The following is a 70,645-nucleotide window of genomic DNA, read 5'->3' as shown; positions in this document are numbered from 1 at the left end:
GAAGTCAATTACTAGCATTTTAATGTCGTTTAACTTAACATTCGTCGCATCAAAAGTTAGATAAGTGGGAAACATGTTTGCAATTAAAGTTTTCAAACCAGCCAAATACGTTTCTTGATCAGATGAGGAAGCCGGAAGCTTTACTTTATAACTGTCAAGTATTATAATGGTCTCCTCATCCATACTCACTTTAGGAGCATTGGTTTCCATCCTCTCACATATATTATATATCAAATCTTTTCTGATGACTAGATAATGAGGTATTAAAATTACTCTTCTACATTGATCAAATTCAAACATTTTATGTTTTACCTGAAACTTATATAGTGACTCATTATGTATGTATACTTTGTTTCGCAGAGCACGCGCAAAATCCATTTCCTCTTCAAGTCGGACCACTCAAACTATGTTAGCCCACACCAAATTGCTAGAAGAAGCTGACGATGCATATCGGAGATTGAGGGGCTATATAGAGAGAGTTAAGTGTACGCTAAGAAGAGAGAGAGGTGGCCGACTGAAAGAAACATGAGGGACGCGGCTGCCAGAGTGAAGAAGACAGCAAATAGAACCCTAGGACTCGTTCGAAAGAAATGAACCTAACTCAGAAAAAGGAAGAAAGAAAGGAAGTCGGAACCAGAAAGAGGAAGAAGAAAGGGGAAAGAAAGAAGATATAAGCAGAAAATAATAAAACAAAAACAATACAGAAAGGGATAGAGAGGGAAAATTAGAACCTTAAGGGGAAGTGGAAGAAGAAGAAGAGAGGGATATAAATAAAAAAAATCAAGCATAAAAAGTCCAATAGTCAATCAAGTGTTTGTGAACCGAAGAACATTTGGACTTCTATGTTGTGGTAGGTTTGCCAAGCTCTATTGCAAGAAGTCCAAGCTTAATTTTTCGAGAGCACAAAATGCATTCGAGTTTTTCAAGATCACAGGAAACAATTGAGCAAGAACATGCTCAATGTGCCCTTCATTCGTAGCAGCATCGCGAACTCCTCGGTTGATGTGCATATACCCATTTCTAATATTTTCAAGTTCATCTCTTGCGGTATTTGTATACGTTCTACCACTCTGGTGGTAAATCTCCTCAAAATCCTCTGATCCATTAATAGCACCTAAAATATCTATTGTCCTTGTTCTAGTAACAAAATTATTGTACCGGAACCAAAGGTAATTACCATGGGATTTGTAGTATTCAAACATAAGCACTGTTGCAATAAGGTAAATGAATCTTTGCATGCTCCCTTGAAGTAAGGGATGACATCGTACAAATCTGAAACTGAAAACATCATTCTTTGATGCAGCATGCTGAACTTGAAGCTTGAAGTCAGTTACTAGCATTTTAATGTCGTTTAACTTAACATTCGTCACATTGAAAGATAGATAAGTGAGAAACATGTTTGCAATCAAAGTTTTGAAACCAGCCAAATACGTTTCTTGATCAAATGAGGAAGCCGGAAGCTTTACTTTATACCTGTCGAGTATTATAATGATCTCCTCATCCATACTCCCTTTAGGACCTTTGGTTTCCATCCTCTCACATATATTATATATCAAATCTTTTATGATGACTTGATAATGAGGTAGTAAAATTACTCTTCTACATTGATCAAATTCAAACATTTTATGTTTTACCCGAAACTTAGATAGTGACTCATTCTGTATGTATACTTTGTTTCGCAGAGCACGCACAAAATCCATTTCCTCTTCAAGTCGGACCACTCAAACTGTGTTAGCCCACACCAAATTGCTAGAAGGAGCTGACGACGCAGATTGGAGATTGGGGGGCTGTATAGAGAGAGAGTTAAGTGTATGCTAAGAAAAGAGAGAGGTGGCCAACTGAAAGAAACATGAGGGAAATGGCTGCCAGAGTGAGGAAGACAGCATATAGAACCCTCGAAGTCGTTCGAAATAAATGAACCTAACTCAGAAAAAGGAAGAAAGAAATGAAATCGGAACCAGAAAGAGGAAGAAGAAAGGGGAAAGAAAGAAGAGATAAGCATAAAATAATAAAACAAAAAAAAATACAGAAAGAGAGAGAGGGAAAATCATAAACTTAAAGAGAAAGAGGAAGAAGAAGAAGAAGAAGAAAGAGGAACAGGAAGAGGAAAAAGGAAGAAGAAGAAAGGGATAGAAAAAAAAAATCAAGCATCCAAAGTCCAATAGTCAATCAAGTGTCTATGAACCGAACAACATTTAGACTTCTATGTTGTGGTATGCTTGCAAAACTCTATTGCAAGAAGTCCAAGCTTAATTTTTTGAGAGCACAAAATGCATTCAAGTTTTTCAAGACCATAAAAAATAATTAGCAAGAACATGCTCAATGTGCCCTTCATTCGTAGCAGCATTGCGAACTCCTCGGTTGATGTGCATATACCCATTTTGAATATATTCAAGTTCATCTCTTGCAGTATTTGTATACGTTCTACCACCCCGGTGATAAATCTCCTCAAAATCCTCTGATCCATTAATAGTACCTAAAAAATCTATCGTCCTTGTCCTAGTAACAAAATTATTGTACCGAGACCAAAGGTAATTACCATTGGATTTGTGGTATTCAAACATAAGCACTGTTGCAATAAGGTAAATGAATCTTTGCCTACCTTGAAGTAAGGTATGACATCGTACAAATCTGAAACTGAAAGCATCATTATTTGATGCAACACGCTGAACTTGAAACTTGAAGTTAGTTACTAGCATTTTAATGTCGTTTAACTCAACATCCGTCACATCAAAAAGTTAGATAAGTGGGAGACATGTTTGCAATTAAAGTTTCGAAACCAGCCAAATACGTTTCTTGATCAGATGAGGAAGCTGGAAGCTTTAGTTTATACCTATCGAGTATTATAATGGTCTCCTCATCCATACTCCATTTAGGAGCATTGGTTTCCATCCTCTCACATATATTATATATCAAATCTTTTGTGTTGACTTGATAATAAGGTATTAAAATTATTCTTTTACATTGATCAAATTCGAACCTTTTATATTTTACCCAAAACTTAGATAGTGACTCATTATGTATGCATACATTGTTTCGCAGAGAACGCGAAAAATCCATTTCCTCTTCAAGTCGGACCACTCAAACTGTGTTAGCCCACACCAAATTGCTAGAAGGAGCTGACGACGCAGATCGGAGATTGAGGAGCTGTATAGAGAGAGTTAAGTGTATGCTAAAAAGAGAGCGAGAAATTAATTACGAGAGTTGACCTAACTCAGAAAGAGGAAGAAAGAAAGGAAATCGGAACCCGAACGAGGAAGAAGAAAAGGGAAAGAGAGAAGAGAGAAGAGAGAAGCAAAAATTAATAGAACAAAAAAAATACAGAAAGAGAGAGAGAGAGAGAGAGAGAGAAAATCAAAACCATAAAAGAGGAAGAGGAAAAAGGAAGAAGAAGAAAGGGATAGAAAAAAAAAAAAAAAAAAAAAAAAAAAAAAAAAAAAACCAAGCATCCAAAGTCCAATAGTCAATTAAGTGTCAGTGAACCGAACAACATTCAGACTTCTATACTGTTCTAGGCTTATAAAGTTCTATTGCAAGAATTCCAAACTTAATTTTTCGAGAGCACAAAATGAATTCAAGTTTTTCAAGACCATAGGAAACAATTGAACACGAACATGCTTAATTTGATCTTCATTCATAGCAACTTCACGAACTCCTCGATTGATGTGCATATACCCATTTCGAATATATTCAAATTCATCTCTTGCGGTATTTATATACGTGCTGCCACCTCGGTGGTAAATCTCCTCCAAATCCTCTAATCCATTAATAGCACTTAAAATATCTATCATCCTTGTCCTTGTAATAAAATTATTGTACCGGGACCATAGGTAATTACCATGGGATTTGTGGTATTCAAATAGAAGCACTGTTGCAATAGGGTAAATGAATCTTTGCCTGCTCCCTTGAAGTAAGGGATGACATCTTATAAATCTGAAACTGAAAGCATCATTCTTTGATGCAGCACACTGAACTTGAAGCTTGAAGTAAGTTACTAGCATTTTAATGTCGTTTAACTTAACATCTGTCCCATCAAAAGTTAGATAAGTGGGAAACATGTTTGCAATCAAAGTTTTGAAACCAGCCAAATAAGTTTCTTGATCAAATAAGGAAGCCGGAAGCTTTACTTTATACATGTCAAGTATTATAATGGTCTTCTCATCCATACTCCCTTTAGGAGTATTGGTTTCCATCATCTCACATATATTATATATCAAATCTTTTATGATGACTTGATAATGAGGTATTAAAATTACTCTTCTACATTGATATCAAATGTCTGTGAACCGAACAACATTCAGACTTCTATATTGTGCTAGGCTTGCAAAGCTCTATTGCAAGAAGTCGAAGCTTAATTTTTCGAGAGCACAAAATGCATTCAAGTTTTTCAAGACCATAGGAAACAATTGAGCAAGAACATGCTCAATGTGCTCTTCATTCATAGCAGCATTGCGAACTCCTCAATTGATGTGCATATACCAATTTTGAATATATTCAAGTTCATCTTTTCCGGTATTTGTATACATTCTACCACCCCGGTGGTAAATCTCCTCAAAATCCTCTGATCCATTAATAGAACCTAAAATATCTATCGTCCTTGTCCTCGTAACAAAACTATTGTATCGAGACCAAAGGTAATTACCATAAGATTTGTGGTATTCAAACATAAGCACTGTTGCAATATGGTAAATAATTTTTTGCATGCTCCCTTGAAGTAAGGGATGACATCGTACAAATCTGAAACTGAAAGCATCATTCTTTGATGCAGCATGCTGAACTTGAAGCTTGAAGTCAGTTATTAGCATTTTAATGTCGTTTAACTTAACATATGTTGCATCGAAAGTTAGATAAGTGGGAAACATGTTTGCAATCAAAGTTTCGAAACCAGCCAAATACGTTTCTTGATCAGATGAGGAAGCTGGAAGCTTTACTTTATACCTGTTGAGTATTATAATGGTCTCCTCATCCATACTCCCTTTAGGACCATTGGTTTCCATCCTCTCACATATATTATATATCAAATTTTTTATGATGACTTGATAATGAGGTATTGAAATTCATTTCCCTTATCAATTTCAAACATTTTATGTTTTTCTCGAAACTTAGATAGTGACTCATTATGTATGTATACTTTATTTCGCAGAGCACGCGCAAAATTCATTTCCCTTCAAGTCGGACCACTCAAACTGTGTTAGCCCACACCAAATTGCTAGAAGGATTTGACAACGCAAATCGGAGACTGAGGAGCTGTATAGAGAGAGTTAAGTGTATGCTAGGAAGAGAGAGATGTGGCTGACTAAGAGAAACATGAGGGACACGGCTGCTAGAGTGAAGAAGACGGCAAATTGAACCCTAGGAGTTGTTCGAAAGAAATTAATTGGGGGAGTTGACCTGACTCAGAAAGAATAAAGAAAGGAAATCGGAACCCAAAAGAGGAAGAACAAAGGAGAAAGAAAGAAAGGGGAAAGAGAGAAGAGAGAAGCAGAAAATAATAAAACCAAAAAAATACAGAGAGAGAGAGAGAGAGAGAGAGAGAGAGAGAGAAAGAAAATTAGAACCATAAAGAGGAAGAGAAAGAAGAAAATGAAGAACAGAGAAGAAGAGAGGAATAGAAAAAAAAAACAAGAGAGAGAAAGAGTGTCGACATAGAGGAGAGAAAAAAAGAAGAAGAAGAAGAGAAAGGAAAATTAACAAAAGAGAGATTACTGGGACATTCGTGATGTTGAGATACATCCAACACAACTGACGGTTCGTCATTTGGAGTTCGTATGAATTAATTATGCTTAATTATGACTCTTCTTACATAAGTGATGTTTCCTCCTGACAGAAAGCTAATGAGATGGCGCATTGGTAATGGCGGAAAGGTTCACATATGTTAGGATCGATGGGTACCCAAATCGTCGACTTTTAAAATCTACTCTAGACACCCAAATATGCCGGACTTGGTGCAGGGGCTAATTGACCCTGGGACTCAAACGTGGAATCGAGACTTGGTTATGCTATGTTTCAATGGTGAGGAGGCTCAAACGATTTTATCGTTACTTACTAGTAGGTGGGGATGTGAAGATAAGATGATCTGGCATTTTTCGGCGCATGGAGGCTACTCCGTACGATATGGGTATGATGTCGTACTTGATTTGCAAAAGAAGGGCGAATTGGGGAGGACAGCGGAGGGGAAGGTAGCGGTGATTTTGGACAGAAGAGATTCTAGAAGAGCATCTGGAGATTGCCGACGCCTCCAAAACTGCGAGCTTTCATGTGGAGAGGCTGCCATAATGCCCTTGCTGTGAAAGAAAATTTACGGCGCCAACGAGTGGATGTAGACAACACGTGTGCTCTATGTGGTCAGGAAGGGAAATCCCAAGTGCATATATTTTTTTTTTAGATGCGAGTATGCTAGATTGTTTTGGTTTGCCAGTTCCCTGCAGCTTGATGTTTCACAAATTGAAGGAGCAGATTTTCGCGCATCTTGGGACAGTCTGTTAAGGAAGTATGGTAGGGTGGAGTATTGTAAAGAGATACTCAAGTGCGTTGTTTTTGGGTTGTGGTGGCTATGGAAGAGTAGGAATAGTGCTATTTTTGATGGGTGCATCTGAGATCCTGGAGACTGTGTGGACCAATTTCACTCTCAAATGCAGTACAGGGCTACTTAGACGTCAATGAAACCTTTGATTAATGAGTTGCCTCGACCACCTGAGCAATAGGAACGATCCAACAGCACGTGGACTAACCCCGCACAAGGCTGGGTGAAAGCTAATTGTGATAGCGCATGGTTAAAGCAGACGCAAAAGGGCGGCATTGGGTGGGTAATCCGAGATGATTGCGGTTGGATGTTTCTAGCTGGCGATATGGGTGGTTTACAAGGTAGCATGGCTTTGGTTATGGAACTGGAAGCTATCAGAGAAGCTTTACATACCTATGTGAAGACTCAGCTGATGCATGTGGAAGTGGAGTCCGACTCGAGGCTCCTCATGCAAATGCTAAAAGGTGAAAGACCAATTGATATTTCTATGGAGGCCATTATATTGGATATTAAGACATTTACTGGCCTTTTGCAACAGGTGGTTTTTATGGATACTCCCCGACAATGTAATAAGGCAGCGCACCAGGTTGCGGCCTTTGTCTCCAAAGTAGGAGGTAACCACATAAGGGACTAGGAGTGGCATTTTATACCGAAAAACCGCAAAAACCAACCGATAATTTACCGCAATAAAACCGCAATCGCGGTAAACCGAACCGCATTTGCGGTATTTAAAACCGAACCGCATTTGCGGTTTCAAAAATCACCATACCGCAAATAGTCGGTTTGCGGTTTGGGCAAAAATTCGCGGTTACCGAACCGCAACCACCCCTATAAGGGACCATGTGTGGCCTGAGTGGATTTTTTATACTCTTGCTAGTGATGTAAACCTTTCTATTCTTCTTTAATAAATCTCTCTTTCGTTTGGAAAAAAACAAACAAACAAACAAAGAGGGGAGAGGAAGAAAAGCGTCTATGTTTTTCCTCTTTCCCTGTACACTTTTCTTTCTTTCTTTTTTCTTATTTTGAATTAATGAATAACAAGTCCATTCTCAAATCTGAGTATCTCTTTTTTGCTAAATCCTCAATGAAATCATTCTCTTATAACTCTCTTTCTAAAATTTCTCATTTCATCTAAATCTAGTTCTACTTCAGATTTGAAAGAGTTTGTTATCATCTACCTATATGTTGTTGTCAATTGTTATCAATTTAGGACATTTGTTTGCAATTATGCGTAGTTGGCTCATTGCAAACCGAGGTTTCCCCAGAACTGCTTCTTGTTCTGCATTTTTTTCAAGGCTAGATGCACTAGATGGCCTAATAGTAATGGATGGTGCTATAAACTACTCTTATCGATAAAAGAAAATCGGGAAATATTTTTTTAAAGGATCCCAATATATATATATAAAGGCCGCTTGGGTATACTATTTATTTATTTTTTTTAAAAATACCCGAGTAAAGCCGCAAGGCTATATTATTTTTGACAAACACAATTACCATCGAATGGCCAGGCGGTATACTGTTTTTTTATTATTATTTAAGAACCTAGTATTTATATATATAAAGAGTATAGCTGCTCAGACATACTATTTATTTATAAAAAAAAATAAAAAATTACCCACGTAACGCCGTGCAGATATACTTATTTTGGGGGGGGGGAAAAACGAAAGTATCACCGTGCGGCTATACCGATTTTTAAAAAAAAAAAAGACCCACCCAGCGTGTCAAAATCAGTATAGCCGCTCAGCTATGCTATTTAAAAAAAAAAAAAAAATACCCACCCTGAATTACCCCTCCACAACTAACAGTTAAAAATATTTGACAGAAATTAAGGATTGCCTTGAATTGCTTCAAATTGAAATCACAGGGACAAAATTGACCAAATTGAAATGATAGAGACCCAAGTGGTAAAAGTGTCAAACTGTAGGGACCAAAAGTGATTTTTTTCTCTATTATATTTAATAGGTATAGCCGCTCGACTATACTTTTTAATAAATAAAAAATTTAAAAAGTACCCTCCTAGTTGCATTAGTTTATACTTTATTGATATTAATTGGTTAGCTTAAACATATCCAAAGTGGATATAAAAGATAAATAAATTTCACAATAAAATCAATCTGAGAGTTCAATTTTTTCTTCTTCTTCTCTTTTGTGGGAATGTTTGCCTTTGATCTAACTCGTTCTCTCAAGTGAAATTGTTGGAAGAACAACAATCAATATTATTCAAATAATTTAATTAAACAATTAAATTAAACAATAAATAGAATAATGAAATTAAATATGGCAGTAAATTAAAAACTGAATGTTCTTGCAGAATTGCAATGTCTTTGAAATAGAATTTCACCCCTACTTAGTGCCTATTTGGCATTGCTTATTTGGGGTGATAAGTGATTTTTAAAAAAATTTGGGAAGCCTAGCCCTTTTGGTAAACTATGAAAAAATTACTCATTGTTAAAAATTGTTGTGAGAGAAAGCTATAAGGGAAAACAGCTAATGAGGTGATTTCATTTTCTGATTATGCATGAATCAATTTCGAAGAGGCGCTGGTTTGATAATTATGAAGGAATCATTTTCTGATTATACGGGAATCAGTACCAACAACACATTTAACAAAAAGTTTACCAAACATCAAATTGCTTTCTCTCATAGAAAAACTGACAGTGATTATTTTCACAGCACAGCAATGCCAAATTGGCCCTTAGTGCTTGTAGTTTTGTAGGCATTTGCTCCACCAGGATACAACTATCCAAATCAAAGTCCTAGCACTAGAGCTTTGATTTCTGGCAAAATTTGTGGGTTTATCTCTGAGGCTATATAGGAATGATGATATGGATGTTCTTTGTGAATATGATGTAATTGTACATACCCATGGCTTGTGTTTAAATAGAGTGGCCGATACCTGTTCCAACATAACTGGTATCAGATAAGGACAAATTCAATCAGACAAAAACATTATATGATAAATAAGTATAGCCGGCCGGCTATACTCCCAGGTATTTTTTATTTTTTAAAAATAGTATAGCCGCGCGGATATACTATTTATAGGAAAATAAAAGGCACCTACCTAGCGATTAGGTGCGCAACTATACCTTTTATTTAAAAATTATAAATATATATATATATATATATATATATATATATATATTTTAAAGGTACCTTCGTAGTTGCATTAGTTTATACTTTATTGATATTAATTGGCTAGTTTCAACATATCTAAAGTGGATATTGAAGATAGAGAAATTTCACAATAAATCAATCTGAGAGTTCAATTACTATCAGGTGATGGTGGTGGTAGTGCTCATTATGTTTGCAAGTGATTCTGGGAGGGCCAAAATCACTTATAGGGAGAAGCACCTCCTACATGCTTCTCCATATAATCACTTTGAGTGATTTTAAGCAACTCTGGGGAGAAGCACATAGCACTTCCCATGTTCTTCTCCATAAAATCACTTAACACCACTTAAAGTGATTCTTCATCGAAGTGATTATTGGTCTATCCAAAATCACTCACAAATGAACCCTAGGCTTATAGGTTGTTTTATGCTTTTGGATGTTTTGGATTCTATAGCTTGACTTGAGATATGTTTAATTTTACTGATGTGAAATTAGTTGTTTTTGTATGACTTTGTCTACTTTAGTTTTTCCTTTCTTTAAGCTAATTGAATTTATTGTTTATGAAAGAGAAAAATCTAGTTCTATAACATTCACAATATGACATGTTAATATTAGAAGGAAAAAATAACGACTAGGTTGAAGGAATTGGAACCTTTGCCAGATTATTAGTATACCCATTGTTGATAAGAACATGTGATGTAATGTTGAATGGTTTTTTTCTTAATATGAATCCCATTTTTAATTAAAATTCACTTGATCAACAGTCCAACTTAACAATGACATTATATGGAAGGAAAAAAATATTTCTTTTATATATAAGACTTTTTTTTGCAATTATATTTAGTCATATACCCATTCTTAGCACTAAAACTATAAATAAACCCTACACCATTTAATTTCTATAAACAAACCAAAACAAAAACCCAAAAAATGATAGTTGGCCCTATTGAATTTAATTTTGATTATTAAATTACTTTGATGCCCTATTGAGTGTTTTGGGGCTTTTTATGAGGTTTTGGGGTTGTATTTGTTTTAAGAAATCAATGACACTTTTGTAATTTAAAAGAAGTTAAAAGCCTTTTTGTTATGTTGTAAATGGGCTTTGGGTGTGTTTCTAAAGTCTATTTAATATAGGATTTTTTTTATAATTTGGACTCCTATATTGGGTATAATAGTGAATCTATATATATATATATATATATATATATATATATATATATATATATATATATATATATATATATATATATATATTCGAAAGTGATCTTTTAAATAAAAAATTCCTGATAAGAGTGGATTGCAAGGCTGCAAAAGACATTCTGTTTAAAGATGTAAAAAATTTAGCATCAAAACAAATTTTCGCAAGATGGCAAGGAATACGCTCCCTGATTTCGATTTTGATATTGAATTTATTAAAGGTGAAACTAATGCGCTCCCTGATTTCTTAACTCGAGAATTTTTGCAGGGTGCGAACCAGGAGTTCCGGACAAATGACTCCAAGTAGGAGCTCTTCAGGAGCTCTTGCTAGGTCTTCCCCGACTGATCCAAAGCCCTTGATGACTTCTTCTCCATATAATAAGGGTAAGGAGAAGCAGATTGCTGAAAATCCATTCCGTGAATATATGAATATGTCTGTAGCAATTATTGAAATGAATGATCTGGACAAACATCCGAATTTTCTAGCTGAAAAATATTTAAGGGATAACCTTCCTCCCTTAAATAAGCCCCGTCTATTCTATGAAACTCTCCTAATTGAAACTAAATCTGTTAATATAGTTCATCGTCATAGGGGTGAAAATACCAATACAATAGCCTTTTCCAAAATCCAAATTCTAAATGTTATTTCCTTGGAAGAATGGGGTCCTAGCCCTGAAAGGGCTAAAAGATTTATCCATCCTGAAATTAGGCACTCTTTACCAAATTATTGATGATTAGGATTGATCAATGTCGTAAATTTTTTAAGAAGCACAACAACACATCCTTCAAATTGGGTTAAACTATATACGTTGTTAAATTAACTTCTAAATCTTGCACCTAATACGTTGATCAATGTCGTAAATTTTTAAGAACCACCAGATTTCATTGTTGATTTTTTAGTTGAGGATTGTAACTAATAATTTTTTTTGGGCATGATCTGAGGGGAATTTTTTGGTGACTCTACCAAAGGTTCTTGCTTCCGCTTATTTTTAAGCGGGTAAGGCTGCTTAGTTAGTCCGACAACCGAGCCCATTGGTGTAGAGACACTCACCTAGTTTCGACGACATAGCTCGATTCCTGCTCTCGCTTGTGTTGATGTCGCGAATCTCACGGCCTGGTGTTCCGGGCCGAAGGGATCTGCGTCAACACGAGTCATCCTTCTTTGGTGTAGTGCGATTGTGCGCGGGCATGCCAGCACGGTTTACCGTGCGTTTGAGGGTGATGCGGTTGGGTGAATAGATGAGTTTTGCGCCTGTTTGAGTCTGATTTCTAATCAGAGCGACTATGGCCGAGAGAGGAACTGATCTCAGCCGTCAGGTTCTCGGCCTGAGCTACAAGGTCGTTAATGGTGGTGTTGATGGTGGGTTTTTAGGTGATGCTTCGGCGCGCTGTTGGGTGGCAATGGCCGTATGATATGTGAGATGAACGAAAGAGTGACAAAGGGGGTGCTCCGGCACCTTGAAAATCAAGGGTCGTATGATATATTGATGAATGAATTTTCCTACAAACTGTCACTACTTCTAAGAAAGCTAGTAAAAGTATTGAAAATGCATTACAAGAAGATAAATGACAGGAAAATATAATCTGCTCCGTGGGAGGCTTGTGTTTGGTGGTGAACGTTTTAAACATAACTTGAGCTTAGTATTTATAGGGGAAGTCCTAAAGGGGCAGCAAGGTTGAAAATCTGCATGATGAGGTTGACCAAGGCTAGTGGATAGTCGAGTCAGCATTTAGGAACGTGAAGCATGGTGGTGTGACCCCCATAAACCCCGGCCACCGCTCTGATGGTGGGCTCTGCAACTTGGGCCTTGGAGGAGCATTTAATGCCCTGGTATGATGGTTGGTGACTTAATCCTACAAGTCGTAAGATTTTTGCACCTAATTGCCCTGACTTCAATCACTATACCCTAACTTCAATCACTTCCTCTCTCCTCTTGCACATTAAATGCTTTTATGTGACGTGGGTCTTCTGCTGTAGTCAGAAGTGTTACTTCATTAAATGAAGCGTGGGGCCTTGACGCCACGCGGCGATGCCACTTGACTTTCCCATCTCGGCCGTGTATCTGAGGAGCTATCACTCCCTTCGTCCTCAACCGGGATCACCGAGGGCGTGAGCTTGACGGCTTTGCCTTCACAGCTCACCTTTGTTTTTACGAAAGCAAGCAAACAACGACTTGCCACGTTCGGCGTATGGGTAGGTACTAGGGCCGAGAGGGAGTTCCTTCGGTCGGTTTTATTGGCCGAGATTTATTAACCACAAACAGCTTGTTGTTGAGTGGGTAAGGTTGCTTAGTTAGTCCGATAATCGAGCCCATTGGTGTAGAGACACTCGCCTAATTTCGACAACATAGCCTTTTTTTGTACTTGTTATTTATCCTTCTTCAATAAAATACGACCACCTTCCGTCAAAAAAATAAATAAATAAATAAGGTTCCAAATCATGTATTTATAGTTGTAGTGTGAGGTGAAAATGATCCTACCAAAAGAAAGTATGATACCATAAGATTTATGTAGATACAAAGCCAAGTTGTACTTTGTGGTTGCTAGGGAAGACGAGAAATGAATAAAATAAAAATAGGCACCTCCAACATGCAACTTGAGAATCTAGTAATATTTTTACTTGACCCCTTCTATGAAGATTTAATACAAATTAATAAAAATTAAAGAGATATCAAATTCGTTATATATATATATATAGGCAGTGTTAACGAAAATATTAGAATATCACAATCTAATATAATGAGGGTAAAATAGTAAAAAACTAATTTGCTAAATTACAAGAAATTAAAAAACTAATTCCACCTAAGTAATTTAAGGGAGAGTAGTTCATGTCCATTACTCTCTCTCCTCACTACACCCACATGCAAAAGTTGGTTAGACAAGTTGGCCAGTGCACTGTGCTCGCCCTATTACACGAGACCTCAAGTTCGAATTTCCCTTACTGTAAATTAAATTAATTTTGAGTAATTTTGATTATTACTTGTATTAAAAAAATGAAAAATAAATTACCCTGAATATAAAAAATAAAAATAAAATATCCTCCTGAATAAATGGCAGGGGTAATTTGGACAATAGAATCAATTGCTCTCCAACTAGTAGTCAAAGGCAGCTAAAGCTTTTTTGATATTATATTTTCTACTCTGAAAAGAATAATAATTAATCGAGTGTTTTAAAGTCTCAAAACTTTGCCAGCGTGAACTTTGTCACTGTATGGATGCCACAACGTGTCAGTATAGTAGCGTGTCTAGTGGGTCCCACAACTCAAAATCTGCCACTTTTTATTAATAGTTTATTATTGTCGACAAAGCCCACCAAGCATTTAGCCCAATGAACAAGGGTAGCAGCCAAAGCCTGTGCTACTTCTGCCACGTATGAGACTTGGGCATCAGATGGGCACCCACGTGTCTCGTAGCACGTGCTGGTAGGTTGGCCCTCTCATGAACATTAGGGTGGCAACACGTGGCGAAAGTTTGCACCATACATTCATTCTTCCTTCTTCTTCAAGGATCCAAATGTAACGTTAAAGAAATGTTAAAAAAAGCTAGATCTTGTTCTAGAGTGGAAAACACATTTAATAAATCTTTTTTAGTGTTATTGTTGTGTCTTTTTTAACTTTTCTCGTGTCGTGGTGTCATCAACTTTGTTCGCAAGAATTTTGTGCTCTTTCTTCCCAACACTCGCGTCAATGAAAAGTAAAATGCCTTCTTCACTTTCAAGTTTACAAATGCTAGCATTGATTTGTAATAATGATTGGATACTAGTCATTTGATCTATAGTATGTGTGATACGTAACATACAAATCAATGACTAGCATCAAATCATGCACATGTGCGATTAATGATAGCATAACTTTTTTTCTTTTCAATTTCGTAACGCAAGTGCAATTTATCATATTGCAAATCAAACGTAGGATTTAATTTGAACTTGAAAACAAAAGGAACAGAGAAGTAACGTTGTGTTCCATAACATTTTCGTATACAAACATTAGGAAAAACTTATGTGTGCTTGGGCAGCAGATGTTGACATTTTCGTACACAAACATTAGGAAAAACTTATGTGTGCTCGGGCAGCAGATGTTGACAACTTGTTTCTTACGTTAACTGAGAAAGAATATTCCCTCATATTCTATCATGCGACCAACTAGCCCACCAGCCCACCAGCCCACCATACGAGTCATTCTGTAGTGAGGGGGTGAGGTCATATATCTTAACTGTTGGATCAAACTAACCAATTTGATCCAACAGCTAAAAAATAGAACCTCACCTAAGAATCATATATAAGGCCCTTATTATAGACTTCTTGCCCACGAGTATTGTTGCCCAGTAAACGGGCTCAAATAACACAAAAATAGCCAAAAAGGAAGAAAATAGTACCAAGAAATAACACAAATCAATCCTATCATTAGTGTACGACAATTTCCATTTAATTGTAAGAAAGAAAGAAAGAAAGATTTTCTTCTAATAACGATTATAGCACAAATATATACATCCCTAATACAATGAAAGAACCAAACCAACAATAGCGAAACCTAAAAAAAGAGCTTCCAGTTTTTCAAGTTGCAGAAGCAAGTCTATATAAGACACCGCATTCCCTATGAAAGATGAACCGGACGCTATCTATTTATTATGGTGATGATTAGAACACTATTAGATTGTTGCTGTATTCAAATTACAAACAAGAACACTATGCTGAACATAGCTGTTCTATTGTCTCTGTGCCTCTTCTAGATGGCTTTGAAACTGTCTGCCTCACAAATTGCACATGCTAAAAACCTTTCAATATAAAAGGCAAAACAATTCAGCATTTCATGGCCCCTCCACAAATGATGTCATATTTAGATATTCTTCAACCTGCCTCAGGTATAGGTTTCACTTTGCTTTCTGTCAGTGAGTGTGATAACCGCGGCAGCTTGACAAAATTTTTACAACTCAAATGATCCAGCTGACCTATAATTCAGAACTCAACTATCACTTTAGTCAAATTTTATCCCCTTCCATTATGTTTAATGGCATTGGCAATTTGGAAGATTGAGGGCAGCCCTTAACTAGCAAACATCAAGGAAACATTCCCTCAAGAAACTCATCAAAGTCATCATCATCATCATCAGCTCTATGTTCACTAGTAGAGATTGAAGCCTTTTTCCCTGCAACAAAATTTCTAACCGGTGTAAGCTACAGTTACGAGTATGGAATACAGAATGATGTCTCAGCTTTATAGCCATGTTAAATGTGTTTCCTACTGTCTATTGAAAAAATGCAAAGGGCCAATAAAGATGCATGATAAAAACTTTTTTTTATTTAAAATAGAAAAAAGCCACAATCAGAAGAAAGATATTCGATCATTTGCAATCTGCATGTACACAATGTCATCTCAGCATGTAAACTTACTAGTATTTGAAAAATATGTATAAATAGAAATCCATCCAAACCTTTACTCCTTTCTTTGTTCCCCTCATTATCAGTATCATCATCATCATCCCCGGACCGACTTCTGCAAGTAGAGTGTCAGTTAGCTTTTGTACAGTCTAATAGCAAAAATCAGATTACCCTTACTAAAAGAACCCCCCAAAAAAGGAAGAGTTCTATGTGAAAAAGACGCAAATCAAGCTGATACCTCTTTCTTCTGTTCCCTTCCTTCTTTTCTTTTTCCAGTTGCTCTTTCTCTTTCCGTCTTTTGTAATGAAGCTTTTCTGAACATCTGTTAGGAACCGTTAACATCAAAGGGCATACAATCAGAGCTAGTCATTTTAAATAGAACAAATCAATCAAGGATGCAGACAGAGTGACATATAGTGACACAGGGCACCACTGAAGGAATTGACAGAAGACATTAAAAAAAATATTACACGAAGAGGGTCTAAAGTAAATTTTAATAATTATAAGCAAATGAAATTTGATTTATGCCAGCATAACACATGATGAATTTTATCTAATGAGAACTAACAACAGAAAATACAGAAATAACCTAAAACAGTATTAGTAAACACTAACTACCTCTCACAAGTTACCAATTTGACAAGGGCTTGTTTGTTTTCTCCAGCTTCAAAATAAGAAAAGTTCACCTAAAAAATAACATTCAAAACAATTAAGCCACAAATTTTTTATAAATGGCGTAAATATAGTTAAAAGATGCAGGAAAAGTTATCTATCCTAGTCCAACAGCTTAAATACTAAAAATAAATAACATATATTTTGAGATTTAAAATAGAAGTTCAGAGCTGATGAATTTTTTTTTAAATATTAATGTCATATGGCAGGTCATCTTACCAAAACTATTGAAGAAAATATTGAGAGAGAGAGAGACCTCTACCAAGATTATTATTCACATGGACTTCTACATTTATATACAAAAATTCACCACAAATGCCTACTCCTACATGACATGAAATGCACAACTACCAGCTCGCCTTTTCAAATAAGTCAATAAATTTTGCACCCCATTAAATACTTAAAGATCAATCAGCATGACTAATTAGTAGACACTTGCCTCGTAGCTTGCTAAACCATCTTTTACATCACAATGTTTGTTACCACATACAAACTGCCCTGTCAGAAAACGGTATCAAGTCAATTCTAAACTCCAGCTCCATTCCCTTTTTGAGACTCATTACGAATAAAATGATACATCATAAACACTGCAAGGTAAAAGTTAAGTCAAACAGGGTCGGCCTAGGAGTTTTTAGTTTGCATATGGCCGTTTTTTCTCTTGGAAGTGGAAGGCCCTCTCTTTTTCTTTTGGCTTCTTGAGAATAAAGAATTAGTAAGAGTTGGGCGAAGGGGAGAAGAATGAAGGAATGTAGGGAACTTAACATCTCTTCGATTACTGAAGCCAAATTGGCTATTGTTATTCTACAAGGCAGTAATATGGTGGCATTTCAACTACTTTATGCAAGAGAAATAATTTTGACGAACTCAAAAACTGTAGGTTTTCCAAACAAAGGCAATCAAATTACTTTGAAATTTTGAATGACATGTGTGAAAGTGCAGGCCAAAATTTAATTCTGCAAGATGTGGCATTCTACTTGCATTTTAGAAGGTGGAGGATCCACATGCTCTAATTATATTATAATCTAATATAAATAAAAAGTAATCATAGTTATACTTTAATTATACTGTTATTTACTATAAATAAATAATGATATGAACTAATATTACTCATTCTGATTTGATATAAGAATGAATGGAAAATTTCTGATTAGCATAAGAGAATGCACATGGCATCAGAGAATAAGCATTTTATTGTGCTTATAAGAGAAATACTATAAGAATGAAACTACAATTGAAAGAGATTCAGGTGGTGACAAAATCACATTTTGTGCAATAATAGTGAAAATGACAGGTGAAAGGGTATTTTACAACATGTAAAACAGCCAGCCAAAACAAAGTCTTGTTAACCAGACTCGTGTTATTAAAAGTGATAATAGAGGTAATTGACAAAGTCATGAAATATACAGTAATTTTTTATGCCTGAGATTATAATGATGATTCTGGTCAAAAGTCTGTCTCTATTTTTCGTACTCTAAAAAAAATGTGGTCAAAAGTCCCTAGGCTTCACCTTTGCATCATTCTGATCAGTTGGTGATTACTGTTCTTTTTCATTGTGAGATTTTCTTTGAGATCCACAATCCCATTAGGATTTTTTTTTATAGGAAATTGAATCAAGTCTTAAAAGGGTTAGGGGTGTTGCTTCTTCCCACTCCTTTCAAGAAATTCTTCAAGTTTCAGTGTATATAGATCCCCAATGTTTAGTAATTGTTGCCCCACAGGGGTCCTACTGAATTTTTTAGATTAAATCATCTATTTCTCTATTTCATTATCTTATACATATTCTTTTCCCTTTTTTTTAAATTTACAAAATTGTCAACTTCATATTTGAATCACACAATTCTGCATCCTAGTTTTCACAAACTTGATGGTTTAATTAACAAGCACTAACTAATAGTATCTTCCAGAATTTATTTTTTATTTTTTAAAAGGCAAACTGATCCTTCAAAAGAAAGATCTAGTCACTACCAACAATCTTGGAAAGAAATATCAACTTCGATTGTATACTCAATGAACAAGAATTTTGAGACTTTAGAGAGGGCAAGGGAACATATTTGTTTAAGTAACTAAGAGAAGTTAGAAGTAGGGGTATCCTTGTAGTCAATGAAGAGAATTACATTACCTTTACCAGATACAACTTCCTTTTCTGTCCTCCACCTTAGACCAATCTAAAGAGAGAATTGTGGAAAATCAGAAACGTTCTTTTTAACACAATATGGCTTAGTATACATTATATACTCCATCCAACTACCCAAAAAAAACAAAACAAAACATGATCTTCGGAATTATTTTTGTATTGATGTAACTACTGACCTTACCACTCTTGTAATGTGACATGTCCGCTATGCAGTATCTTGAATAAGTTTAAGGCATCCATAGGCTAAACAAGTTGATATAAATTTCAATATTCAAACCAATTACAGGAAAATAGCACCAGTTTGCAAAGGATACTCTTTAAACAGCTTGTCATAGTATCGCTTAACCAGCCTTTGCTCCCAAGAGCGGTCCATATCATCTTCCTCGGATCTTATGAACCTATCATAAACAAATGATACCAACAAGTATGAATGTTAAAAATGCAGGTGCAACCTACCACATGAAAGAACAAGGAATACAGCTTACATACCGATACCCTTCTCTTAGAGTGTCTTGATCAGTTTTGACCGGCAGCTTGACATGTGAAGATTCTTCTCTACCATAAAAGCTAACTGCAACATAAAGTATTCATCAAGATGTGCTATAACTGCAAGAGGAAAACGCAGTGGTATTGATAACTACTATCCAATTGCCAAAGCTGAACTATAAAGAAACAACAAATTGGAGCCTCAGCCATATGGTAAAATCTAATTTGTGCTTCAAATAAACAGGATTAAATGATAAAAGTAAAAAAAATATTACAGTGTTGAAACCAGATACAAAGTTGTGCATACACTACAGTCAACAAAAAATAAGAAAAAATACAAGAAAAAAGTCCTGTTCAAGTCCCAGAAACAACACGATGGAATTTGGATTAGGAGAGAAAAAATATTCACATTGATAAAGTGGAAAGCTTAAAAGGTAAAGCATATACATGCAGATGAACAAAAAACTTATAGAACAAAATTGTAAACGCTAAAATGGCATTAAAAATGAAGCTTCCAGACAGCAGCTAACATGGTTTTTAAACATCTAATAACTCCAAAGTCCAGCAATAAGCACATGACCATATTAAAGCTACCTTCCCAAGGATCCAGTAGCTTAGACTGCTTACATGGTTTTATTCAAACAAACAAAAAAACCAATGAATTAAACAATGATGTATGTACTTGTATGGACAACTGTAGCCTCCCTTCCTTCTAAGTGGAGGAGACTGTTCATCATCCATTTGCTTTAGGACATTAGGATTCAACAAATAAAGAGCTCACTATTTGTGTATGCTTCCTTACTGTCCTTTCTTAACAAAAATTTAGCTTCAAATGATGCATACATGTATCATTCGAAGTTCCAAAATTGCCATTTTTTCAGGGATTTTCATTATACCAACGCCAAAATGATACATACTTGTATATATATATATATCACAAAAATTACTAGTTAAGAAAATTGGATTGAAAAATCGAACCGTAATCTTTAACGAACTTTTTGTGACGGTCGTATGCGTTGAGGCCGAGAATGTGAGCCTGGTACTGCCTGAAACCCCAAAAGAAAGAAAAGATTGAATCAAAAACTTCAAAGCAAAATTGGTCAGAGAGAGAAAGTTAAAGAGGGAGAAAGGTACTGTTTTCTCGCTTCTCTGTCGAAGATTACAGATTTTAAAGACCCAAACGACGCCATAGTTTCTCTTTCGTTGTTGTTGCGTTTGCTTCAGTGAACCCCAGACCCTAATTCACACTATATGAATCCAACTCCAAGTGAAGGGGCCAGAAGGAGCTTTCAAGCGGCTCGATCGCCGAGAACCTATTAGGAGGCGGACGGAAGACACTCTACGAAACAAAGGCCTGTCCTTTTGCCCTCCCCGCTACTGCTTTTTCTCTTGGCAAACACTTCGGCTCATTATATTTTTGGGTTATTCGTAGCAATGGTGCTTAACTATACTCGTAGTTACACTTTGGTCCACCAATTCAATTATTAGTTGCAGGGGTCACTCAACTAGGTGCTATGTTGCACCAGTAGTCCTTCCGTCAAGTTTGTGACTTTTTTCGTTAAAAATGAGGATAAATTCGAAAATTCATCCACAACCCTCCCTTTCCTCAACAATCCTCCCCTTCCTCCCAGTGGTCCTCCTAGATGCTTCCCTGGTCCTCCAGTTGATCCTCCACTTGGAAGGAGCTTGAATGGTGGCTATAGGTCTCCACCTCGTGGCTGGGCTATAGATGGCCCTAGAGATTTTGGCGCTGGGATGCCACCTCCAAGGCATGAAGGCAGGTTTCCTGACCATCAAATGCGAAGAGATCGATTGGATTACTCAGACAACCATAGAGGAAGAACCAAGTTCGATCGGTTGGATTCTTCACCACCAAAAGATTATAACCGGCCTATGTACATGGATCGAGGACAAGATGATCGTCGCGGCATGGGGCAAGGCCGAATTGGCTCAACCCACGCCTTCCTCCTCCACTCACGCTTGAAGAAGATGGGCCATGGATCGAACTTTCGCAGCTTTGATTTTCTCTTCTTTTCTCTCTAACCAAACGGACGAGAAGTGGTGAAACGCTACCTTGGCTTGCGAGCGTTTGTTTTGGTGCGAAGCGAGAGTCGTCGAGAGAGTGAAAATTGGGTCTGGAAGTGCCGAAGGCTTTTACTGCACAAATCGAGTTGGGTTTATTTTTGTGTTCTTAATCTTTTAGGTGAAAGTTCTGTTTTTGCATTTTGGTTATGGGAATGAAGAGTGATTTTCAATTTGGGCATGATTCAAATTCGTTGAATCTTCTCTCTGAGGTTTTTGTTATCATCAAAAATTGGAAGAAAGATGATGTTAAGAAGGCCATGGCCATGGCTATGAGAAATTGCTACTGCAACCCACTTCGTGGATATGGATTTGATGGGTGTTTGATTCCTTAGAAGGCCATGGTCAAGCAAAACAAAAGGGTTTTTTCATCATCATCATCTTCTTCTTCTTCCTTGGATACGTTGGCTGAAGTTGCAACCCAACAATTGATGGAGTTGGGGGATGGGAATGGACTCACAATCGAGTGGGTTTTTGATGAAAAAGCTGTTCTTGCAGAGTTCTTTAGTTTCTGTGCTAAAAAGAAAAGGTGATATGCAGGTGATATGCTAAAAAGAAAAGCTGTTCCGAATTTACCCTCATTTTTGACAGAAAATTTAACAGAGTTTGACGGAGGGACTACTGGTGCAACGTAGCACCTAGTTGAGTGACTCCTGCAACTAATAATTGAATTGGTGGACCAAAGTGTAACTACGGGTATAGTTTAGGGACCATTGCTACGAATAACCTTATATTTTTTTTTATAAAAAATATCTCTATCTCCAAGGCTAATATGTTTTTTTACAACTATTGTTCAACTTATAATATGAAGTTACCTTTGAATTTGATGTACGCATTTTTTTACCAGAGCTAAGACCTTGTTTTTATTTGTCGACTCATTTTATGTCATTTTCGACATTTATTACTAGTATTTTTTAAGCACTTGATATAGTTGATGTGGCCCACAAAATAGTTTATATGATCGGTTAGCCAATTGACTCACTAACAAGAAATTATAATGGAGTGGTTACATAACCATTTAAAAATATATGTGAGTGTGTTTCATAGATAAATGTGCATGTTAAAGGCTATAACAAAGTACATGATGGGTTAATTAACCCATTTAAAATAACATTTTCCATAGTATTTATGGTATATAATTACGTAAATATTGTGAGTGTGTAATGATAATTATTTTTCTTTTATAAATGATATTGGAGAAAGGAGATTCTAACACAAAATTTCGAGTGTTCGAGTGTAGCATATACACTCTTAACCACTTGAGTTATAAGTCAGATCTCATGCTATCTAATGACTATTGAGTTATATTGTAAAAGCTTGAACCCTCAGTCTATGTGTTGAAATTATATTTACTATAAACTTTTCATTTCAAAACTTTCATTTAATTTTTGTTAAAATTTCATGCAATTTATCCAAACTAAAAAAAATATTTGAAAATATCTTTGTAACCACCAAGATTTGTAATAAGAAAGTTGTAAACATCATCAACCAAGCAAGACGCATGCATTAGAATGCCATGTTAAGATGAAATAAATAAATAAAGAATGGCGCATGTGTTTTGCTTGTTAAATAAAGCAACATTGATTGAGATTAGGGGAATTCAGCATCTTGTGTATTTCATTCATTTATCATATTTTCTTTATGCATATACTTGGTAAATGATTAAAAATAGTAGATACTAATAACACTATTTGATTACGTAATTACCAAAAAGAACCATTATTCCGATAAAAATAAAATGCTAACACAGTTGTTGAATACTTGGAAATAATTTCTAAATACAAATTTAGGTTAAGCATATTAAAACATGCATATGTTTATATAATGTGTTTTTTTTTTTTACATTAAGAGTCGATTGATTAGTAATAGTGTTTTCTTACTTTTCATAATGAAATTCCTGAATTTGTATGATCAATTATAATGCATGGTAGCACCACATGATTTTTTAGCTGCAAATTACAGTTTAATACATAAATATTTCAATAAAAATAAGAAGCTTATTTCATACAAGGAGTTCAAATATTTTTCTTTTATAAAGAAATGACAGATAAATCAATTGATAAAAACAGATATTGTAAAACATTTATCTTCTTCTTACCATAAACATTATGTAGGAATTCTTTGTATTAAAAAAAACATTATATAGGAAAAAAAAATAGGAGTGAGGTTGCAGGAGCTAATTAACCATGGTAAAAAAAAACCAGCACTATTGTACCGTGTGGACAACTGTAAAGTCCTTTTTTGTTCGGGCAAATCCAAAGTCTTCTAAGACAGACAACAAAACACTGTCAGTAAAATAACCTCACAAGTCATCCAGCTCGGCTGTTACATGCTACAACCTAGAACTGTTTTGCGTTTACTTTTATTTCTTGTTTTGCAATTTTTATTAATTTCACATTTTTTAAACATAAAATTGCAATTTTATGAGGTAATCAGAAGATCAAATTATTGAGGTAGTGGATGTGTTTTCTTCTTGTACAATACAACCAATGCAGCTCTGTATCTAAGACTGTCGGTGGGACTTTGGGTAGTGAGAGAGTCTACAAGCTTGTAGTTGCTCCGTCTCTTTCGTCTCTCTGAAGCCATTTCCTTCTATACCAACCCATTATTATATAAACATTTACAGCTATACACGGAGTGAGACACTTTTTAGAGAGAGAGTTGTGATTGGCATTGTGGTTTTGTCTGCTTCAGTCGGTCAATAAAATCACTCCCTCCCTTTCTCTCTGTCTCTTCTCTGATCTTTGGTCTCCAAAGCAGTGAACTTGTTTTCTGGGTTTTTCAATTTCTCTCTTTTTCTGAGATCTGGTGGAGAATTGGATCGATTTGGGTTTATTTGCAAGTGGATTCAATTGGGTTTCCTGTTTAAAAGATTAGTGATAAAGATCGGTTCTTGTTGAGGTAAGGTGTGTTTCTGTTGTTGGCGGATTTTAGCTTTGATCAGTTTTTGTTTTATCTTTATTCTTCATCTTTATGTTGTTCTTACATTAAAGATAGGATTTGGAAATGTTGACTGTGCTGTTCTGCACTGGATGTCACAAATTACGAACTGTTTGGTTGCCGAGAAAACCGAGGAAAAGCCGTATTTTAATTTTCCAGAGTTGAATAAACTATTCAGTGTGATTGGCTTCTTAATAATGGAAACTCCAAAGTTTCAAATTTTACTTCCCCTTGTTCTCTTCCATTTACGAAGAAATTTTCACTTTTCAGAATTGATCTATGGTGCAGAGATTGCTTGTTGAGTGGTGCAAAATCTGATTTCACCTTCCTTTTTCCAGGTGCTTAACCCAGATCTGGGGATTTTGAAGTGGAAAAAAAGTACTGAGAGCATGTATAGATCTTGTTGAGACTTAACAAGCATTGTGATCCATTGTTCACATCTAAGCAAAGGAGAGGGTGTCAATGGAGTCAGAAGGAGAAACTGGGGTAAGTATCCCAAGCATTCTATTGGTTTTGCAATTTTCCTTCTGTTCGATGAGAAATTGGGAGAAAGCAACAAAGTTCCCCTAATGGGTGAAATGGTTGGAGTGGATATTGTTGTGATTCCAGGAGTGTGTGAAGGGACTGATATTGTAACTAATTTTGGTTGTTCACTATCACTATCACGACCAGCACCAGTTCCATGACCATCGTCATGACAGTCATCATCATTGCATTTCACTAAATTTTGTTTATTCATGTTTAACTACTTAGGCAAAGCCCGTCAAGAGCCTGGGGGGTCAGGTCTGTCAGATCTGTGGGGATAATGTTGGGAAGACTGCAGATGGGGAACCATTCATTGCCTGCGACGTCTGTGCCTTTCCTGTTTGTAGGCCGTGCTATGAGTACGAGAGGAAGGATGGGAATCAGTCTTGCCCTCAATGCAAAACCAGATACAAGAGGCACAAAGGTTAGTAAGATTCCTAATTAGTTTAATTTCTTTATTTTCCATCACGTGGAAATTTTTTTAGTGAAGTTGTTTGCTATTCCAAAATTTTCTGTTTAAGTTGATGACATCTGGATTTCTTCGATTGTGTCTATCATTAGATTTTGAGTTGATTATACATGTTACAGTCATAAATCTGTCTGAAAAAAGGCCAAACTACTTAATTTTATAGAATGTGAATTTGTGCTTATTCTATACCAATACACATGCCAAAGGATATTCCTATACACGCAAGAGGTTTTAACTTCATTTGGAAGTTCTCTTTGATTAATTGATGGGAAAGAACTTTTCATCACATCTTCTTGAATTATTGCTATATTGCGAGACATTGATTGTTTTTATCACGATTTTGTGGCTGTAATTACTTCATTTTTTGTGTGTGGTTGATTTTAGGAAGTCCTGCAATTCTTGGCGATAGAGAAGAGGATGGTGATGGTGATGATGGTACCAGTGACTTCAACTATACTTCAGAAAATCAAAATGAGAAGCAAAAGATTGCGGAGCGCATGTTGAGCTGGCATATGACATATGGCCGAGGAGAGGATATTGGGGCTCCAAATTACGATAAAGAGGTTTCTCACAATCATATCCCTTTACTCACCAATGGACAAGAGGTAGGCCAATACATTTGGAGAGCTATTTTCATTCTTAACGTGGAATTTGTACTGGAATTTACCATTTCAAATTGCCAATTTTAGGTTTCCGGAGAACTATCTGCCGCATCACCAGAGCGCCTTTCTATGGCATCTCCTGGAGTTGGTGCTGGAAAGCGTGCCCATCCTATTCCTTATGCATCAGATGTAAATCAATCCCGTATGTCTCTCCACATCTCTTATGTGACGCGTTCTCTGTTTCTTTATGTGGTTTCCTGCCAATATTGTTCCAAGGTCCTTAATTATATTATTTTTGCAGCTAATATAAGGGTTGTCGATCCTGTGAGGGAGTTTGGTTCTCCTGGGATTGGAAATGTAGCTTGGAAAGAGAGAGTGGATGGCTGGAAGATGAAGCAGGAGAAGAATGTTATTCCAATGAGCACTGGCCAAGCTACTTCAGAAAGAGGGGGTGGAGATATTGACGCCAGATCCGATGTGATTGTGGACGACTCTTTATTGTGGGTTCTGTTTCTTTTGAATTTTCTTTTCCTTTGTAGTTATAATTAGCCTGCTTTTGTGTCTAGTCTTGTTAATAGTGTTTTTTTTGCCAAGACACATAAATTTAAAGTTTGTTCTTGTTTTGGGGATGTAAGGTTTACTGCACCAGGACAATTTAAAATCTAATAAGAAATGGGGAGGCTAGGAAAGCTTCTTTATATCAGTAGTTGTGAACACAGTGTTCAAAATCTAATACAATGTCAGGTGGAGATATAGACACCAGCACTGATGTGCTTGTTGACGACTTGTTATTATGGGTTCTGTCTTGATTGAACTGAGAAATTTCTTATTGTTCTCTGTACTATAATTGAGGCTGCTTTAGTATCTGGGTTTGTTGATAGTTTTTAGCAAGGCCGAGAACCTTAAAACTTGCTACTTGTCTTGGTTACATAAGCTTTCCTGGTACATGAAAATTCAACTCTAACCTTTGTTATACCCGTATTTGTGAACATAGTAATCTGTAGCACATAACTTTGCTGTATCCTAATTTAAGTGACATGTTTTCTCCCTTGTTATCTAATAACAGTGTAGCAAGAGCTGATTTTCATATATATACTCTTCTATTTTGCAGGAATGATGAAGCAAGGCAGCCTCTCTCCAGAAAGGTCTCTATTCCATCATCTAGAATAAATCCTTACCGGATGGTCATTGTTCTGCGGCTTGTTATCCTCTGTATTTTCTTGCACTATCGATTAACAAATCCTGTGCCCAATGCCTACGCTCTGTGGTTAATATCAGTCATATGTGAGATTTGGTTTGCAATATCCTGGATATTCGATCAGTTCCCCAAATGGCTCCCTGTAAATCGTGAAACATATCTTGACAGACTTTCTTTGAGGTGGGAAAAATTTCTTTGCAGTTATACCTCAGTTATATATGAGTGATAAAATGTGTCAAGTAGCAGTGTCAGTTCAGCTTTGAAGTTGTCCTTGTATTTTGAGTTTTAATTCCAATTCCGTTTGGGTTTCAGATATGACCGAGAAGGAGAACCATCACAGTTAGCTGCTGTTGACATCTTTGTCAGTACTGTCGATCCATTGAAGGAGCCTCCTATGGTGACAGCAAATACTGTGCTATCTATTCTTGCAGTTGACTACCCAGTTGACAAGGTTTCCTGCTATGTTTCTGATGATGGAGCAGCAATGTTGACGTTTGAAGCTCTGTCTGAAACTTCAGAATTTGCTAGGAAATGGGTCCCTTTCTGCAAGAAGTATGCCATTGAGCCTCGGGCTCCTGAATGGTACTTTACACAGAAGATTGATTACTTGAAGGATAAAGTTCAACCATCATTCGTCAAAGAGCGTAGAGCGATGAAGGTAAGTCCTCAGCATACAAGTCTAAATAGCTGCTCCATTCACTCTGCCCCTTCAAAAACAGTGCTGCTCCTTATTGATATTCTTCCCTTTTTGGTTTCAGAGAGAATATGAAGAATTTAAAGTTCGTGTTAATGGGCTTGTTGCAAAGGCCACAAAAATACCTGAAGAAGGATGGATCATGCAAGATGGTACTCCATGGCCTGGAAATAATACTAGAGACCATCCAGGAATGATTCAGGTTGCTATATATTGCGTGACAAATCTCTTTATGCTTCAGGGGGCTAGTTATTGAAGTTGATACTGATTGATAGCTCATTCGGAATGCTGAAGGAAAGTTTAAATTATATGATTCCTTGTATCAGCATCATTTTGTACTAAGATTTGTGTTTATTTTGCCACCTTTCAGGTTTTCTTAGGCCAAAGTGGAGGGCTCGATGCTGATGGTAATGAACTGCCACGTTTAGTCTATGTTTCTCGTGAAAAGCGTCCAGGTTTCCAACATCACAAGAAGGCTGGTGCTATGAATTCACTTGTGCGTATTTTTTATTTTTATTTTTAGAGTTAGTTTTTCTCTTCAGAATTAGGTTTGTCTCCGTCTGATGGTCAAAACAACTCTCTTGTAGGTTCGAGTATCAGCAGTCCTCACCAATGGACCTTTCTTGTTGAATCTTGATTGTGATCACTACATTAACAACAGTAAGGCCTTGAGGGAAGCTATGTGCTTTCTAATGGATCCTAACCTTGGAAAAAATGTGTGCTATGTTCAGTTTCCACAGAGATTTGATGGTATTGATAGAAATGATCGATATGCCAATCGTAATACTGTTTTCTTTGATGTAAGTTCTCCATCCTTACAGTCATCACAGAAAAGAGATTTCTGTATTAAGTAGTTACAAGTCTTGCACAGTGGGTTTGCATAGCCTGATTTGTATGTTTATACATTTCCTTCTTTTCAGATTAACTTGAGAGGTTTAGATGGCATTCAAGGTCCGGTTTATGTGGGTACTGGATGTGTCTTCAATAGAACAGCCTTGTATGGTTATGAACCTCCTGTTAAGCCTAAGCATAAGAAAGCTGGGTTTGTATCTTCACTTTGTGGAGGATCACGGAAGAAGGGTTCAAAATCAAGTAAAAAGGGCTCAGACAAGAAGAAATCAAACAAGCATGTGGATCCTACTGTGCCGATTTTCAGTCTAGAGGATATTGAAGAGGGGGTGGAAGGTAATTTATGAATTTCTGTTTTGTATCATTAGTAGATGTATGGGTCGCATCTGTTTTGGGCTGTGTAAAGGGGTTATTGAGTATAGTACTACAGATGGAAAAGTGATACTAATTGCCAGTCTTCTGTTTCTTTTTTAGCTTTTTACCTAAACAGTGCTTGAGTAATTTTTACTACAAAGTTGACTGAGTCATCTTTGTGGGTAGCATGTATATATCATTTATGCTATGTCTCATTTATGGCAGCATATCTGATGAACATTCTGGGTATAATGTTTCATATCAATGTCTAACTAATTGTACGGTTTTATACTTTGTTCCTCCCAGAAAGAGTGGTTTGGACTGTATAATAATGTACTCCTTTTAGTTTACATGTAGAAATGCTCATCATTAAACCCAACTGCCGTGTATTCTCTGTGTTAGCTTGTACATAATTTCATCTAATATAATTGAGGTAGTCGATTACACATCATGCCTACTTTTAGGTGGCATAATCATGGGTCAATGCAGGAAATTTGCTTGTTTTCTGTTGTTTCCGTTGTTAATTCTATTATTTGGGACTCTTAACATTTCATATGCACATTTTCAAAATCAGGTGCTGGATTTGATGATGAGAAGTCATTATTGATGTCTCAAATGAGCCTGGAAAAGAGGTTTGGTCAGTCTGCCGTTTTTGTTGCCTCCACACTGATGGAGAACGGTGGTGTTCCTCAATCTGCGACTCCAGAAACTCTTCTTAAAGAAGCTATTCATGTTATCAGCTGTGGATATGAAGACAAAACTGATTGGGGAAATGAGGTATGACATTCTTTTCAATGCATCCATTGCAACAAGGAAATAATTGCAAATGTAGTTACAAGTATCACCTTTGAAATCCAATTGTCTCTATAAACATGTTGGCTGCGTGGAAAACTGTGGTTTTGTAAATATTGAACTACCTTGGTCTAATTTGGCATGCGTCAAATATGCCTGTATCTGTGGAGACTTGTTACACATAAGAAAATTATAGTCCTAGCGAATTCTTATAAATTTTCATATACGTTCTGATGTTCTTTCTTTTTCCTCCTCGCTTTCTGGTTATACTTTCTTAATATTTTTTAGGAGCAGTCATTCTTTAAAAAAAAAAATAAAGTACTTATGATGGCCTACTTTAACAAAGGCGGGCCACCAAATACAGTTCTTACTGATATCTTCAATGGACTTAGTCTGCTCATGTTGTGTATTCTCTCATCCTGAAAGCTTTTGCTATTGGGTGAAAATTTCAGTGGACCATGGTTTTCCTTTTATTTTCTGTTTCTTTTCCTCATTTTTGTTCACTCTTAAGATGATGATTATCTGTCTCCCACAGATTGGATGGATCTATGGTTCTGTCACAGAAGATATTCTCACGGGATTCAAGATGCATGCCCGTGGGTGGAGGTCTATATACTGCATGCCTAAGCGCCCAGCCTTTAAAGGGTCTGCTCCTATTAATCTTTCAGATCGTCTGAACCAAGTGCTTCGATGGGCCTTGGGTTCCGTGGAAATTCTTCTTAGTCGGCATTGTCCTATCTGGTATGGTTACAGCGGTAGGCTAAAATGGCTGGAGAGATTTGCATATGTCAACACTACCATTTACCCAATCACTTCCATACCTCTTCTGATGTACTGTACACTGCCAGCTGTCTGTCTTCTTACGAACAAGTTCATCATTCCACAGGTTTGTCATCATAATTTCCTTGTTTGCTAGACTGTTCTCTCGGCCTTTGTTTAATTTTTTTTTTACCTTGTTGCCCTTATAGAGAACCCTCTCATGCCATGTTTGAGAGGGAGGATTAGCTTGGACTAGTAAAATGTTTAGATTTCATGTGCAATCAACGACTAGTATGGGTGTTGTTTTCTAACTTGGAAGGATTAGGATGGACTATTCATAAGAGGTTCATGCCTAAAACTTATCTATTAATCCCACCATTTTCAAGGGGATTAGTGGGGATAAGTTTTAGACATCAATCTCATATGAATAGTCCACCTTAATCCTCCAAGTTAGAAGACCCGCATTCTTCCTTGATTGCACATGAAATCGAAGCATTTTACTAGTCCAAGCTAGTCCAATCCAATCCTCCCTATCAAACATGGCCTCAATGTAGTCTCTCTTCTCAGTGCAGGGGTGCTAGTGCAACTCTACTTGTTTAAGAGTAGATAGGTTTTGTATATTGATGTACCTTAGAATATATATCTTCTGCAAGTCAATTTGCGTGTACTGTGAAATTTTATTAAAAGATAGTTGTACGGCTTCACTAATTTTTTTGGCTCATTCTGTTTGCAGATTAGCAACATTGCGAGTATATGGTTCATCTCCCTCTTTCTTTCCATCTTTGCAACTGGTATTCTAGAGATGAGGTGGAGTGGTGTCGGAATTGATGAGTGGTGGAGAAATGAACAGTTTTGGGTTATTGGTGGTGTTTCAGCCCATCTTTTTGCCGTCGTCCAAGGTCTCCTCAAAGTCCTTGCTGGTATTGACACCAACTTCACTGTCACCTCCAAGGCATCAGACGAAGACGGGGACTTTACTGAACTCTACATGTTTAAATGGACAACCCTTCTCATCCCACCAACAACTCTCCTCATCATAAACTTGGTGGGAGTTGTTGCGGGTATATCCTATGCCATCAACAGTGGTTACCAGTCATGGGGTCCCCTCTTTGGTAAGCTCTTCTTTGCCTTTTGGGTGATCGTCCATTTATATCCCTTCCTCAAAGGTCTCATGGGACGCCAGAACCGTACTCCTACCATTGTCATCGTGTGGTCGATTCTGCTTGCTTCGATTTTCTCTTTGTTATGGGTGAGGGTTGATCCCTTTACCACAAGAGTCACTGGTCCAGATGTTGAGCAGTGTGGAATCAACTGCTAGACATAAAGACGAAGTCACTTTCGTTAAATTCAAATTCAAATTTATTTTGTTCGCCCAATTAAAGCTGGAGAGGTGGGAGGAGTTACGTAATTGTCTTATATTTTGTTCTTATCGTTCTTTCGGTCAACTGTTTGTCCATTTGAAGCTTACACAGTGTCTGTAGATGATAGGAGGTTAAAAAAGAATATGTTTTTATTTATTGTAATGTAAGAAGGGTGAATTTCATGTAATACTACTTTGAACATAACTTATTTTTATGTGAGATCTGAGGACTGTCAGTGGAACAGTAATTTATTACAGTTTTAGAATTTTGTGGCAACTTTGTTCTGTACTCTCACTACCTTTTGTTCTGTTCAACAAATTTGCTTCACAAGCTATTTGAACTAGCCATCACTTTCTTTTTTGGTGTTACTATTATTTTTCTCTCGGGGATATAAGACAGAAAGTAAACTAGAATCTCGTTTAACTTTCATGATTCCAATCGCGCGTGCGTGCATTTCATGGGCCTCTTGGTGTTTGTTTAATAGAGTAAGATAACAACTTTCTCTTTAATCTTCTCTCTTGGACCTTTTTCAGCTTGACAAAATAAAATAAAATGTCTCTTATTGGAAATTTGACAAAATAAAATAAAATATATAATGAATGGTCTCACTACCAATATCACCGAGGAGTTTTATCACAAAAGTTCTTGGTGATATTAATAGTGGGATCATTCATTATATACTGTATTTTATTTTGTCAAATTTCCGATGTTACATATATTCTTTTTAACCGTTCACTGCTTAATATCTTCTCCAACTTGAGGATTATTATATATCAAGCGCGCCGGGATAAAAGAAGAGCTGCAAATAATTGGTTATGTGACTTTTGGTTTTTCTTATTACACATGCAGCATGCTGTGGCAAAACTAAGAAAGAAATGAAAGTCAGTCAACTCAATCCGGTTAGTTTCCATAAACAAATAGCGGGTTTGGTCCAATCAAAATAAAGTTGCAGGTCGAATAAAAGAAAGGTATTGGTTTCCTGAATGGAAGACTACGATATGAAAAAAAAGAAATTTACATGAGAAACCAAACCCTAATTACGAGTCTAGTATTACCATGCCAAGAACATTTCCTTATAAGTCTTCAGTTTCAAAAAGAAAAAAGCAGCCGTTGGAAATTTCTCTAGCTAGAGCTAACACAGCCCTCAATACAAATACCTCAAGTCAAGACACCAAAAATCTAGTTAAGATTTGATCTTCTTCAGAAAAAAGATTGAGAAAATATATGTGAATGAGATTTTGATATCATTCTCTAGATTTTGATCAAAATGAATATGTCTGGTCGTTGTGCTGGGTGCAAGTATTTGAGAAGGAGATGCCCTTCAGATTGCATACTCTCTCCCTATTTTCCGTCCAGTGATCCTCAAAGATTTGCTTCTGTTCATAGAATCTATGGTGCCAGCAATGTTGCCAAAATGCTCCAGGTAGTATCACCCATTCGACACTTTACTATTTTTATTACTTAGCGATAAGCACCGTAAAAACTTATTTATACCAGGGTACCACGAGTGATAATTTTTTCAAATGACAATACATGATTAGTTTGGGATACTACCACACTATGATAGTACGATGTGGGAGGGAGAAGAGAAGGCACATTGGGAGCAAGACATTATATTTGAGAAAGAAATGAATAGAAGGTCATGTTCTGAAATTTTTAATGCAACAATTGTAGTAGCTTATTAAAGCAATGTATTTTTGGCCTTCTTGTAAATAATTTCATGATCTAATTGACATGATCTATTTGAAGAGCTGAAGCCTTTTTTTTTCGGTTCTTTTCTTAAAAAGGTATTTTTCATTAAAATTATCTATTGGTTTCTCGTTTTAAATCTCTAACTGTGATTTTTCTCATGATTAATTATCAGGAACTCATGCCCCATCTAAGAGCTCAAGCAGCAGAGACCTTGCGTTATGAGGCTCAGTGTAGAATACAGGATCCTATCTCTGGCTGCGTTGGGGTTATTTCCCAATTACATCAACAAATACAAGATACAGAATGCCAATTAGCTAAAACACGTGCTGAAGTTGCCCTCATGAACTCTGATGGACAAGAACCTCCTCAAGCTCAAGCTGATCAGCAGATTTAAAGTGAATTCCCCACTTGAATTTCTTGCAGCAACAAAGCAATGTTGGGCTGACCCAATTTGGTTCTTCCTCCAAAATTTCTTACTTTTTTTTGGGTGAAAAAAAGTCCTTACTTTGTTTGATTGATATTGTTTTGTATTAGAAAAAACAAGTACTATTACCAAAATAGTGAAATTGTTGTTTCATTTATGGTTAATTGTGGAGGAATAAAGATGGATAAACAAGTAATACACTTGTTATAGAGTGCCTTAGAAGCCCTTGGAAATTAATTAATTCTCTCTAGAGCTAGAGTGATTATAGAATATTATGGTAATATAGCCACGTGGTACATCTTGTATACGTGCTATAATATAAGTGGATATTTATTGATACTATTCCCTAAAAGGGAGGAAAATAACCGTTGTCGTCCATCTATATTATAACACGTGTACAAGATGTACCACGTGACTATACTACCCCAATTTGCTATATTTTCCAACCAAATCATCTTTGGTTGAGATGTACCAGATGGTATGTCTTTAGGTTTTTGGTGGAACCGATGGTATGTCATATGAATCAGCAAAGAAGAAAATCAACAAGTGAGGTTGGCGTATCTGATAAGTCCAAAAAGTGTTCAGTAGAACAAGTTAGCAAACAGAAGCACCATGTTTTGAATCTTGATCTTTAGACGTATAAATATCAACGTATTTGTATTTGGATGTGAGCAATCTTAGGCCAGTGGCAAGAATCAAATCAGACCCACAGACAGAGAAATAAGTTTTAGGTAGGATATATTCTTTACTTCAACTCGTGGTAAAGTGTCTCTATATTTCTCCGATGAGAATGAAGCTTAATTAAGTATGGTCACGTGGTACATCTTGCAGGGAATAGTATATGGGTGGTACAAACTTGTAGGAAGTTTTAGGCTAGAATCATATGCTAACAAGGGAGGCAAGGCATGTGTCCTTCACTAATCTCCAATTGCTTTACTTGAGATCAAGTGTGATCCTAATTCTATTACCAATCTTTGCTTGCTAGCAACAAATTCTTTAGACTAACATAGTAGGCTAGAATCATATGCCTTGCCTAACCAATATTTACTTGAAAGATGCGAATTACAGGGCCTTATATATAAGACTAGCCATGATGATCCATTTTCCACGATCACCATTTGAAACAAACACTTGAATTTTTTGTAATTAATTCACCTCTGCTTTTATTCTGCATCAAGGCGATGGCAGAAGGAGTCCTCTTCAACATTGCAGAAGGGATCATTGGCAGGTTGACCTCCCATGCGTTCCAAGAGATGGGATTGATTTGGGGTGTCAAAGATGAGCTCCTGAAGCTTGAGGAGACAGTTGCCCAAATCCAAGCTGTTCTTCTTGATGCAGAGCAAAAGCAAGCGACTCATGCAGTCAAATTGTGGCTTCAAAGCCTAGAAGATGCTGTTTATCAAGCTGATGACGTGCTAGATGAATTTTATGCTGAAGGACAGTGGAGACAAATGATGCCCGGAAATAATCAAGTGTTAAAGCAGGTATGCATCTTCTTCTCTAGCTCAAACCAGCTTGCTTTTCGGCTAAAGATGGGTCATAAGATTAAAAGTATTAAGGAGAGACTTAATGTGATTGCATCTCGTAGAAACTTTCACTTAGAAGTGAGTCGTGAAGATACACGATTTAGAAGGGTAACTCACTCTTTTGCCCCTACGGAAACTATTATAGGGAGAAATGAAGATAAAAATGCAATTAAACAACTCTTGTTTGATACCGTCTCTGAAGAGAATGTATCAATCATTTCCATAGTCGGATTCGGAGGATTGGGAAAAACTGCACTTGCCCAACTCTTATTCAACGATCCAGAGGTCCAAACTTATTTTGAGCTGAAAATGTGGATATGTGTCTCTAATGTATTTGAGTTGGATGTACTAGTTAAGAAAATCATTCAATCTGCAACTAATGACATAGCCAAAAGTCTTGAGATTGATCAGTTGCAAAAAGAACTGAGGAAATTAATAGACGGGAAGAGATACCTCCTTGTGTTAGATGATGTTTGGAACGAGAATCGTGAAAAATGGTTTGGCTTGCAAAACTTGTTGTTGGGTGGTGCAAAAGGTAGCAAAATACTAATAACCACTCGTAGTGAAATAGTTGCAAAAATAACAGACACATCTAAACCATATAACATTAGGGGCTTAAGTGAAGCGCAGTCTTGGTATTTGTTTAAGAAAATGGCATTCCAAGATGGAAAAGAGCCAACGAGTTCAACCATTAAGGCCCTTGGGGAGGAGATTGCTAGAAAATGTAAGGGGGTTCCGCTTGCTATAAGGACCATAGGACGGATGTTGTACACTAGAGATCCAGAAACTGAGTGGTTAGCTTTCAAGAATAACAAGCTTTCAACAATAAGGCAAGAAGAAACTGATATTTTACCAACACTTCAGCTGAGTTATGATGTTCTCCCATCACATTTGAAACATTGTTTTGCTTATTGTAGTTTGTTCCCGCCTGATTATAAGATTCCCGTACATAATTTAATTAAGCTGTGGGTGGCACAAGGGTTTGTTAAGTCTTCAAATCCTAATGAGTGCTTGGAAGATGTTGGTTATGCATATTATAACGAACTAGTTTGGAGATCTTTTTTGCAAGAAGAAGAAAAAGATGAGTTTGGTATAATACAAAGCTGTAAAATGCATGATCTCATGAATGAACTTGCTGTTAAAGTGGCAGGGGAGGGAAGCACAATAATAGATCGCAATAAGACTGATTTTGATGCAAAATGTCTTCTTCATGTATCTTTCGATTTTAAGGTTGATTTGTCGAAATGGAAGATACCAACATCCTTGCTGGAATCAAATAAGCTAAGGACTTTTCTTTTCCTAAGACAAGAGTGGCAGGAGAGGTCATTTTGGGCTAGAATTGCTTTAAAGTTGAAGCGGACTTTTCTTTTCCTAAGACAAGAGCGGCAGGAGAAGTCATTTTGTGCTACACTTGCTTCAAATTTTAAGTCATTGCGTACGTTGAGTTTGAATAAATTGGGAATTACAAAATTGCCAAAATGTCTTAGGAAAATGAAACATTTAAGATATCTTGATCTTAGTGATAACAAAAAAATGGAGAGACTTCCAAATTGGATAGTCAAACTTCAAAATTTGGAAACACTAGATCTCTCAAGATGTAAGTCTCTTGTGGAATTGCCTAGAGATATCAAGAAATTGATCAACTTGAGGCATCTCATTCTGGAACGCTGTTATGAATTGGCTCGAATTCCTCATGGATTGGGTGATTTGGCTTGTCTTCGTACTTTGAGTAGATTTGTTTTGAGCAAAAATAATTCCATGTTGAGGGACAGTGCAGGGCTCAGTGAGTTGGGGAAGTTGAAGAATTTAAGAGGAGAGTTGGAGATTAGAAATTTGAGGTGCGAGCAAGATATGGTGTTAGAATTGAATTATGATGGTGCAGTTTTGAAGGAGAAGCAACATCTCTATTCGTTGACTTTACATTGGATGCGTGTTGAAAGAGTAAATAGTGATGCGATTGAGGAGGAGAGTGATGTAATTATTAAGTCAATGGAAGCGCTGCAGCCCCATTCAAGTCTAAAACAATTAGTCGTGGAAGGATTCCCGGGTGAGAGGCTTGCGAGTTGGTTTCATTCTCTCACAAATATTGTTAATCTCCGATTGTATTACTGTGACAGATGCCAACATCTTCCACCGTTGGATGATTTACCTTTTCTTAAGCGTCTTATGCTTTTCTGTTTATGGAATTTGGAGTACATATCATCAGAAGACAAGGTTAAGGACTTTGCCAGTGAGATGATGATGTCAGCTGCTTCTCCATCGACGACCTTCTTTCCCTCCTTAGAGAGTCTTGATCTAATTAGTTGCCCTAATCTCAAGGGATGGTGGAGGAATGAAACAGCTTCAGCTTCAGCTTCTTCCTTTCCTTGTCTTTCTACTTTAAATATAAGGCAATGTCCTAACCTAACTTCCATGCCACTGTACCCAAATCTTGATACACTGAAGTTAGAGAGCAGCAGCTGGAAGGTCCTTCCCTCCTCCTTTGTTCCCTCCTCCAAATTAAAATCTCTGTATATTAGGAGCGTTGAGGATATAGAATATGTGCCAGAAGAAGGGATTGGCAACCTCACATTACTTGAGGAGCTTGAAATTAAAGATTGCCCTAATTTGGTATCACTACCAGATCAAGGGATGGGTCGCCTCATCTCCTTACAGAGACTGCATATTTCAAATTGTCCTAAATTGGCATCACTACCAGATGAAGGGATGGGTCGCCTCATCTCCTTACAGAGATTGCATATTTCAAATTGTCCTAAATTGGCATCACTACCAGAAGGGATCTGCAACCTCACATTACTTCGGGCGCTTGAAATTGAACATTGGCCTAATTTGGTATCACTACCAGAATGGTTTCGATGCCTCATCTCCTTAAGGGAACTGAAAATTTGGAGTTTGCCGAAATTGGCCTCACTACCAGAAGGGATGGGCAACCTCAAATCACTTCAGTTGCTTTGGATATTGGATTGCCCTAATTTGGCATCACTCCCAGAAGGGCTTCGTTGCCTCACCTCATTACAACGGTTGATAATTGGGTGTTGCCCCCCCATCTTAAAGCAAAGATGCCAGAAAGAAACAGGTGAGGACTGGTCCAAGATTGCTCACATCCCAAACATCAGCATTGGTGCGTTTTTCTAACTAATTTCTTTCTTTTGCATTCACACTTTCATTCAAATGGCAACCAACCTCAGCTTGTTCATTTTCTTCTTTTTCAGATAATCATAAATATTAAGGATTGGGTGAGTGGAGATTGGGTCCCCACTAAAAACTTTTATGGCTTGACTGAGATTGTGCAACAGCAGGTCACCAATAAAGTGGTATGTATGTATTAGATGATGAGCCCTTGATCCTAACATTGTTTTGTTGTTGGTATGTTGACATGATAATAACATTCGGTTTTGTTTCTTAATTTTCTTTCATGGATATGCAGTGATTAAAAGAAGAAACTGATTAGGCATCCTGGCTTTGATCATACAAGTGACTCAGTTGTACATGTGATGAATTTAGATAATTCTAACTCTCAGATTTCCTTATGGCTTTTGAAATTGGTGTCTTTTTTTTTTTTTTGGTGAAATAAGGGAAACCCCCAGAAAACAACTAAGCCCCGCACATGAGTCGAGGCCTAGCAAGACCAAGTAAGTCATCCATCAACAGATAGCTAACCCAGACAGGAGCCTCATCAAAGAAGCAAATTCCCAAATCCAGATTATAACTCCAGTTTGCCAAACAATCGGCAACACAATTCTTTTCCCTGTAAATGTGGACAAGGTGACAAGTTCCAATTTGTCGCATGAGATCACAACAACTATGCACCAAAGCAGCAAGAGGATGGCATTGCAATGAATTGATTTGTTGAACAAGTGAGACAGCAACAGCAGCATCCATTTCAATAGCAAGGTTAGTGACACCTTTTTCAACAGCAAGTTTTAGCCCAAAATATAGGCCCCAAACCTCAGCCTCCAAGATATGACCTTGGCCCAAATTCACAGCAAACCCGGCAATCCAGTCACCTGAGGAGTCACGGATAACACCTCCTGCTCCAATAATATTAGTGGCAGCCCTTCTAGAACCATCCACATTCAGCTTAAGTTGACCAATTGTAGGAGGTGCCCAAGCCAAAAAGACAAGTACTCTATCAGGTTTCTTGCCAGAGCCAATAGCGGCTTTAACCCACTCAACAACCGCAGTAAAGATGGTTTTCCTAGGATTAAAAGGAAAATCCACTGCAACGTTAAAACGAAATTGGTGTCTTTTAATGCTATGAAAAGCAGTCATGTTGCTTCTTCACAAAGCTGATGAAGAATTAACCCAAAAAATGGGTCATCAGTGACTCTATCTGTTTCCTTTCTTTAAATTTAATTGAAATTACCCTTGCCCCAATTACTTGGGTGCTAGTAAAGGAAAATCATGAATTTTTGTTTTTGTTTTTTGTTTTTGATAGAGGGGATTGTTAGACGTGTAGATGTCTAACCCATTAAAGTGTGGTCTTATAATCATCAAAGGATTCTAAGACTTGATATCAATTAGGAGTTCAAATACAACTAAACCTGCAGCTCTATTAAAGTTAGTGTTTTAAGGCTAATATAAGAGCTAGAAGGATTCCTATCTTAATTGTGGATTAGAAGTTATAAACCTAATGCAATAAGGACTTCTTAAGAGTTTCTTGATGGGCAAGACTCTTAGGAATATGCATATAAATACAAGTGCCCCTGCTCAACCGATTAAGCCAACCCACACAAAAGAATTCACCCCATCTAGAATGAGTGTATGAGGGATCGGATTGAGGAGAAGAGCTCTTGTGTATATTCTTGATATGTCGACAGTTTCTATGACATACCAAAGATATGTGTTCTACTTATGTGCAGTCAATAAAGTTTACATGTGGTATCAGAGCCTAGGCTGCATATTTTAGAACCGATAGAAATTACCCACCTTTTCTGTTACTCTGCAATACGGCTCTTTGGAATTAATAAGGCGACAATTCTTCCTCTTTTGCTACCTCTTGACAAGATCCACTATTCTGATTTTGAGGTATGGCCGTTTTTATTGAATCTAACTTGATTGCGCTGCTTTTGAATTGGCTTCAACAGACTTGTGTTGTCCATGGTTTTATGCCTCACTAAAAGTAAACATAAAGTTTGTGTTTTTTATTTTATTTGTATCCTTAGTTAACATGCAGATTGATGTTGGCTTGTTTTCGTTTGACTTACCTTTTGACTTATCAACATCTATGCGGCATATCTCTTCCCATTAATAATGTATAATAATAAAGCAAACTAAGGAAAAGTTTTGAGGTCCTATGGAAATTGACTTAAGCATGTATATGGTTTTAGTTTCAATCTCAAATTTTGCAGCATGATAAACATGGCTTCAGTTTTGATATCTCCTCAAGCATGCTTAAATTTCATAAGTTGGATAAGTATTTTCTTTGCGGCAAAAGAATACATACACAAGTATATATATATTTAAGATAAAATTGGGGTTTTTAGTTTCAGCTTCAGTCATTGATGTTAAATTGACCCAAGCATGTTTTGTGTTGATTAAGTAATCGCATGTCATGAACTGTTTTTCTGTGACTTATTTGGAGAAATTCATTTATTTATTCCATGATTAATTTAACTCAGTTCTAGGTTTTAATATCAGCATAAAAGTGTACATATGCGAAAGGTTATAAAGTACCAAACCAGAAGGATAAAACCTAAAACTGAAAGTTACAGAAGCAATGTATTGTTTTATTAACCTTTATTACACCAACATATTTTGTTAAGCGTGTTTCGATATACAGCTTTTCTCGTTCATGCTTGAAGGGTTGAGATCAAAGTTTCAAGAGTTCTTGTTTCAATTTAAAGAGCGAAAGCAACCTAGTTGATTAAAGAACCTTTGATTCTAATAAGATTGGTTATTAAATGTGATAAAAGTATAAAGTTTTAACTTTATCATATTTGGAAGTTTTATGATCATAGTCTACAGATATTCTCGCAATGGTTGAGTGAGCCAAAGCAACTCAATCATTAATAGTTTTCTGGATTTAAGGAATTGATCATAATTGGCATTGTAGGTGAAGGCGTGTTAAAAACTCTCTGTCCAAAGATGTGAGTGGTTTAACATGAGTACACTTATAATGGAACAGCATGGGAGATGAACTGCATGAATTAGCAAGGAATTTCTTCAGTCCAAAGATGTGGGAGTTTCTTTGTTCAGGAAATTCGTGTATGTTCATGTCCTAGTGTTGAAAACATGTTTAATTCTCTACCCAAAGGTGTGAATTAATTATGTTTGATTGAGGATATGGGGACAGATTGATTGTATGATATATTTTGGAAGATTTCAGTTATGTCACAATGAACCTTAACTCCATTGGCATACAAATTTTTGTTCTTGTTATACGGATTGTAACATGTTTAAGTTGTTGATGATAATTTGATATTGGTGATCTTGAATAGTCATGAAAGTTAATGGTATGACAAAGAAATAGATTTTTGGTTGATCACATAAAGGAGATATGAGTATGAAAAATTGATTGCATTAATTTCTCATATCAAATATTCTCTCAAGTTACACTACAGTTTCTGATCACTATTAGTTCACATCAAGGTTTATGCATATTCATAGAATGTATGCAATTTTGGTATTTATGACTTGATTGATCAAAAATTTGTGTTTTCTTATTTGGTTATGTATGGACATGTTTTGATACTTGGCTATTTTTCATATGCAATCAAGTGACTGTTTTATAACATACAGCTGGATTGATTCATACGTGTAAAAGGATTGATACATATTTAATTGGATTGAATCAAGTAAAGTTGGATTGATCTGTAAGGTTGTGTTCGTCATATAGAATGAAATAAAATAAAGTTGGCTTGTTTTAAATGGTATGGCGCACTGCTGCAAGTGTTTTTGAGGCATGATTGGTGTTATATTTGATGCTTTCAGTATTGGATAAAGGCAAACTTGCCTTGTGAATATATATTTACAAGTATTAATTGTGGTTATATCACTTGCATTTAAGGAATATCACCATTTTATTGCCATTATAGTTTTCAATTCTCAGTTTATCGACGTCTAATTATATGTCATGTTATATAGTATTCATGCTTGATATTAAGAAATATGATCGTTTCACCCAAGAAAGGATAATTTTGAATGATAACCTAAAGAAAAACTTGGGTTTTGCATGGCAAATTTTTTGGATAAACTTTTTTGTTTTAATATGAGGAAAATGTCATGCTATATGAAGTTTAGATCTTGCATTAGAAATAAGGATAATTAAATTTTGAGGAGCATATTGATAGCATTCATAATTCTATAGTTAACTAATTTTTCCAGTTTTGAACCATGCTGCTATGATGTCTATTTACATAATGTTGTAGTACGAATTAATTTGTGATAAAATTAGGCGATAAGGATCTTTTTCTAAGCTTTCTTTAGACGCTGAATTCATGAAAATATATTGAGAATTGAATTTTTGGTGAATTTATAAAGTTGAAACAGATGCACAGGAATTTTCCTGACAGTTTCTGCATTATGAATAAAGATTGTTGAATGACTCACTTAAAGATCTTCAAATGAACTGAATTTTTGATATGTTGAGCATATACGTGTCTTCGTGAATTCTGCAAAGTCTCGTGATTATTGGATGTATAGATTATTTGTGAGAATTTTATTAGTGATCTGTGTTCAGGAAAAGTATGTGCTGACAGATTTTCTGAGTAACCTTGTAGGTCAATTTCAGACTTTTTAATTAGCTATAAAACGACTCATTAATTTTTCTGTTTGAATATTAATGACTCTAGTTTGTTTGCATTAAATTTGATACTAATCCGATTTATAAATTAATTATGGTAAATTCTCAAGTAATCACATATCATTTCTGGAAATTTCTTGACAGTTTTGTGCATTTAGGCTTATACTGTGAAGTACATTAGGAGCCCGCCTTGAAAGTTCTTTTACACTTTTTTGTCACAGTTTTTCTAATCATAAGGTTATTGGTGCACTATATATTGAAGTAGCAAAGTAGTGAGTGTTTGCCCAAGTGGGAGAAGTGAATGTAAAGTTTTGGGCTTCACACTCAATACCTTATTATCTTTTCTGGTTTTTGACACATTGAAGTTTTCTGAGTACTAATAAGCATACTTGGAACTGTTTGGATGACTGACTGTTTCGTTTTGGCTATTAAAATTCTTACCATGCTTATTGTTTTCTACTTGTATTGCTTAAAGAAAATTGAATATCGGTGTTTAAGATACGAGTGGAATAAAGTTGAATGCTTCAATTACAGTTTTTGTTTTTCTCATCTACATGCAACTTACATGTAAAGTGTTGTTTGAGAAAGAATTGAATAAATTAAATTTGAACTCCAACTCTAAGGATTGGACTGCGATAAAGTTTTATAATGTATTCATTCATTTTATATGGTATTGATCCAATTTTGTAACATGCAAAATATATGTTTTGATGAGTGGGAGCGTTTAATGATCTTCTTTGAGGATGTATTCGGTAATTTGGATATTTCTGATTAATCGCTTAACAATCTAGTTTTGCATTAAGGATTTTAAGGCTAATAAGAACAAAGTTTGGTTTACGTATGTTATATGTTCTTATTATTTCATGCAGTTTTGTTCAAATCTTCAGTAGTTAATCAATGACTTTTGCCTTTTCAATTGAAATTTGTGATTGCTAATAAGCATTTGGATTTTGGTTCATGCTTGTAAGGGAGAAGGCAAAAGAAAGAATTTTTTTTTTCCAGTGGTTCATTGATTCATTGAATAAGGTTGTTTCATACTTGTTACAATTATGGTTATGCCGTTAAGTTTTGATATGTAGAATTAGTGGGAGTTTGAGTTTTATTCCACTTAATTTCGTTATTTTCTTGGAGACAGTTCAGTTATTTTGTTTACTACTGTTTGGTTCAATTCTTTTAATAAATTATGTGACTTCAGTTTTATATTTATTATTCTTGACAAATGAATCCAGTTACATGTCATCATGCAGTATAGCTAGCTACAGTCACTGCATAAGACATGAATTCATACCAGAGTCATTAAGGAGAGATCTTGGTAATCTCTAAAGGGAGGGCGTATGAATGAAAGTGACCTTTGTAAACACAAATTAAGTTTGGTCATGATCATTCTGCATTCTAGTCTTGACGGAAGTCTCATGTGATCTTGAGAGCTTGTATGTGTAATTGTAAAGACCTTGAAATATAGAAATGTTCAATAAGTCTTGATAGTTCCATGCATGTTCTTTTGATTGACAGTGACTTGATTAGGAATTATAGTTGAATTGAATTCCATAGGCCTTACAGTAATTGATATTGAGTTCTTGATGATCATTAGACCAAGTGGGAGAATGTTAGACGTGTAGATGTCTAACCCATTAAAGTGTGGTCTTATAATCATCAAAGGATTCTAAGACTTGATATCAATTAGGAGTTCAAATACAACTAAACCTGCAGCTCTATTAAAGTTAGTGTTTTAAGGCTAATATAAGAGCTAGAAGGATTCCTATCTTAATTGTGGATTAGAAGTTATAAACCTAATGCAATAAGGACTTCTTAAGAGTTTCTTGATGGGCAAGACTCTTAGGAATATGCATATAAATACAAGTGCCCCTGCTCAACCGATTAAGCCAACCCACACAAAAGAATTCACCCCATCTAGAATGAGTGTATGAGGGATCGGATTGAGGAGAAGAGCTCTTGTGTATATTCTTGATATGTCGACAGTTTCTATGACATACCAAAGATATGTGTTCTACTTATGTGCAGTCAATAAAGTTTACAGGGATTACTTTGAGAAATTATACAATAGTACAGTACTACCACGTGTATTGTATAATTTCTCCCACTTCTGACCCAATTTCAAAGCTCACATGGCTCTCTATGGCTCTCTCTCTCTCCATGGCTCTCCCACTCCATCTCGATTTCGGTAACTGTGGTTCTAGCCACTATCTTGCTGGAGAAAACACTAGAAAATCACCTCAGAGATGCCAAAAATGTTTTTTTTTTTAATGTTGTGTTTTCATATTCCAGGCCAAACGACATCATTTTTCTGACTCATCTTCTTCCTAAAAGGCTTACATAGGCGTAAGCCTTGAAGAAAGGCGTACGCCGCTTTTGGTATTTATGAATGAAATTCAGATTGATCTACCAGGAATGAAGTTAATTGTGTTCTTTGTTTCTTTGGTTATGTACATTGTTGGTAGGATGTCATACTCTTTCTGTTGAATGTGGTCTTTGATACTCATTTACCACATCATATCCTTCTGTCTTCTTTGCTTGCATTATCATTTCCTGTGCTGGTTTATACTTTGAACAAGTTTTCGTTGGTTTTTGAACATGCAGTGTAGCGAGATGGCTGGGTGGAGAGAGTAGTGCTTTGTCATCTTGGAATTGAAGATGTCAGACAGTGACACTAGGTTGGCATTACCTTCCACAAGAGACAGAGAACCTCACATAACTTCAATGGCTTTCAATTCAGAGTTCAGCATCACTGCCCGAACGGATGCGACGCCTCACCGTTTTAAGCCAGTTTGAAATTGAATACTATTCCTTTATACAGAAAAGCAAAAACAAAGAGGGCAGATTTTTCGGGTTTGTACATCTCTGTTTCTTAGTCCTTTTCTAAAGAAATAAATTCCCAACTCACTCTCCCTTCTTCCTTGTCTTTTCAGGTCCCGTGTGAGAAATGAAGTTCCCTTGAACGGGGTGCATGAGGAGAATTGAAGTTCACTTGAACCGTATTCATGAGCATAAATAAAATACTGAAACGGACATGACCAAGTGTTCTTTAAGCGCTTATATGGCGTTACGGCTTCTGGTTTGCGTGCAATATCATTTTCTGTGCTTGGTTATATCCGACACTTGCATAAACTTCATTCTAGTTCTATTCAGTTGATAATAGCTTTTGTGGAACAGGGACGTTGTAAGAGTACTGGCAAATTGCAAGAGTGCCGGAAGAGTGTGGTTCGAAGTGTGCTCAAGTCTTGTGGGACACTTCAGCAGTTGAGAGAGCTTTCAGTATCCCAAGTGTGGTATCTTGTGCTGCAGTGTCGAGCAACGTTCCTCCCTTCTGATTTCATGTTTTTTTATTTATTTTTTGTTTTATTTTGTTTCCTATTCCGAACCAGATTTTACCCTCAAGTCTCAAATTTCCTTATGGCTTTCAAATTCGTATCGTCTTGTGAAAGCAATTTGTATTTTGTCATGATATGAATTAAATTTAGATATCTGCCAAGAATGAGGTTAAATCCCTTCATTACTCATCTTTTGGTTGTACTTTAGTTAATAATTGAGTGATAGTTTGGTTGTTTAAATTGAGAGATGTAAACATTCATCTTGTTAATTAATCCAATTATCGTTTTCATACAAAAATTTGAAAACTTATCGTGAACAACTATAATTTGTAATGTTGTTTATCCCATAAATTGTGAATGATAAAATTATCGATTTATTTTTACAAGTTTTTTTGTCTGACAACCCCTAGATGTGGATCGGAAGAGAATATTTAAAGAATTTGCCAGCAGCACCCTTCTTTCCCTCCATAGAGGAGAGCAACTCATTCTAAGCTGCGGAGAAAATGCCTCCTCCCTTGCGGATTCATACCGCACTGGCATCACTGATTTGAACCATAACAAAAGTACAATGACAACAGAAGATAGCGGTCAAAGCAAGCTTGCGAAAGAATAAAAGCATAAAGAAAATATCAATGCTTTTTTGTGCTTTTTTGTTTAAATCAACAACAAAACATGCCTCCTCCTCCTCCTCCTCCTAGGCACAGTTGATCTTGTTTGGAGAGCTACAGCACGATTTCACCTTTTAAATATACAAGCAGTAACTTACAAAATAACGTAATGAAACAAAAAGGATAAAAGGGCATCACCTGATACAAATCTAATAAATCGAGATCTTGTTTTTTTAATTCAACATTAGTTAGTTGCACTAGGTATTTAACACCCTCATCAAGACCTCGTATGTGCCTCTCACCCTCTCCCCTTCCTCCCGAGGAGGCCTTACGCTTCGTTCGACCACAACAAAAAATAATAATAATAATAAAGGGAAACTCACTGGAGTCATAATGCCACCTATATAAATCATGATTAGGTAGCTCCTTTCCTGGCAGTGTAGTTAGATGACAGTCTTCTGGCCCATGGGCTTTGATTAGGTGACCATGAAATTGGGAAGCCAAGCACGGCGCACCATGTTAGATTCAAAAGGGCAACAGCAAGGTTCTCTTCAGAACCTTTAAAAAGCTGTACTATTCGTGATTCAGCTTCCGTGTCTTCAGCAAAGATGAAGTCATCCTCAAATTCTGCCTTTTCTGGAAAGCTACCATCTTCTTCACATATCATGCGCATACTCAAAACCTGCAGTGCTTCCATGGCCGTGCCGTGAAAACCACAGCTGGCATATGCAGAGAAAACAAATTGGCAGGTCGCTGGATCCGGCTGGACTTTTTCTTGGTGCATCCACTCAATGACAAAAGTTGTATATTGCTCTCATATAATCAATATTTATGCAAAAATAAGAAGTCATGAGTGCATGCACACGAAAGTTTTTAAACACTATAATTTATCTTCCTTCTGTAGATGGTGTATGTTCTCGTTTTAAACCTTTTTCCACAACCAAGAATCAGCTTGAGCTGAAATTTCCATTATGGGTTCATATCACATTAGTTCAATTATTGGTCTGGCTCACCAAGCCATCAATAGTATGCAAAAGGAAATTCGGCTTAGGGTTAGTGGGTAATTAAGGGGATTGGAGTTGGAAAAAGGAGTAGATGAGTTAGTGGTACCACTGATGCAACATAATAAAGGTATAAAACTTATTAAAAGTAATGCACGCCAACATATATCATAGGAATCTTTTAAAGTTTTCATTACATTGACACTAATATCCTTCTATGGTTTCACAATTTTATAGGCCCCTTGTTATGAATTTTCCCAGATATGCAGATGAGTAACCAGCAAAATAATAATTATTCAGAAATTAATACATAGTTGATCAAGATTCAAGCTGAAATTTCTTGAGCATCACTCCCAGAAGGGCTTCGTTGCCTCGCCTCATTAAAAAAATTGATAATTAAAGATTGCCCCATCTTAAAGCAAAGATGCCAGAAAGAAACAGGTGAGGACTGGTCCAAGATTGCTCACATCCCAGAGATACACATTGGTGCGTTTTTCTAACTAATTTCTTTCCTTTGCGTAAGCCTCGAAGAAAGGCGTACGCCGCTTTTGTTATTTATGAATGAAATTCAGATTGATCTACCAGGAATGAAGTTAATTGTGTTCTTTGTTTCTTTGGTTATGTACATTGTTGGTAGGATGTCATACGCTTTCTGTTGAATGTGGTCTTTGATACTCATTTACCACATCATATCCTTCTGTCTTCTTTGCATGCATTATCATTTCCTGTGCTGGTTTATACTTTGAATAAGTTTTCGTTGGTTTTTGAACATGCAGTGTAGCGAGATGGCTGGGTGGAGAGAGTAGTGCTTTGTCATCTTGGAATTGAAGATGTCAGACAGTGACACTAGGTTCTACTCTGTATCAATTGGAAATTGAGTATTCCTTTAGTTTGGCATTACCTTCCAGAAGAGACAGACAACCTCACATAACTTCAATGGCTTTCAATTCAGAGTTCAGCATCACTGCTTGAACAGATGCGACGCCTCACCGTTTTAAGCCAGTTCGAAATTGGATACTATTCCTTTCTACAGAAAAGCAAAAACAAAGAGGGCAGATTTTTCGGGTTTGCACATCTCTGTTTCTTAGTCCTTTTCTAAAGAAATCAATTCCCAGCTAACTCTCCCTTCTTCCTTGTCTTTTCAGGTCCCGTGTGAGAAATGAAGTTCCCTTGAACATGAGGAGAATTGAAGTTCACTTGAACCGTATTCATGAGCATAAATAAAATATTGAAACGGACATAACCAAGTGTTCTTTAAGCGCTTAGATGGCGTTACGGCTTCTGAAGAACTAGGAAAAGAATAATAGGTAACTACATCATATGCAATTGTTATATATTTCCACCAATCAAACAAACAATTTTCAATTATTCAATTCTCAACAAAATTGCTCAGATGGTACTAACATTGGTTTACTTTCGATCTAGTTACTTCCATGCATATGCAGTGAAGAGAAGAAGAAACAGAGGGAGTGAAGAAAGCCAATAGCCATCATTCAAATGTATGTTCCCTGTTAATGCAACTGGGTATTGATTATAGGATTGACTCGACCTTTGAGCTACTACATTTAGGCTTATATACACAAACAGATAGATAATGTTCCATTCTATATGATGTGCATGTGATTTTTGTTTCACATATTATATCCTTATGTCTGGTTTGCGTGCATTATCATTTTCTGTGCTTGGTTATATCCGACACTTGCATAAACTTCATTCTAGTTCTGTTCAGTTGATAATAGCTTTTGTGGAACAGGAACGTTGTAAAAGTACTGGCAAATTGCAAGAGTGCCGGAAGAGTGTGGTTCGAAGTGTGCTCAAGTCTTGTGGGGCACTTCAGCAGTTGAGAGAGCTTTCAGTATCCCAAGTGTGGTGTCTTGTGCTGCAGTGTCGAGCAACGTTCCTCCCTTCTGATTTCATGTTTTTTTTAATTTATTTATTGTTTTATTTTGTTTCCTATTCTGAACCAGATTGTACCCTCAAGTCTTATAAACTATAAATAAGACTTTGGTCATACAAGTGACTCAGTTGTACATGTGATGAATTTAGGTAATTGTAACTCTCAAATTTCCTTATGGCTTTCAAATTCGTGTCGTCTTGTGAAAACAGTTTGTATTTTGTCATGATATGAATTAAATTCAGATATCTATCTGCCAAGAATGAGGTTAATTCCCTTCATTACTCATCCTTTGGTTGAAAGCTGTTAATAATTGAGTGATAGGTTGGTTGTTTAAATTGAGAGATGTAAACATTCATCTTGTTAATTAATCCAATTATCGTTTTCATACAAAAAATTGAAAACTTATCGTGAACAACTATAATTTGTAATGTTGTTTATCCCATAAATTGTGAATGATAAAATTATCGATTTATTTTTACAAGTTTTTTTGTCTAACAACCCCTAGATGTGGATTGGAAGAGAATATTTAAAGAATTTGCCAGCAGCACCCTTCTTTCCCTCCATAGAGGAGAGCAACTCAATCTAAGCTGCGGAGAAAATGCCTCCTCCCTTGCGGATTCATACCGCACACCAGCATCACTGATTTGAACCATAACAAAAGTACAATGACAACAGAAGATAGTGGTCAAAGCAAACTTGCGAAAGAATAAAAGCATAAAGAAAATATCAATGCTTTTTTGTGCCTTTTTTTTGTTAAATTAACAACAAAACGTGCCTCCTCCTCCTCCTAGTCACAGTTGATCTTGTTCAGAGAGCTGCAGCACGATTTCACCTTTTAAATGAAACAAAAAATAAAAGGCATCCCTTAATTTTCATAAATATAGCCTAGCCTAATACAAATCTAATATAGTTGCACTAGGTATTTAACACCCTCATCAAGACCTCATCTGTGCCTCTCACCCTCTCCCCTTCCTTCCTGAGAAGGCCTTACGCTTCGTTCGACCACAACAAATAATAATAATAATAATAAACGAAAACTCACTGGAGTCATAATGCCACCTATATATGAATCATGATTAGGTGGCTCCTTTCCTGGCAGTGTAGTTAGATGACAGTCTTCTGGCCCACGGGCTTTGATTAGGTGACCATGAAATTGGGAAGCCAAGCACGGCGCACCATCTTAGATTCAAAAGGGCAACAGCAAGGTTCTCTTCAGAATCTTTAAAAAGCTGTACTATTCGTGATTCAGCTTCCGTGTCTTCAGCAAAGATGAAGTCATCCTCAAATTCTGCCTTTTCGGGAAAGCTGCCATCTTCTTCACATATCATGCGCATACTCAAAACCTGCAGTGCTTCCATGGCCGTGCTGTGAAAACCACAGCTGGCATATGCAGAGAAAACAAATTGGCAGGTCGCTGGATCCGGCTGGACTTTTTCTTGGTGCATCCACTCAATGACAAAAGTTGTATATTGCTCTCATATAATCAATATTTATGCAAAAATAAGAAGTCATGAGTGCATGCACACGAAAGTTTTTAAACACTATAATTTATCTTCCTTCTGTAGATGGTGTATGTTCTCGTTTTAAACCTTTTTCCACAACCAAGAATCAGCTTGAGCTGAAATTTCCATTATGGGTTCATATCACATTAGTTCAATTATTGGTCTGGCTCACCAAGCCATCAATAGTATGCAAAAGGAAATTCGGCTTAGGGTTAGTGGGTAATTAAGGGGATTGGAGTTGGAAAAAGGAGTAGATGAGTTAGTGGTACCACTGATGCAACATAATAAAGGTATAAAACTTATTAAAAGTAATGCACGCCAACATATATCATAGGAATCTTTTAAAGTTTTCATTACATTGACACTAATATCCTTCTATGGTTTCACAATTTTATAGGCCCCTTGTTATGAATTTTCCCAGATATGCAGATGAGTAACCAGCAAAATGATAATTATTCAGAAATTAATACATAGTTGATCAAGATTCAAGCTGAAATTTCTTGAGCATGGAAATGAATCCATGTTTGCAATTAACCAAGTTCCTAAACACAGCTGCAGAGTGATCATAAGATACTCAGAAGAATCAGAACTGTATGGGAATTAGGTGAAAGGGTAACATAGTCATCTGATGGGAGCTTTTTCTGTTTACTTTTTTGAATGTGCAATTTTTAAAAGAAAGTTTTTAACTAACCTCAGCTCAGCTTGTTCGTTTTCTTCTTTTTATGATCTATTTTTATGATCTTTAAGGGTTGGGTCAGTGGAGATTGGGTCCCCACTAAAAAGCCATCGGCCAAACAGAAACAAAAGGCACGGCTGGAGCCTGTAAGGAGGCTGTGGGGTTTATTTTTTCTGCTTTTTTGTTTTTGACACAACTTCCAATAATCCAAATTATGCAATGGTGTCCATATCAATGGCTTCATGCTTCAGTTTGGTACTTTTCCACTTTGGTTGATTAATCAGCAATCACCCGCTAATGCATGTAATCACTACAAGGTAAGAAGCATGATATGAAAACTGTTGAGGGGTTCTTATTTAGTTAGAATTTTGGTTATTTATCTGGATATTTAGTTTTACCGACACAAAATAGTCTTTCGAATGTGAAACCAGAGCAGTTTAGCTAGACCCAAAAGATTTTTATTTAGTTAGGAGTTTTTTATTTAGCTAGACCCAAAAGATTTTTATTTTTTATTTTTAGTTGGGATGTTCCACTTCCACACTTAATGGATCTTAGCTTAAATGAGTTTACATAATAGTCCCTTTTTTGTGTTTTACATTAGTTCTCTATTTCTTTAATCTTTATGCATCATTTCATTGTGAAGCATTTCTTCATTAAGTATTTGCTATTCCCTAGTCCCTACCTACAACCCACATTGGTTTTGGGCATTTTGGCGCAAGTGCAAAGTAATAATAGTTCTTTTCTTTTTTATATATTTATTTTTGGTTACAGAAGTAATTTTTCATTTTGTTTTTCTATGAACATGCACTCAAGAAATAATCCATTTACAAAACAGAGGAATTAATTAACACCATTATATATACATTGCTTGGTCTCAAATCCAACTATGATGGCATCTATCTACCTGGGACTAAGCAATTTCATGGGCCGGCCCTACCAAAGCGAAAAAAAAAAAGCCAATGTGGCAGGGGAATTGAGGAGTCACTGTCTGACACGTGGAAGGTGATGCCAACATGGAAAAAGTACCGTTTTGCCAGCTGGCATTTTGAGATTATTGAGGAAAAAAAAGATAGGGAGAAAATAAATTGATTTCAAATGATTCCTTGCTTGTAGTCATTTTAAATCAATTTCAAATGTACGACATGTAGTTATTTCAAATACATTCAATATAATGTGATTCTTGTTATTGTAGCAAATTTAGATTGTTCAAATCATCTATGTCATAGCAGTTCTACATCTGCTGGTTTTACATGAAAAGTTGGTGGTTTGCTGCTCTCATTGTTTAAATGGTGCTGAATGTCAGACTTAACGAATTTTCACAAGAATTCTAACGCAAAAAAAGCCTTGTATAAAATCATTTACACCTGAACTGAGGGTAAAAGAAAAAGTGGCCTTTTTTTCTTTTGAAAGGAAATGGCTTCTTTTTTTTTTCTTTTTCTTTTTTGAATTACAGCGATTAGGGAGGGGATAACTTTTTCCTCGGATTCGAACAGGTGACCAAGGGGGGAAGGAGAATGGGGAGGGACCTCACCGACAATTTCTCAGAAGCTATGACGACCCGTCCCCATCGCCATGTGCGGTGCCAAAACCAAGCTGGAATGCACTTACAAAAGGTAACACAGACAAAAAAAGCTAGCATGACACAACGACCCATGTGGAAAGACTTGTTGTGGCACTGTCAATTAGAATTCTGCTTTTCATTAGACGACCCCATCCCCACCCACCTCCACGTGAAGGCATGGAAAAATTTTCAAAAGTTGTGGCCCAGAGAACAGTCCTTGAAAGTGAAAGAGACTAATTGTACGCTCATAACAAGTTATTTAATTATTAATTAGTAATGTAAAGCAACTTAAGTTGAAACGGAAAGACAAACAACGTTTTAGAAAACAGCTAAGCTTTTTTTTTTTTGTTGGTGAACACAGCTAAGCTTTTTAATTCAGTGTATCTTTCTTTAAAATAATGACAACACCAACCAATTGGACTCCATTAACATAATGACAAAACCAGTCAACTTGCTCCACTTGCTGTTCCACACCAAATATTGAAAGCTTTCCCACGTGATTTGATACATGTTTCCTCTTTCCTTTGTCCAATTATTTATAATCTTGCTCCACTTGCTGCTGTTCCACACCAAATAAACTCTATCAACAAACCACAACTTTCGTCAAGAATAATACTCTTTTCCTTTCTCCAATGGCAGAAGGAGTCCTCTTCAACGTTGCAGAACGGATCATTGGAAGGTTAGGCTCCCTTGTTTTGCAAGAGATTGCATTGCCTTGGGGTGTCAAAGATGAGATCCGAAAGCTCAAGGAAAAAGTTGCCCAACTCCAAGCTGTTCTTCTTGATGCTGAGCAAAAGCAAGCCAACGATAATGAAGTCAAAGTGTGGCTCGAAAGCGTAGGAGATGCAGTTTATGAAGCTGATGACGTGCTCGATGAGTTTTATACTGAAGCTCAGTGGAGACAAATGGTGCCTGGAAATAATAAAGTGTCAAAGCAGGTACGCATCTTCTTCTCTAGCTCAAACCAGCTTGTTTTTGGGCGGAAAATCGGTCATAAGATAAAAGATCTTAACAAGAGACTCCATGAGATTGCCTCGAATAGAACATTTGGTCAATTAGAAAGGAATCGTGAAGATGTAGAATTTGTAAGAAGAGAGAGGGTCACTCACTCATTTGTCCGGGAGGATAATATAATAGGGAGAGATGAAGATAAAAGAGCAATTATTCAACTTCTGTTGCATCCCATCTCTACAGAGAATACAGAGAATGTGTCCGCCATTTCCATTGTGGGATTTGGAGGAATGGGAAAAACTGCACTTGCCCAACTCGTATACAACGATGAAGAGGTTCAAAACCATTTTGAGCTGAAAATGTGGACGTGTGTCTCTAATTCATTTCAGTTGGATATACTTGTTAAGAAAATCCTAAAAGCGAATAACCTTGACATGGATCAGTTGCAAAATGAGCTTAGGAAGAAGATCGATGGGAAGAGATACCTCCTTGTCTTAGACGATGTGTGGAATGAGAATCGTAACAAATGGCTTAGATTGAAAGACTTGTTGATGGGTGGTGCAGATGGGAGTAGAATTCTAATAACTACCCGTAGTAAAAAGGTTGCAAATATAGCAGATACAGCTGAACCACATAACTTAATTGGCTTGAATAAAGAGCAGTCCTGGGTTTTATTTAAGAAAATGGCGTTCGAAGAGGGAAAAGAGCCAGAGAGTTCAACCATTAAGGAGATTGGGGAGGAGATTGCTAGAAAATGTAAGGGGGTTCCGCTTGCTATAAGGACCATAGGAGGGATGTTGTACACTAGAGATCCAGAAACTGAGTGGTCAGCTTTCAAGAATAACAAGCTTTCAACAATAAGTCAAGAAGAAGATGATATTTTACCAACACTTCAGCTGAGTTATGATGTTCTCCCATCACATTTGAAACATTGTTTTGCTTATTGTAGTTTGTTCCCGCCTGATTATGAGATTCCCGTAGAGAATTTAATTAAGCTGTGGGTGGCACAAGGGTTCGTTAAGTCTTCAAATCCTAATGAGTGCTTGGAAGATGTTGGTTATGAATATTATAACGAACTAGTTTGGAGATCTTTTTTCCAAGAAGAAGAAAAAGATGAGTTTGGTATAATAAAAAGCTGTAAAATGCATGATCTCATGAATGAACTTGCTGTTAAAGTGGCAGGGAAGGGAAGCACAATAATAGATCGCAATAAGACTGATTTTGATGCAAAACGTCTTCTTCATGTATCTTTTGATTTTGATGTTGATTCGTCGAAATGGAAAATACCAACATCCTTGCTGGAATCAAATAAGCTAAGGACTTTCCTTTTCCTGAGCCAAAACTGGGAGTGGTGGCTGAAGTCATTCCATAAGTCATTTTGTGCTACAATTGCTTCAAATTTTAAGTCATTGCGTATGTTGAGTTTGAATGGATTGAATATTACAACATTACCAAAATGTCTTAGGAAAATGAAACATTTAAGATATCTTGATCTTAATGATAACCAAAAAATGGAGAGACTTCCAAATTGGATAGTCAAACTTCAAAATTTGGAAACACTAGATCTCTCAGGATGTGGCTCTCTTATGGAATTGCCTAGAGATATCAAGAAATTGATCAACTTGAGACATCTCATTTTGAAAAGATGTCATAAATTGGCTCGGATTCCTGGTGGATTGGGTGAATTGACTCGTCTTCGTACTTTGAGTAGATTTGTTTTGAGCAAAAGCAATTCCAAGTTGAGGGACAGTGCAGAGCTCAGTGAGTTGGGGAAGCTGAAGGATTTAAGAGGAGAGTTGGAGATCAGAAATTTGAGGTACAAGAAAGATATGGTGTCAGAATTGAATTATGATGGTGCAGTTTTGAAGGAGAAACGACATCTCTATTCGTTGACTTTACATTGGATGCTCATCGAAAGAGAAAATAGTGCTGCGGTTGAGGAGGAGAGTGATGTAATTATTAACTCAATGGAAGCGCTGCAGCCCCATTCAAGTCTAAAACAGTTAACCGTGGAGTACTATATGGGTGCGAGGGTTGCGAGTTGGTTTCTCTCTCTCTCAAATATTGTTAATCTCAAATTGTTTGGCTGTGTTAGATGCCAACATCTTCCACCGTTGGATCATTTACCTCTTCTTAAGAGTCTAGAGCTTTTAAGTTTAACGAATTTGGAGTACATATCAGCAGAAGACAAGGTTAAGGACTTTGCGAGTGATGAGATGATGATGATGTCAGCTGCTTCTCCATCGATGACCTTCTTTCCCTCCTTGGATAGTCTTCGTCTAAGTCATTGCCCTAATCTCAAGGGATGGTGGAGGAATGAAACAGCTTCAGCTTCAGCTTCTTCATTTCCTTGTCTTTCTACTTTAATTATAGGTGATTGTCCTAACCTAACTTCCATGCCGTTGTACCCAAATCTTGATAAACTGCTGTTAGAGAGAAGCAGCTGGAAGGTCCTTCCCTCCTCCTCTGTTCTCTCCAAATTAAAATATCTGGAGATTTGCAGCGTTGGGGATATAGAATACGTGCCAGAAGATATTGGCAACCTCACATTACTTGAGGAGCTTGAAATTAAAGATTGCCCTAATTTGGTATCACTACCAGATCAAGGGATGGGTCGCCTCATCTCCTTACAGAGACTGCATATTTCAAATTGCCCTAATTTGGCATCACTACCAGAAGGGATTGGCAACCTCACATTACTCCAGCACCTCGAAATTTCGAAGTGTCCTAATTTGGCATCACTACCAGAAGGGATTTGCAACCTCAAATCACTTTCTGATCTTATAATTGGAAGCTTCCCCAATCTGACATTACTACCAGAAGGGATCGGCAACCTCACATTACTCCAGTCCCTCCATATTAGCAATTTTCCTAATTTGGCATCTCTACCAGAATGGATCGGCAACCTCACAGTACTCCAGCACCTCCGAATTAGTGATTGTCCTAAATTGGCATCACTGCCAGAAGGGATCGGCAACCTCACATTACTCCAGTCCCTCCATATTAGCAATTTTCCTAATTTGGCATCTCTACCAGAATGGATCGGCAACCTCACAGTACTCCAGCACCTCCGAATTAGTGATTGTCCTAAATTGGCATCACTGCCAGAAGGGATCGGCAACCTCACATTACTTCAGTCCCTCCATATTAGCAATTTTCCTAATTTGGCATCTCTACCAGAATGGATCGGCAACCTCACAGTACTCCAGCACCTCCATATTAGCAATTTTCCTAATTTGGCATCTCTACCAGAATGGATCGGCAACCTCACAGTACTCCAGCACCTCCGAATTAGTGATTGTCCTAAATTGGCATCACTGCCAGAAGGGATCGGCAACCTCACATTACTCCAGTCCCTCCATATTAGCAATTTTCCTAATTTGGCATCTCTACCAGAATGGATCGGCAACCTCACAGTACTCCAGCACCTCCGAATTAGTGATTGTCCTAAATTGGCATCACTGCCAGAAGGGATCGGCAACCTCACATTACTTCAGGAGCTTAGAATTGAAGATTGCCCTAATTTGGTATCACTACCAGATCAAGGGATGGGTCGCCTCATCTCCTTACAGAGACTGCATATTTCAAATTGTCCTAAATTGGCATCACTCCCATAAGGGATGGGCAACCTCAAGTCACTTCAGTTGCTTAGGATATGGGATTGCCCTAATTTGGCATCACTCCCAGAAGGGCTTCGTTGCCTCACCTCATTAAAAAGTTTGTACATTTGTAAATGTCCCATCTTAGAGCAAAGATGCCAGAAAGAAACAGGTGAGGACTGGTCCAAGATTGCTCACATCCTAGACATTCGCATTGATCCATCGCCTGGTGCGTTTTTGTAACTAATTTATTTCTTTTGCATTCACACTTTCATTCAAATGGCAACCAACCTCAGCTTGTTCATTTTCTTCTTTTTCAGATGATCCTGAATTCTATTATTAAGGGTTGGGTCAGTGGAGATTGGGTCCCCACTAAAAACTCTTATGGCTTGATTGTGATTGTGCAACAGCAAGTCACCAAGAAAGTGGTATGTCTGTATTAGATGATGAGCCCTTGATCCTAACATTGTTTTGTTGTTGGTATGTTCACATGATAATAACATTCGGTTTTGTTTCTTATTTTTCTTTCATGGATATGCAGTGATTAAAAGAAGAAACTGATTAGGCATCCTGGCTTTGATCATACAAGTGACCCAGTTGTACATGTGATGAATTTAGGTAATTCTAACTCTCAGATTTCCTTATGGCTTTTGAAATTGGTGCCTTTTAATGCTATGAAAAGCAGTCATGTTGCTTCTTCACAAATCTGATGAATAATTAACCCAAAATATGTTGCTTCTTCACATCATATCCTTCTGTCTTCTTTGCATGCTTTGTCATTTCCTGTGCTGGTTTATACTTTGAATGCTTAAATGAGAGTTTTCATTGGTTTTTGAACATGCAGTGTAGCGAGATGGCTGGGTAGAGAGCGTAGTGCTTTGTCATCTTGGAATTGAAGATGTCAGACAGTGACACTAGGTTCTACTCTGTATCAGTTGGAAATTGAGTATTCCTTTAGTTTGTCATTACCTTCCAGAAGAGACAGAGAACCTCACATAACTTCAATGGCTTTCAATTCAGAGTTCAGCATCACTGCCCAAACGGATGCGACGCCCCACCGTTTTAAGCCAGTTCGAAATTGGATACTATTCCTTTATACAGAAAAGCAAAAACAAAGAGGGCAGATTTTTTGGGTTTGTACATCTCTGTTTCTTAGTCCTTTTCTAAAGAAATCAATTCCCAGCTAACTCTCCCTTCTTCCTTGTCTTTTCAGGTCCCGTGTGAGAAATGAAGTTCCCTTGAACGGGGTGCATGAGGAGAATTGAAGTTCACTTGAACCGTATTCATGAGCATAAATAAAATACTGAAACGGACATGACCAAGTGTTCTTTAAGCGCTTAGATGGCGTTACGGCTTCTGAAGAACTAGGAAAAGAATAATAGGTAACTACTTCATCATATGCAATTGTTATATATTTCCACCGATCAAACAAACAATTTTCAATTATTCAATTCTCAAAAAAATTTCTCAGATGGTACTAACATTGGTTTACTTTCGATCTAGTTACTTCCATACATATGCAGTGAAGAGAAGAAGAAACAGATGGAGTGAAGAAAGCCAATAGCCATCATTCAAATGTATGTTCCCTGTTAATGCAACTGGGTATTGATCATAAGATTGACTCGACCTTTTAGCTACTACATTTAGGCTTATATACACAAACAGATAGATAATGTTCCATTCTATATGATGTGCATGTGATGTCTGGTTTGCGTGCATTATCATTTTCTGTGCTTGGTTATATCCGACACTTGCATAAACTTCATTCTAGTTCTATTCAGTTGATAATAGCTTTTCTGGAACAGGGACGTTGTAAAAGTACTGGCAAATTGCAAGAGTGCCGGAAGAGTGTGGTTCGAAGTGTGCTCAAGTCTTGTGGGGCACTTCAGCAGTTGAGAGAGCTTTCAGTATCCCAAGTGTGGTGTCTTGTGCTGCAGTGTCGAGCAACGTTCCTCCCTTCTGATTTCATGTTTTTTTATTTATTTTTTGTTTTATTTTGTTTCCTATTCCAAACCAGATTGTACCCTCAAGTCTTATAAACTATAAATAACACTTTGGTCATACAAGTGACTCAGGTGTACATGTGATGAATTTAGGTAATTGTAACTCTCAAATTTCCTTATGGCTTTCAAATTCGTGTCGTCTTGTGAAAGCAGTTTGTATTTTGTCATGATATGAATTAAATTCAGATATCTGCCAAGAATGAGGTTAATTCCCTTCATTACTCATCTTTTGGTTGTACTTTAGTTAATAATTGAGTGATAGTTTGGTTGTTTAAATTGAGAGATGTAAACATTCATCTTGTTAATTAATCCAATTATCGTTTTCATACAAAAATATAATTGAGTGATAGTTTGGTTGTTTAAATTGAGATATGTAAACATTCATCTTGTTAATTAATCCAATTATCGTTTTCATACAAAAATTTGAAAACTTATCGTGAACAACTATAATTTGTAATGTTGTTTATCCCATAAATTGTGAATGATAAAATTATCGATTTATTTTTACAAGTTTTTTTGTCTAACAACCCCTAGATGTGGATCGGAAGAGAATATTTAAAGAATTTGCCGGCAGCACCCTTCTTTCCCTCCATAGAGGAGAGCAACTCATTCTAAGCTGCGGAGAAAATGCCTCCTCCCTTGCGGGTAACTGATTTGAACCATAACAAAAGTACAATGACAACAGAAGATAGCGGTCAAAGCAAACTTGCGAAAGAATAAAAGCATAAAGAAAATATCAATGCTTTTTTGTGCTTTTTTTGTTAAATTAACAACAAAACGTGCCTTCTCCTCCTCTTAGGCACAGTTGATCTAGTTTAGAGAGCTGCAGCACGATTTCACCTTTTAAATATACAAGCAGTAACTTACAAAGTAACGTAATGAAACAAAAAAGATAAAAGGCATCCCTTAATACAAATCCGCGGTCTTGTTTTTTTAATTCAACATTAGTCAGTCACTAACTAGGTATTTAACACCCTCACCAAGACCTCATCTGTGCCTCTCACCCTCTCCCCTTCCTTCCTGAGGAGGCCTTACGTTTCGTTCGACCACAACAAAAAATAATAATAATAAAGGGAAACTCACTGGAGTCATAATGCCACCTATATATAAATCATGATTAGGTGGCTCCTTTCCTGGCAGTGTAGTTAGATGACAGTCTTCTGGCCCATGGGCTTTGATTAGCTGACCATGAAATTGGGAAGCCAAGCACGGCGCACCATCTTAGATTCAAAAGGGCAACAGCAAGGTCCTCTTCAGAATCTTTAAAAAGCTGTACTATTCGTGATTCAGCTTCCGTGTCTTCAGCAAAGATGAAGTCATCCTCAAATTCTGCCTTTTCTGGAAAGCTGCCATCTTCTTCACATATCATGCGCATACTCAAAACCTGCAGTGCTTCCATGGCCGTGCTGTGAAAACCACTGTTGGCATATGCAGAGAAAACAAAATGGCAGGTCGCTGGATCCGGCTGGACTTTTTCTTGGTCCATCCACTCAACGACAAATTCAACTACCTCAATCACTTCCTGACATTTATTGCAGGGGAGAAGAAAAATATATATTACTAACGAATAATGCAACCACAATTTTTGTCGTTGATCAAATTATAATCATGTATATCGAGAACCATGCTGCTCTTTTGATCTTATGAGATTATACCTTTTCACAGGCTTTTTCAAGAATGGTATTAAATAGCAAGGTATCAAGTTCATTGCGTTCTGAACTGGCTTGATCCAAAAGATTCAATGCTTCCTCAATGTCATCATCTTCCAACAGAATCTGGAACAAAACAAGATTCAACATCTTCCTCAAAGTCATCATCTTTAATTAAATTACTTATATTTTCAGAGAAGACAAAAATGTAACTTTCCTTTTCTTTTCTATAGCTTATCTATTCATTAAATTACTTACTTCATCCAAAAATGTGGTCATGCAAAGGGCTATCGAAGAATTTCTATAGCTTATCTATTCAACTTGAAATTAAGTGCATTCTCAGACCCAAAAAAAAAAGAAAAAAAAAAAGAAGAAGAAATTAAGTGCATTTATATATTGCAAATACTCTAGTCAGAAAAAAAAAATTAAAGAAAGCATGAAGAAGGATGAAGGAAGGGGTTTTATGTAAACAAAGCAGAACTAAAATGTAACTAGTTTGCACATCAAGAGTTGGAAAAATTACACTTTTCGATCACATACATAAATGGTAGCAGTTTCCTAGGATGCTTGATAATTCAGACTGAGTAATCATAATATTAAAGCTACCTTTATGAGAATGGTATAAGTCACTGTTAATGGATAAAAGCCATCTCGCAACATCATGGAGACCAATGCGCAAGCAGATCTGTAACATCCTAGAATGCTACAACAATCAATCATTATATGATAAGTCGCAGCATCTGCCGGGAAACCAAATGACTTCATATTTTTAAATATCTTAATTGCCATTTGACTCTGCATGTAATCAGAAACAGAAAAGTAGATGAACACTGGTCCAATATTTCACATATCATGAAGTTGCAAATGAAAGGAAAACCAATGGTGATGAAAACACCTACCTCCTTAGCCTCAACGAGTGAATGCAGCACCGTATTATAAATAGGTGTTCCCAGATAAATGTTATTACGACAAAATATATTCTCTGCCACATCCAAATACTGGATCAGCTCTCTTATCATCCCCTCTGCTCCAAGTGCTTTCAACTGGAAAAACAAAAATTGAATGTCATAGATGAGGCTAGTGGGACAGGGGAAAAAGAAGGAAAAGAAAAGGAAAGAATGCTAGAGTAGGGTTCTAGATAAGGAAAAATAAATAAAATAACGACAGACCCCTTGGTGGAATGTTGCAGAAAGGAAGCTGGTACAAAGAACACAAGTTTTACTCTTTTCAAGCAAATAAGCTTCTAGAAGACAACACAAAAGTTGTATATTGATCTCAAATAATCAATATTCATGCAAAAATAAGAAGTCATGAGTGAAACTCCCTGCATTCACACAAAAGTTTTTAAACACCATAATTTATCTTCCTTCTCTAGATGGTCTATGTTCCCCTTTTAAAACTTTTTCCACAAGCTTTGATGCGCAAGCTCAAGGAAATAACTACAGAGACCAGGCCTAAGAGGCATGGAAACGATATCCCCGAAAAAGTAATGATGCATATGACGTACGTCTTTAAATAATTGGCATTAGTGTTGTACGCACACAGCTATAATTTTTTACTACACCAAATAAAATTCTATCACAGTATCCATTGTTCCCTTTCTCCTTAGCTGCAAGCGAAACTAACAGCCACAATAGGTGAAAGATGAAGTTCGTATATGAATTTTTTAATGAAAAAAGTGTATATAATCATGCTCCTTATACCTTCATTTTGAATGGAGAATCTGTATTATCTTACCTATACTATTTGATAAACCATGTAAAATACGCAAGATTTTCTCCAGTCACCTATCAAACTATAAAATTTTCTAAGTGTGCAGTCATGCTGATATTCTTAAGGTTTCCATGTACAAAACTATGCACCATGTTTCATGCAGTGTTTCCGTAGATAAACATCATAACCACTAAAACATCTTAACCATAGCAGATACTAAGGAACCAGTGTAAAATAAATAAATAAATATATAAAAACGATAATTTTTTTAAAAAAAAAAAATAAATAAAAAAAAAGGATAATAACAAATGCTTATGTTGTACAGTGGAAGCAGAAGACAAATTCCATACTGTCTTCCACCATACACATACCAATGACCCTTGTCAATCAGAGGCAGGAATATGCCACCTATCAATGCTCCATTTCATTCTCTAAACTAAAAGGAAGTATACATGAGGGTAGGGGGTTACCAAGTTCTTCATTGATAAATAACTGTGCTGAATACCATATCTGGCCATATCCATTTCTATAGCATTAATACGTTTAGCAGCATCCACCTGTGACAACATGTCACCCTCTTCGTATGGGGCATTCACGTTACCAAATAATGAAAACAGCAGCTCGTATGTCCTAATATCAGGCATAACTTTTAATTGTTTCATTTTAGCCAACATCTGCACTGCTCGTTCAGGTTGATCCTGCATAGTTCATGCAACAATATTTGAATTTACTGGAGACAAACATGGAAAAAGCTTTCAAGCGCTGGAGAATTACAACTGAGCATAAAACAGATGAAACTTTCATAAGATGACGAAAATAAGAAAACAGAAAAACATATCCTAATCAGTGTTTTAAATCGCTAAAGCGTTACCTCCCATGAGGGGAGGCGTAAGCCTCGAAGTGTAAGATTTTTAGGCATTTCAAAGCGTAATAAAAATATATATGAAAATAGTGAAAAAAATAGCATGATACTTACAAATAAATAGTATAATATTTATTTGTTATTTGTTACTTATTAAATACTCATATATATAAAACATTAAAAAAACATATAGTGTATAGCAGATTAACTAAATTAAATACGTAATCTATTATTAAAAAGAAGGCTTTAAAGGGTCTTTGAAAGACCTGTGCCTTAACTAAGGTGGTTGGTGTGAGTGGTTCGGCACTCTCAATCCTTAAGAGAGGTAAGGGGTTCGATCCCTGCTCTCGTACGGAGTCACCACTTTGGCCAACACTTTACCCCTTACGGGCCGACCCGGTGTGAGTGGGGATTAGTCTGGGTTGTGGTTAAGGCTTAAAGGTGCCACCCAAAGTTGGGGCCCATCCAGGACCACCTCATGGTTCAGACCAAAAAAAAAAAAAAGACCTGTGCCTTGAAAAGAACTTTGAATATGTAATTTGTTCTTTGTAATCTATTACATATGGAGATTAAATAGCTAATTAATTTTGTTATTTATTTCATGGTAAAGTTGTTGGAAAGGGTCTTTGAAAGACCCAAGCCTTTTTCCAACAGTTGCTTCGAAACACCCACTCTCTTATTAAATTGAAGGACCCAGTGTCTTACTCACCACTTCTGACCCAATTTCAAAGCTCCCATGGCTCTCTCTCTCCATGGCTCTCCCTCTCCATCTCAAATTCGGTAACTGTGGTTCTAGCCACTATGTTGCTGGAGAAAACATTAGAAAATCACCTCAGAGATGCCAAAAATGTTTTGTTTTTAATGTTGGGTTTTCAAATCCCAGGCCAAACGACATCGTTTTTCTGAGTCTTCCCAAAAGGCATACGCCTCTAAGGGGATGTGTAAGCCTCGAAGAAAGGCGTACGCCTCAGTCCAAAAGCATACGCCAAGAGGCATTCCGACCGCCTCGCCAAGAGGCGCACCACAAAGCACGCCCAAGGCGAGTTATTTAAAACATTGATCCTCATTGATACTTCTATCATGCTGCCCTCTGCTAGCATATATACCGAGTTTTGATATGCCCATGTTACATAATGCCTATTATTAGAGCCAAACACATTCATTTCCTATGAGAACAAGAATGAAGAAGCATAACTTGAACAAAGCTCTTCCTAACATTTACAATATTGAAAACCATAACTAAATCTCTTAAATTAGCATCCAACTAACTCTACTCTTACTCTTATAAGGTATTCAAAAAGTTCAGGGACCAGGATCTTTTCTTTTCTTTTGTATAGGGACCAGGGTCAGCACCCTACATCATAGACTACCTATTTCTGGTGGATATTAATTTTATAATTTTAGAAGTTTTAATTAACAAGGCCACATAAAAGAAAATTTTCTGATACGAGAATTCAGTTCTATAAAATATGACTCACCACTGTGTCACATGCTGCAAGAAAAGCATTGAAAGGATGTGGATATGAACATTCAGATATTTGATCCAGCAGAGCCTCAGCGTAATCCAATTCGAGCACTTTGCTGCAACCTATAGAAAGGCTTGCCAGAGTAGAATCATACGGCTTCAAATTTCTCTGCTGCATAATTCTTAACTGCAGAAGGATAACAACAATGTTGCAAAAATCTCTAATTAAAAACAAAACCAAAATGCACAAAATACATTGCCAACAATTGCAAGATCAGTCTTTTTAAGATGATTGGCCTATGCAATAAACCAATATAACTTACAATTTCCATTCCACTACTGAAACCTTGCTCAGAAGTAATTGCTCTGACAAAGCCATCATATGTATGGCTTGACGGCTGCAACCCAAATTTTTGCATCTAGACAAAAATGGGCTCCTTTAGTATGTCATAAGATGATATCTGAACGAGGTACATACAAAATAGATAAATAAATAAAAAAGGGCAGGATAGAGAATCACATAAGTAAAACAAAAAGATGAAATCAGCAAAGAAAATAGCCATCACAATCAAAACATACAAAACTAAACTTCTGAAGCTTATAACTACATTGTTCTCCAAACAAGAATATCATATTTAGCATTCTTTTCCAAAAAAAAAAAAAAAGAAGAAGGAATATCATATTCAGTGAAGGTACCATATGTAAGATTTTCACATAAAAAGGAAAATTCCAAACATTGTAATATATTACACAAACCAACACAAGATTCTATAGAAAGGTTATTATACCTGTAGGATCAACTGTTCTGCCAAGCCACCATTTCTTAATCGTGCACAAGCATGAATAACATCACTGAATGACCATCTTAAAATTTTCATAACAGGCTGGCTTATATGTATATCAAGCATATCCATTCGAACATTTTCAACTTCTCCAACTCCCAAGCCAAAAGTAGTGCACTGATCTGCATTAACAGCATGGTCATCCAAATTCTCACAGTATATGGAAGGAACAGAATGTTTATTCTCCTCCAAATCAAGTTTCTTCAAGTTTAATTCACAGATTGAAGGTATAGGAATGTCTAATCTTGACGAATACAACTTTCCTTCAGAAGTTTTATTAACATAAGTGTTTCCCCCGATGGCTAAAGCCATCATATATTGCAACTTCTCATACGCAGATTTTAAATCTCCCAACCTAGTAAAAGACCAAATAAACTTCCGTAGAGGAATAATGCTCAGACTGTAGTGTTTGATATAATCCTTCCAAATTTCATGGGCCGCAGGCAGGTTTTGCTGCCAAACTGCAAGCTGAAAGAAATGAAAATACAGGGTAACTATCAATGACCCAAATAACTTTAGAATATATTGGTCCACTGTAAATATTTCACAAAATGCAAGGAAAAAGTGAACTACAAGGAAAACTATTCACATCACCATACGGACATTGCAAATATTCAAGAGAGAAGCACATCATAATCATCAAAGAGAAAAATGTCAATCAAACAGGATAGTTCCAGACCTACTTTTGATTGAAAAGTTTTATGCTATAGTTGGGGCTTCACTTAGAAATTAAAACTGATCCTTTTATCCCCTTACAAGCACATTGAAGCAGTACAACACAAATTATTTGAAGCCATGAATGGGGAGATTAATAGTAATCTAAATACATTACATGAGTCACCCAAACTAATTGTCATGTTAGAAAAAATAAAACAACTATTAAAGTGATGAGTCAAAGGCTTTGTGCTTGAAAAGAGGAACGAAATAATATTTGAACAAACACAAAACCATTTTGCTTTACATACCTTGAGAAGCTCTGAATATGTAACTTCATTCTTCCCCACCATTTGACGCTCCATCAAGTCCAAACACTGATTGGCATTTTTTATACTCTGCCTTTTGGCACAAGCCCTTAAGAAACTGTTGTAGATAGGTAGAACTGGATAGATGCCAGGACTTTCTCCAAGGAAATTTATCAACTTAAATGCCTGATCAAAGAACAACACATGTGGACACAAGAATATTAAAATACTAACAACTAACAAAGAATGATGGTAAAAGTATGGTTGCATCTTAATGGTGGTTCTGATAACTACATTAATAATATTACAGTAATCCGAACAAGATAGTTTTACTATTACCAGCTGACTAAGCTAGCCAGACAATACCTTTTAAGTATATAGCATGAATCCTACCTCCTCCAAATATCCTCCTTTACATAGAGCTTGCACCATAAGCAAAGAGCATATGTTATTCAGGCTAATCTCTTTTTCATCCATTATTCTCCAAGTCTCCATGACAAACTGCATGAAAAGGAAACAACTGCCAAATAAGATACACTTACACGCTGAAACTAGGTACCTATAAAAAGCAACTATTGACATGCAGAAAAATTGTAGAACGCCATGCTTACCTTCGCAATGGCATTTTCCCAAAGTTATTTAAGTCAAATAAAGTTGGCAATGTGATCCTACCGATATAAACATGTTCATTGCACAGAAAGTGTCTATATATAGTTTGCTAGGTTTTCCTTTGACACTCTTCACATTACCATAATCAGGCACAAATATCAACAACTCAAATGCACTAACTCTCATTATCTCAGCTAACACACAAGTGAACTCAATCCTATGTATGTCAAACATATAGGTTAAATGGTGTGATTAAACACTAACAAAACAAATCAACCTACTTAAACAATGTATACAATACGTAGTAGAATCAGACACATAAACACGCATACACAGTGTGTCTCAACTAATTGCATGTTCTTCAGCTTACCAATGGATCAGGTGACTTAGCACAGTAATTAAGAATATAGATGAAATCATCAGCTCTTAACGAATCATTCCCATGGCCAACATTCAAAAGCAGATTGGAAGCTTTGCCTCTCTCACCCAAGCGTAGTGCATCAACAATTTGCATCTGCATGGACCTGGTAATTGATTCTGCGCTGTGCCACGACACTTCATGACCTGCATTTATCATCTTGCACTCAAATTAACCAAAGGTTACTGTAAAGACATAAAGTAAATGGTCTGCACATTTATCCTGCTTCAAGATATAACCAAGGCTAAGAAAACGAGAAGAAAAATATGTCAAGCCAACTAGAAATAATTGAATTTTCTTTATAAGAAATTTTAAAAATTGCAGTTGAAGCTTGATTTGACATGCATATTTACTATAAAACATGCATATTTACTAATCTAGGTACCCCGCACAAGTTGAAGAATTTTGAAACATTACCATTTGAGGTTGTAAGAGTTCGAGAATACTCCAATCTTCGTCCCTGCAAAAACAACAATAGTAAGATCACAAGAAAATTAGAATTCTACTTCCACTCGTTTCTCTAACGAAATTTTCCCCGAAACCATATATATATATATACGACATACATGGTACTCTGGTTGTGACTTTAAAAGAGAATCTGCAATTGACCGCAATGGAACCCTCGCTCTGTAAAAAAAAGTAAAAATGCGAACAAGGTCATGTAATGCTGATGCCGTATAAATGCACGTTCAACTACAATGTACTTACATAGGTCTGTGCATGATCAGGGCCGCTCAAAACCTATTGTATATGCTCAAAATGCTTTGTTTCATGGTTTTCTGGACAACCAAGTTCCTTTTTCTTCAAAATTTCACCCGGATTCGCAGTGTTTGAGAGGCAAAGATTCGATTTTGGGAAAATGGGTAGTCAAAGAAAACATTTTAGAATGAGGGGCAAATTTCAAAAACTGGAAACAATTCTTAACAAAATAAAATTTAAATTGGCGTATCACGTATCGGATACTTGTTCGGATACGGTCCGATACGCATCGGATACGTTAGTTGACTAACTGATATGTGTATCCGACATTCCGGACACGAGTATCTGAATTTTTAGGATACGTTCCTCCGGACGAAGTTTGCCGTTGAGGGACTGTTGAGGGGCTGTTGAGGAGACCCTGGGCACTGCGTGTGAAGAGGAAGAGAGAGAGAGAGAGAGAGAGAGAGAGAGTGAGAGAAATCAGCGCGCGCGCGAGGAAGAAGAAGATGTCGACTGACCTAATTTTTATCTCAAGTGACGACGTCGTTTGCTAAAACAGAATTTTTTTTTTTTTTTAATATATTTTTTTACATAGATCTTTTTATGGGTTGGGTCTTAAGCAATACTAACCTCTCCGCACGTGCTTCCGCACTTGCGAGAGGTTTTTTTTTTAATTTAAAATTTCTTTTAGAATTAAAAAAGATAATGGGTTGTTGTTCTCCATAAAAATAGGATTCATTATCCGATTTTTCTTTTAATTTTAATTTTTTTAAATATGAAAAAGTGTGAA

General features: G+C 36.6%; 5 protein-coding genes, 1 long non-coding RNA gene and 1 pseudogene across 19 annotated transcripts; 5 read left to right on the top strand and 2 right to left on the bottom strand.

The window, feature by feature from the left end:
* Positions 1 to 15,271: 15,271 nt before the first annotated feature.
* LOC110762436 (folate-sensitive fragile site protein) lies at positions 15,272 to 20,899 on the bottom strand. 2 transcript variants are annotated; one of them, XM_088249518.1, is made up of 11 exons: positions 20,633 to 20,899; positions 20,477 to 20,544; positions 19,502 to 19,583; positions 19,327 to 19,410; positions 19,189 to 19,228; positions 18,998 to 19,043; positions 17,318 to 17,376; positions 16,825 to 16,892; positions 16,445 to 16,528; positions 16,219 to 16,321; positions 15,272 to 15,974 (listed from the first exon to the last, which is right to left on the bottom strand). In XM_088249518.1, the coding sequence occupies exons 1-11, from the start codon at positions 20,686 to 20,688 to the stop codon at positions 15,876 to 15,878; spliced, it is 789 nt and encodes a 262-aa protein (XP_088105644.1). In that variant the 5' UTR covers positions 20,689 to 20,899; the 3' UTR covers positions 15,272 to 15,875. The 2 variants fall into 2 exon arrangements, with proteins under 2 accessions (XP_088105644.1, XP_021820765.2); XM_021965073.2 differs by having other exon boundaries at positions 16,260 to 16,321; positions 20,633 to 20,896.
* A 3,155-nt stretch (positions 20,900 to 24,054) lies between these two features.
* CEV1 (Cellulose synthase family protein) lies at positions 24,055 to 32,399 on the top strand. Of its 2 annotated transcripts, none has more exons than XM_021965064.2 (15): positions 24,055 to 24,481; positions 24,859 to 25,006; positions 25,274 to 25,469; positions 25,899 to 26,119; positions 26,204 to 26,318; positions 26,418 to 26,616; positions 27,228 to 27,494; positions 27,627 to 27,972; positions 28,073 to 28,210; positions 28,379 to 28,504; positions 28,596 to 28,808; positions 28,929 to 29,193; positions 29,786 to 29,988; positions 30,539 to 30,889; positions 31,496 to 32,399. In XM_021965064.2, exons 2-15 carry the CDS (start codon positions 24,983 to 24,985, stop codon positions 32,078 to 32,080), a joined length of 3,249 nt encoding a protein of 1,082 aa, XP_021820756.1. In that variant the 5' UTR covers positions 24,055 to 24,481; positions 24,859 to 24,982; the 3' UTR covers positions 32,081 to 32,399. The 2 variants fall into 2 exon arrangements, with proteins under 2 accessions (XP_021820756.1, XP_021820757.1); XM_021965065.2 differs by having other exon boundaries at positions 24,055 to 24,486.
* Positions 32,400 to 33,390: 991 nt separating this feature from the next.
* Positions 33,391 to 34,209, top strand: LOC110762424 (LOB domain-containing protein 23-like). Its single transcript, XM_021965063.1, has 2 exons — positions 33,391 to 33,546; positions 33,988 to 34,209. The coding sequence occupies exons 1-2, from the start codon at positions 33,391 to 33,393 to the stop codon at positions 34,207 to 34,209; spliced, it is 378 nt and encodes a 125-aa protein (XP_021820755.1).
* A 909-nt stretch (positions 34,210 to 35,118) lies between these two features.
* On the top strand, positions 35,119 to 47,027 carry LOC110762435 (disease resistance protein RGA2-like). 11 transcript variants are annotated; one of them, XR_015833752.1, is made up of 6 exons: positions 35,120 to 38,886; positions 38,978 to 39,079; positions 39,193 to 39,659; positions 46,108 to 46,181; positions 46,244 to 46,356; positions 46,437 to 47,027. XR_015833752.1 is itself a non-coding variant. In XM_088248781.1 (2 exons), the coding sequence occupies exons 1-2, from the start codon at positions 35,421 to 35,423 to the stop codon at positions 38,992 to 38,994; spliced, it is 3,483 nt and encodes a 1,160-aa protein (XP_088104907.1). In that variant the 5' UTR covers positions 35,120 to 35,420; the 3' UTR covers positions 38,995 to 39,083. The 11 variants fall into 11 exon arrangements, 1 of the variants encoding a protein (XP_088104907.1); XR_015833749.1 differs by having other exon boundaries at positions 46,108 to 46,356; positions 46,437 to 46,582; positions 46,681 to 47,027; XR_015833748.1 differs by adding an exon at positions 40,628 to 40,793 and having other exon boundaries at positions 46,108 to 46,356.
* Positions 47,028 to 48,773: 1,746 nt separating this feature from the next.
* Positions 48,774 to 60,854, top strand: LOC110747578 (uncharacterized). Its single transcript, XR_015833757.1, has 5 exons — positions 48,774 to 48,933; positions 49,224 to 49,512; positions 59,847 to 60,015; positions 60,137 to 60,210; positions 60,439 to 60,854. It is a non-coding gene; the product is annotated as an uncharacterized LOC110747578 (long non-coding RNA).
* Positions 54,579 to 59,066, top strand: LOC110747426 (putative disease resistance protein RGA1; annotated as a pseudogene). The gene is made up of 2 exons (XR_015833746.1): positions 54,579 to 58,862; positions 58,954 to 59,066. The product of XR_015833746.1 is annotated as a putative disease resistance protein RGA1 (transcript).
* Positions 60,855 to 61,361: 507 nt separating the features above from the next.
* On the bottom strand, positions 61,362 to 70,165 carry LOC110747299 (Tetratricopeptide repeat (TPR)-like superfamily protein). Its single transcript, XM_088248952.1, has 14 exons — positions 69,865 to 70,165; positions 69,723 to 69,783; positions 69,574 to 69,616; positions 69,109 to 69,302; positions 68,523 to 68,630; positions 68,133 to 68,315; positions 67,114 to 67,635; positions 66,649 to 66,744; positions 66,339 to 66,512; positions 64,469 to 64,696; positions 63,185 to 63,328; positions 62,892 to 63,080; positions 62,292 to 62,411; positions 61,362 to 62,158 (listed from the first exon to the last, which is right to left on the bottom strand). The coding sequence occupies exons 1-14, from the start codon at positions 69,876 to 69,878 to the stop codon at positions 61,754 to 61,756; spliced, it is 2,481 nt and encodes an 826-aa protein (XP_088105078.1). The 5' UTR covers positions 69,879 to 70,165; the 3' UTR covers positions 61,362 to 61,753.
* Positions 70,166 to 70,645: the final 480 nt, after the last annotated feature.

This window comes from Prunus avium, chromosome 2 (assembly GCF_965620075.1).
Source record: "Prunus avium chromosome 2, drPruAviu1.hap1.1, whole genome shotgun sequence".
NCBI classification, from domain to species: domain Eukaryota; kingdom Viridiplantae; phylum Streptophyta; class Magnoliopsida; order Rosales; family Rosaceae; genus Prunus; species Prunus avium.
This window is presented reverse-complemented; position numbering and strand designations above follow the sequence as displayed.

What these genes read in the sequence shown, in the direction of transcription:
- LOC110762436 (XM_088249518.1), bottom strand. Translation starts at nt 20,688, where the DNA reads ATGGCGTCGTTTGGGTCTTTAAAATCTGTAATCTTCGACAGAGAAGCG. An exon ending in AAAGTTCGTTAAAGATTACG is followed by an intron (nt 19,584 to 20,476) that starts GTTCGATTTTTC and finishes TTTATGTTGCAG; the next exon opens with TTAGCTTTTATGGTAGAGAA. An exon ending in GAAGGGAACAGAAGAAAGAG is followed by an intron (nt 16,322 to 16,444) that starts GTATCAGCTTGA and finishes CTCTACTTGCAG; the next exon opens with AAGTCGGTCCGGGGATGATG.
- CEV1 (XM_021965064.2), top strand. Translation starts at nt 24,983, where the DNA reads ATGGAGTCAGAAGGAGAAACTGGG. An exon ending in ACCATCCAGGAATGATTCAG is followed by an intron (nt 28,211 to 28,378) that starts GTTGCTATATAT and finishes GCCACCTTTCAG; the next exon opens with GTTTTCTTAGGCCAAAGTGG. An exon ending in TATTGAAGAGGGGGTGGAAG is followed by an intron (nt 29,194 to 29,785) that starts GTAATTTATGAA and finishes TTTCAAAATCAG; the next exon opens with GTGCTGGATTTGATGATGAG.
- LOC110762424 (XM_021965063.1), top strand. Translation starts at nt 33,391, where the DNA reads ATGAATATGTCTGGTCGTTGTGCTGGGTGCAAGTATTTGAGAAGGAGA. An exon ending in ATGTTGCCAAAATGCTCCAG is followed by an intron (nt 33,547 to 33,987) that starts GTAGTATCACCC and finishes ATTAATTATCAG; the next exon opens with GAACTCATGCCCCATCTAAG.
- LOC110762435 (XM_088248781.1), top strand. Translation starts at nt 35,421, where the DNA reads ATGGCAGAAGGAGTCCTCTTCAACATTGCAGAAGGGATCATTGGCAGG.
- LOC110747299 (XM_088248952.1), bottom strand. An exon ending in CTAAGTCACCTGATCCATTG is followed by an intron (nt 68,631 to 69,108) that starts GTAAGCTGAAGA and finishes CTTTTCATGCAG; the next exon opens with TTTGTCATGGAGACTTGGAG. An exon ending in TTGAAAAAGCCTGTGAAAAG is followed by an intron (nt 62,159 to 62,291) that starts GTATAATCTCAT and finishes AATAAATGTCAG; the next exon opens with GAAGTGATTGAGGTAGTTGA.